Source organism: Lepisma saccharinum, chromosome 19 (assembly GCF_977018435.1).
Source record: "Lepisma saccharinum chromosome 19, izLepSacc3.1, whole genome shotgun sequence".
Lineage (NCBI taxonomy): Eukaryota > Metazoa > Arthropoda > Insecta > Zygentoma > Lepismatidae > Lepisma > Lepisma saccharinum.
The window spans coordinates 63,509,187-63,581,275 of NC_139247.1; the positions used below are offsets into that span (position 1 = coordinate 63,509,187).

The window sequence follows — 72,089 nt, forward strand, 5'->3', positions numbered from 1 at the left end:
TTACTAAAGTAATAGAAATGTGCATCCCCATTTCCATTAATCGTTCACTCTTCGTATATTTTGAGGTCAGCTAATTCAAACATACTACCCTAAGACAGCTACACTCTGAAAAAATGACTGCAATATCAACAAAGTAATTACTGTATTTTATATATTTTATATTTGGTAATGGAATATTTATCACTTCAGCTTCTTATTTATGTTTGATTTGGTTTATTTTACTTCGCTTTTCTGCCACTATAAACGCGACGATGAGGATGCGCGATGAAATGATGAAATTGATGAAGGGACACTCACAATGAACACCGAATGAACACAATGCCAAGGCCGGTGTTTAAGCAAAGTGTGCTAACCACTCTGCCACAGAGGCCGGAATCCTTTTTAATTAGGAAAAATCGTTCCTTGACAGCGAACTCAGAACAGTTACTATACGTCACGTCGGAGTTATATTTTAAATTTCGGACAATCAATTGGGATTTACTCTTAACCATTATTTTGCCTACATCAAAACTTCCACACAGTTACGATCAATTACACTAAGGACAACAGCGTTATAGTCTAGAATCTATGCTTTAAGGAATGATTAAGCACACTATAATAAAATAATATAACGGAAAATAATTCACATGACTATAGTGATGCATTACATTAATTTTCGATCAGGAAGAAATATTGCAAAAAGGCAGGGACACAATGACCAATTGATTTTTTTATTTTACTTCGCTTTTCTTTCACTTTTGAGTAATCATATAGATGAGGATGAAAGGCGTGTTAAGATGAACTTTGTGAAAGAGCAATCACAAACGTGTGGATAGGACACAGCCCAAACCCCACAGACCATTAAACTGGCCTTGTGTCTAGACGCCAGATCCTCGTTAGTCTGCAAAATACAGTCCATGGTCACTATGACGTAAGCATTCGTAGAATATATTTGTAGGCCTTCCCGATGGCGCAGTGGTAGCGTTGTCGCCTTGTAATCAAGAGGTCTCGGGTTCGATTCCCGGTGGAGGAACATAGTGGTTCGGATCCCACTATAAACTGTAGGTCCAGTCCCGATTAGCCTTACTGTTCATAAAGTGGACTTAAAACACCAAATCAATCAATACATAAATTTGTATTTCTTTTTTTTCTTCTTCGAGAAACGCGAGCTAAGCTTTTGCGCATTCTGTGATATGTTCATCACTTGTCAGGAACCACTCGCAGCCTTCAACTTGTTTATCCTTAACAAAAACTGCTGGTTAGGATGTTAACAGATACTTCCAAGACAATATCCAAAGAATACTGTCACATACGCAGAATGTGAAAAATTTCTACTACAACCGTGACGAATAAAGGCGGCTGGAGCATGGTGCTGATCATATCACCTCCAAAATGGCCGAGGTCGAGAATATGCGGGGCTCTACTACTAAATGTGCCTTCATAGCTAATAGCAATTAGTCGATGCAATAATAATACGTCAAACTTAAAAAGAAACAGGTGAGAGAGAGAGAGAGAGAGAGGGGGGGGGTAGAAACACAAAATTCTTCCACAAACTGCCCAGATAATGCCTGACAAGACTTCAACAGAAAGCTTTCCGGAAACAAGTTTACGTGCGCATAAGGTAATGATGGCCTTGTCTGCAACTCACTTCCCCCACTTTCTTATCCAATACAGGATTAATGAAGTGTTTCCAACTACCTTGCAATCTAACTAAGAGGAGGGAGATCTTTTTTAAAAGTTCGCCAGTGTACAGGGTGGCTCAATAAGTCACTTAATACCCTCAGTACAAGGCCACTGCGGCATGGAATTTGAAATTGGCGATGACCAATCGTTATCTGGCCAAGGGGGAACCACATTGACGCCACCCACACGGTCGGCGGCCATCTTGATATCCGCCATCTTGATGTCCGCCATCTTGAATTCAACTTCAGAATTTTAAATGGGAAGGGGTCGTGCGACATATCAAAATGGGCTAGAATTTCGACGTATCTTTAACCAGTAAAAAGTTATGATTGAATTCTTGTACCAATTTGCTCCTTTTCAAGGTGTTAGAAAAATGACAAAATTTGTTTAGCGCAGTAATGCATCGAGATCAAATTGACGTCTATGGAGAGACGTTCGCATGCCATTGCACATTATTTTAATCGGATACATCCATGAAGAGCTGTGCATTATGAATGGTTGTCGCGAACAATTTACAGTGTGACGCTTCCATTGAATTAAAAGTCCTTCACAGTGACAAGGCTAATGTTTATGTTCATAAGGAAGTTCATAAACAGAATATTCGATGATTTTTATCTGATAACCCATTTTCGACAGATCAAAGCTGAATGGTTAGTGTTGGTAAGTTAATGGTGTGACGTGCTGTGTGGAACACGATTGGTTAGTCAATTTTCCATCAACGGAACCTTAAATGCTTAGGGCTACTTGGATTTGTTAAATAAACAGTTTTTTTCATCCTTGCTTATGGAAGAAGGTACTTTTTACAGAGTTTTTTCAATAGGGAAGAACACCAGAACACTTATGGGAACGTTATGAACCAGTTTTTGTCCAACGTTAGTTATCAGATGACAAGGGTCACATATTCTGTTTATAAACTTCCTTATGAACATAAACATTAGCCTTGTCACTGTGAAGGACTTTTAATTCAATGGAAGCGTCACACTGTAAATTGTTCGCGACAACCATTCATAATGCACAGCTCTTCATGGATGTATCCGATTAAAATAATGTGCAATGTCATGCGAACGTCTCTCCATAGGCACTTTGATCTCGATGCATTACCGAAGCGCTAAACAAATTTTAAGGCATTTTTCTAACACCTCGAAAAGGAGCAAATTGGTACAAGAATTCAGTCATAACTTTTTACTGGTTAAAGATACGTCGAAAAAACCTTCACCATTGCATTTCTCGTGAAATTCTAGCCCATTTTGGTATGTCGCACGACCCCCTTCCCATTTAAAATTCTGAAGTTGAATTCAAGATGGCGGACATCAAGATGGCCGCCGACCGTGTGGGTGGCGTCAGTGTGGTTCCCCCTTGGCCTGATAACGATTGGTCATCACATTTTCCATGTTGCGCGCTGCAGTGGCCTTGTACTGGGGGTGTTAAGTGACTTATTGAGCCACCCTGTAGTTTAGTTTAGTAGTTGCACAGGTGTACGGATTTTCAACTATTTGAAACGCTATTAGTAGGACTTCATGAGTTGGGAAGGCATTTCACTGAAACATCCAACCAGCAAAGACCAGTTCCTGAGATAGCACCCATTTAATTGGAATTTCCATAGTTCCTGAGTTGGGAAATCCTGAATCGGGAATAAATCGTGATTTGCCGGCAACATTGGCTGGTTTGCTCCCCTTTGTACCCACGTGACTTGGGACCAGTGATGTGCGTATACGCGTAAACAACGATAGTCTATATTCTACACGTAGGCTATTTTATACACGTAGATTACGTAATCTATGTAAACAACATGGCGAAAGGTAATAACTTAGCAAAGGGAGCCGTGGAATTAAAAGAAAATTATACTGCGTATCAGTTGCTGATGTGTGAGGAGAACTTTTCATACTCTTTCTTTCAAATTCGAATTTTTTCTCATCTAGGAAGAAACCTAATATAAGAAATATTGTAGTGTTTTATGGGAAAAAGACCACTCTTCCTTCACGACTGCCATCTGTTGTTGTTTTTTGCATACTATTTATCTTCTTCCAGAGTTGAAAATAGAAGAGAAGAGAAACTTTGTTGTAAATAGGGTTCTTTTCATTTCGTTAGAAATTAATATAGTTGAAAATGTCACTTTCCTTTCATGAAACCCTTGAAAATTAATTTTAATGCACTTTAGATTGTCTACGTAGTCTATGTAAACTACAACCCAATGTAATCTACGCGTAGATTACGTGTAGACAACGAATGTAGACGTAAACTTATAGTCTACGGCACATCACTGCTTGGGACCCAGCAGAAGAGGACTTGTACTACAGGATACATGGAAGTCGGCAATTTGACTCTGGAGCACACATATGGAATCAGTGCAAATAAGGACCCTCTGTAAAGTGTGAACGTCGGGTCTTTAGGACTACACACACTTCTGCCATGTATATGGAACAGGCAGGGTGTAACGTTTGGGTCAAGTGTTAACAAAAATACTTTTTACACATAGTATGTTATTCCTTGGAGGGGAGGCTAAAGCCCGACAACCCTTTTAAAAGTACGCCCTTGAACGCAAGATCAATCCTAAAATCAAATCCTGCATATGCCCCTGGCTCAAACATGCCTGACTGCGATTCTGTTACAATCCCCAAAGTTTGGACAATACCTAATGCTAATGCTTGTCGAGGAAGACTGAATTAAGAATAAGATGCTCTTTTGAAAAGAAACCGAGAGTTGTAGAACCTTCGGAACAAGATACCGAACCTTTCTTCCTGCCTTTCAGAGCAAATAAAAAATTCAAAGCACTGGAAACTGTTGCCCGTTAAGAGCGCGGTCGTCGAACACGCCAGAAGAATAAAACCTTCCGTAAAGAGAGAGGGAAAAATTCTGCGCCGCAAGAGGCACCTGGCGGGGGGATTGAAACCCAACAATTTATCGACGCTGTTGTTTGTGTAGTGCAGGCATGTCAAACACGCGGCCCTCGATATATTTTTGTGCGGCCCCTGTGCTATTACCTGTTTTTAAATAGTAGAGCCTTCAGATGTAGTAGTTGCTAAAATATCTGTGTTATTATATAAGACGATGTGGAATTTCACACGTTTTCCTCTTGGACAGGATATACCCGTCGTAGGTGAAAAAAGGTGGTCGTGTTGCATTATTGGGGTGGTTGACGAATGTAGTGATTACCAGTTGTTCAGAGTCCAAGGGTAGGTCGTCTGCCTGCGCAGTTTTCCCTCCGGAATCTAGAATGAGGGGAGGGTTGAAGGGAAAGGGGAACAAGCTGCCTTCGCCCGAAAACCTACTAAAGTAGCTCAAGAAAGCAAAGCTGCGGTACGCGCAAGCTACGCATTGTCGGAGTTGATAGCTAAACAGTCAAAACCTTTTGCCCAAGGCGAATTTATTAAACGGTGACTGGTAAAAGCTGCTGAAATAGTTAATCCTGTAAGTGTAAAAGCTTTTCAAGGCATTTCACTATCCCGCAACACGGTTGCTGAAAGAGTAACCGAACTGGCCTGTGATTTGAGTGATCAAATTAAAACAAAAGTGTCAAATTTCATTGCTTATTCCATCGGTGGTGTAGCTCACTTAGCTGTGTTTTTTCTTGCTTGTGATGAGGAGCTATTGGACATTGTACCGTTGCATGATACTACCGGTGAGGATATATTTATTGCTGTTCGTGAACTTTTGCGGAAGTAACTCTGTCAAAGTTATCCTGTGTAGCTACGGATGGTGCCCCTTCAATGACGGGAAAAAAACAATGGTTTTGTGACAAAACTGCAAAACGAATTTCGTGAAACCTGCGATAAACACATGTTCCATCATGTGCATTGCATCATTCACCAAGAGGTCTTGTGTTCAAAAGTAATCCCATGGAAAGTGTGATGAAGCCTGTGGAAAAAGCTATCAACTTCATAAGATCCCGTGGCTTAAACCAGCGACAATTTTCTGCTTTCTTAACAGATTTAGAAAGCGAATATTCTGGAGTGCCCTACTACACAGAGGTGCGCTTGGCTATCGTGTTCTATGTTTCTTGAAAGATTCTGGAACTTCAAAGATGAAAAATGCCAATTTTTGGAAATGAAAGAACAAGACACCAGCCTTTTTTCGCAACTAACGTGGTTACAAGATCTTTCCTTTCTTGTTGATATAACGAAACACTTGTCAGATTTAAATTTGAAACTGCAAGGAAAAGATCAATTAATCACCAACATGAATGATCAAGTCAAAACATTCGAGGGTAAGTTATTGCTTTGGGAAAAACAGTTAAGAAACGAAGACTTGACGCACTTTCCAACTTGTTCTAAATACAGATCAAGCTCAAAGGACCCTGTTTTGTACAAAAAGTACGCCGAAAAAATTCAGGTTTTGAATACTGAATTCGGGATAAGGTTCCACGATGTTCGTTCTTTCGAAGACAAGATCTCCCTGTTTTCAGCCCTGTTTACGACTGACGTAGAAAAAGATGCAGCACATTTGCAGATGGAAGTAATTGAAATTCAGTGCGACTCAACCTTGAAACAAAAGTACAGCGAAGTGGGTATCCCTGACTTTTACAAGTACTTGCCTGCATGTTTTCCAGAAACCCGCAAATTTGCGTGTGAAATAATTTCCATGTTCGGTATAACCATAGAAGTATAACTTACCAGTGTGGAAAACTTTTCTCACTCGTGAAAGGAAACAAATCACCAACGAGATCCAGATTTTCAGACGTTCATCTTAGCTGTGTTCTGAAAGTAGCTGCTTTGAATAAGATGTCTCCTGATATTGATAAGTTGGTGGCAGAAAAAAAATGCCAGCTGTCAGGCAAGAAGCAATGATCAAGTTTCAATGAATGTTCAATATACTTTATTAAGTGTTATGTTAGTCATTCTTTAAAATAAAGTATTAAAGATAATTTAATTTTTTTCCTTGCGGCCCGCCCTATCTAACACTACTGACTATTTGGCCCAGTTCATATTTTGAGTTTGACATGCCTGGTGTAGTGTATTTCTCTTCATACTGCACAAACCTTTGAAACATGTTCTTTTATTTCAGTCTTCCCGATCATCGATTTACTGTGTAGATTACAAGTAACAGACAAACAATAGCATGTTCAAACTTTGGTAAGCCAGCATTCTCTGCTAATAATGATGTTTGGTTGCTTTTGTTTTACGATGGAAATATCGGGAAAATGTCACCATTATTCTCATTATGTACTCGCCCTAGGGACGGTAGAAATGAGAGTTCATTTTTCAGCAATAATATATTCTACAACTGAGGTAGAAGTTGCACTTCTAAGCAACCTCTCTCTAACGAGGCTCTGGCGTCTGGACTCGCAGCTTTGTAACTCTCTGTGGAGCCTGTGTTGTGCCTGTCCATATATATATGTGTGTGTGTGTGTGTGTGTGTGTGTGAGGGAGAGAGAGAGAGAGAGAGAGAGATATTGTCCTTTCATCAATTTCGTTTTATCACTTTTCATCATCTTCGCCATTAGACAAAAGTGACAGAATAGCGAAGTAAAACTAAAATAAATGAATAAAGCCGAAAGAAAACAATTTTCGTTTGAACATTCGTTCAGCCACCAAAAAAAATAAGTGAAAGTATATTATGTGAGGAGATGGAATGCTTATAGTGGCGTGCTCAGATGGAAGAGATATCCCTTCCTTTGCCCAGTTTTACTAAAATTGGAAAAAATAAAACAGGAGTTATGTACTAAAAATAAAGTTGTAATCCTCCATTTACATACCATAATTTCTTCAGGTGGGAAAGCAGGAAGAATTTGCAAGGTGACATCAGGAGAATAGGGAGGACGTAGAATAGCTGGATCGACCTAGGATTGTCATGCAGTGCTGCCACCAAGACAAACAGCGTGTTGCTATTCACCACCTTGCCACCTAGGGGCGTTTCGGGAAACCACTTTCACGTCCACGTAGAGACACAACCCACGTCAGAGTACAATTTACCACAACAACTGTTTCTGAAATATAGACTTCGTCCTGGTACTTTCATGATAAAGATTTATGTAAAAATATATCGAAATATGGAAAAATAATGTCTGGACTTTTCCCATCAACATCTTTCAGTTTTTCTCCGATTCTAGCACTGGTTATATTTGCACCTTCTTGCCGCCAACACCGTACTAGCAGCATTGCACATATGTTACAGTAAAACCTGTCTATCCCGGAACATGATGGTTCCGAGCAAAATTTTCCGTCTTAACAGTTTTCCTTCTTATACAGGGTTGACTTTAAATACAGTATAGAGCGCTGCAGGAAATAATGGAAAGACAGATTTACATTTCGCATTACTTATAATGTAGAGTACTAATGCATGTACGTACATGAATAAAAATGAGATACAGTCGCAATAAGCATTACAATTATGTAACGACACAACATGTTGGAACACTTTTTACAGAATTGTAAGAACGTACAGTAGGTACTTATGTATCTTTTCGAACCCGGGACCCCTGGCGTCGTAGCGCGATGTGCATAGAGGGAAAAAGAAAGATTGAAACATTGAATAAGAGAGGTGAAGAAAGATTGAGATAAAAGTGAAGAAAAAGAAAGAAACAAAGAGAGATAACAAAAAATAGAAAGATGACGAAAGAACAGGGGAGAAATAGACAAAGAAAGGTGGAGAAAGAGGGTAAGAGATGAAAGAAAGAAACGGAATCGTAACAGCTATGAGTATTGTAGCGCATTCTTTCATATCGACAATGTTACCGATAAGAGAGTGGCAACAGAGGCGTGTTCCACTTACAGTATTGCATTGTTTGCTTGCGAGCGAAAAAAATAAAGGAAGAAATTTCCGTCTTACTGAGAATAAAAACAACTCGTTGGTCTTTAAATGGGGTTCCGTTTCCGCGTTAAGGAGGTTTCCGCCTTAAGCAGGTCATTTTCAGGTATAAAATAGGTCAGTTCTGGGGACTTTTTGTTACAACGTGAGACCGATTTCCTCAGCGATGGCGATGCTCTAAACGCAGCTCCAACCATTGTTTAACCTTCTCTTACCAGAAAGGAGGTCCCTTCCCTGTGGAATTCCCGGCCCAGCGTCGTAATGAGAGAAAAGACATACATATTGCAACACACACTGAAACTTTGACGCACTGGAGTGGAGAAAGAATGGAGCCTTGCCAACCAACCGATTGTGGAGTAGGAGTTATCGACTTTCCTGGATGGAGAGACCTTGCTGTGCGCCGTCCAAGGATGTGAACTGGCTTCAATACTTCTTATTCGTTATAATTAACGACTAGAGCCCGGATTTATAAGCACAATCAGTCAAATAAGCAAGTTAATAAGCACAAAAAATGAAAAAATAAGCACCAAAATAAGCATAAACAAATACAGGAAAATCTGAAAAAATATTTGTTTGTTAGATCTCTTAACTTATTCAAAGCTGTTACATTATGTAAGGAAGGTCATCCTGAGATTTTCTTGTGTGAATCTCCTGCGTCTGTCAGTGAAGAATGACTTGTACAGTGAAAATGTTCTTTCACATCGCATGACATCGCAGGCGCATGTGAAAAATACCACAGTTCTTCTTCGGTGAATTCCTCTTCAATGTCTGTTTCTTCACCAGAAATATTTTTATAAATTTGGCACAGTGTTTTGTAACCGGGATTTTTCAGTAATTCCTGACTGAGCTTATCGGACACCATTTTACCAACACCGTGACTTTCTGAAGACAACGTTACTGAAATTTCATCAATAAGAGAAAGCGAATGTTGCAATGTATTATTTCGAGCTTTCAACTGTTATAATATCAGGTAATTTGGAAACATGATTATGGATGCACTGAATCTTTTCTAGGATGCCGTTTCTCTCGTGCGGCTATTTAGAAGCATTAATCTCGTCATCCCGATGCCGTCGTGTGATTGAAATAGGATTGAAATATGGCAGATTTGGGTAAAATATGCTATTTTAAACCAAAATCATAAAATAAGCAAGCATAACAGTTTCATGCAGAAATAAGCATTTATAAGCACTTTCAACTTTAGTTAAATAGCTCATCAAGGTATGTAATACGAAGTATAACCTTTATTCTTACCATTAGAAGTCTGGAAAATAATATGCATTTCGCTCATAAATCCGGGCTGTATTAATGACTAACAAATACTTTTCTACTCCGCGACAAATATTTCCTTTATCTACTTAGAACCGAACAGGTATGTTATTCGAGCAGACTGCTTCAAAATAATAAAATAACCTACGTTTTGAGAAGCACAAGAGTCGCGGCGGTACAGTCGGTAGAGCGTTTGACTAACACCTGGTTCCAGTACTGTCACTGAATACAGCAGCTCTGGAGATCACCAAGCCTCTATTAAATGGGTACTTGGGAGAAGGCTACACTAAAAGTAAAAACACAAAAATAAAGACTGTAATTCAAAATATATATTGACACCGCAGTCGCCTAGCACAAATTATATAAATAATATATATATAAGAGTGATACGCAGTCGGGTCTCCGTGATGTAGTGGTTAACGTATTGCCCTCAGAGACCATGAATCTATTATTTTCGATGATTTGATTTAATTTCTTTTTAAATAACACGCTTAAAATTGCTTGCATGTATTTTGACACTGTACATATATATGTAATAAAAAGGCTATTTCTGAGTGTGTTAATGAAACTATAAAAATTTCAGTAACTTTTGCTCCAGTGAAAATAAAACATTCTGGATATACTATATAATTGGGTAAGATTTTACAATACCGGACAATTCCCCGATTTCGTTCATAATTCGCATACTAAATAATTTAGGGCTCCTAATCACGAATCTGCAGTTAATATTTGGCGCTCACGTGTGGAATTTCCAAAAAAAGGGGGGTCCGTGATCGCAACCGACAATGCGCGATTGCTCATTATGTACCGGAAGATTGTGCTTTTACGAAACTTACATTTTCTAATGGTGCCCCACACACGCATAGCTCCACAAACCCTTCACGGTAAGATTAAGTTAGGTTAGGTTAGGCAAACACAGTTAAAATTTGGGGTCGTAGTAATATCAGGAGCGGTACATAATGAGGAATCGTGCGTTGCTGGTTGCGATCACGGACCCCCCTTTTTTGGAAATTCCACACGTGAGCGCCAAATATTAACTGCAGATTCGTGATTAGGAGCCCTAAATTATTGAGTATGCGAATTACGAACGAAATCGGGGAATTGTCCGGTATTGTAAAATCACTCCTATAATTGTAACAAATAATTTTTTATAGTCTTTGTGTAGTTGAATTTTGGCGATTTTCTAAATGATAAGTTTGCAAAATATCAGCTGCCATGTTTATTTACAGTTTAACGATAATGACACTATTTAATATGATTAGTATTTTGTATGTTATTCTACACAATTTTTTTTTGCTATTTTTGCCTATAAAAATTATTGAAATTTAAATCAAGATAAATTGAAGTGTGTTTAGGAGTTTCAATATTACATTTCCTTTCGTATGATCTTCAGCCTATCAGTACATATATTTTGTTTCCTTTCTTCAAGCCTAATAATCATCATTAAATGATTACGAGATTAATGTACTTTCACCAAAAGTGATTCTCATTTCTATAAATTCCTTATGTACATTAAATTACATAATTACATTCTATAATTACATCACTTTCTCTAAAGTGACTTAAATCAGTTATTTAGAAAAAAATCACCCATTCAAATCAACCCAATATTGAGTATATCAAGATGCAAGAAAAGCATTCGCAAAGCCACGTGTGACGCGGTTCAACATTTCCCGCGTAATATCCCAAATGTTGGCAGGCATGATTTTCCCGAAAGTGACAAGCATCCGAAAGAACGCTTTCAACAGCAGTTTAGAACTAGAAGCAACGGCGGAAGGAGACTTCTTCTTACGTTTTCCCGTAACTTGAATAAAAAAAAAGGGAGTTTCTTCCAGAAAGAAAAAAGTAGTCCCTTCGGGATTTAACTTCTTTAATTTATATCCCGATGCACTTCAAAGAAAGCCCACGTCCCCTTCCGCCGCACAAGGAACTAGAGCGGCGTGCGTAGCATGTGAGATGAGCGAGAAGGGCAGATGGTCACCGAGAGAAACATCCCAGTGGGCATCTGTGCTCCTGAAAGAAAACACGGGCGAAGCTATAGATATAAGGTGAAAGGATGGAATCTATTATTTTTGCTCAGGATTCTCCTCTAGCCAGCTGACGAAAGAGAATATACAGTTGCTGCAAAAATGAAAAAAGGAACACACAGAACCAGGGTTGTTAAAAGTCCAGGAATCCATATATTCTAATACGTTCTGTTGGGTTCCGTTGCAGGAGCGGAACCTTTTTTCTCGCACAATTTAAATTCGGTCCAAGTGGCGTATTGTTACATTGAAAAAAGGTTCCTGGACCGAGTTTAAAATGATCCGAACAAAAAGTTCCTGGACCGTATTTAAATTCATCAGGAAAAAAAGTTCCTGGACCGAATTGAAATACTTTTAGAGATAAAAACGTTCTTTACGGTCCAGAACCCATTTGCGCTTATGCTTTTCTTCCACTGCTGGACCGGAATTGAATTTATTTAAAATTCCTGGACCTATAACAATCCTGCACACAACCCAATTGACACACACGTATATTTTTACTCCAATAACACATTAACGTGCATAAAATGCAAATGATGCATTTTTTGCTGTGTCAAAATGAATTCATAAAATGGTTACTTTTATCAGATTCTGTTCCGTGTGATGGACTAAAATGGATGAATTGAGATGATCAGACAAGATCGTTTCATAGATATGAAAATTACACATTTAACTGTGTCAAGTGGATTAAAGTACCTCAAGGTGCAGCCTATACAAGCAGTGACGTCGAAAATGGCCAAAACGTGGCCTCTCTACACGATGTTGACGGCAAATTACAGCCGATGCATCAAAAACCTTGATAAAACGAAAAGAACGTTGTGTTTAAAACATTGTTAAATCATTGACGATACTTTATTATATCAACAAATTAGAGGTTCAACTATGATCCCGGCTGGGCTCTCTTCTAGAGTCTGTATATAGCTCGTTGTAATGAAGCATTCACTGCGCATGCGCAAACAACAAACTGAAGCGACACGATGCACGGCATTGAGGAAACGTCCCAGTCCGAGAGACACGTGTCTCTTCGATTCGAAAGGTTGCATTGATAACTGAGGGTTCGCTTCCAAGCGACACGTGTCGCGTGTCTCTTCGGTGTGAATTCTCCCTTAGACTGGATATCCTCATGGGTTTTCAATTTAAATCCAAAATATTAATTGATCTAAACTCGACATTGTGCGACCCCGTGGCGGAGTGGTTAGCACATTGAGCCACGACGTCAGGTGTCCCGGGTTAGAATCCTGGCCTGAGCACGGATGTTTGAGAGTGTCTGTCCATTCATCAATTTCATCACATCATCACTCATTCCCATCTTCGCAAATTAGCCAAAAGTGGCAGAAAAAGCGAAGTAAAATAAAGCAAATCAATTAAATCAATCATCGAACTGGACATTGTGGATATCCAGAAAATATCATTTCGAGATTTGAGCTGTATAAGTTATCATTCCATGGTTGAAATACACGCAAAATATAAACATTAGAATGAAACCTCCAAGATGCCAATTCCGCTCTAGGTAAATATGGGACAACAGAAAAGCGGCAGGAGAAATAGCATTAGATCTATAATTTTTCTAATAGTTTTTCTTGTATGTACGCATTGCTTGCATTGTAGAATTATTTTCCTGTAGTTTACGGTTATTACAAGCATAAGAAAACAGTTTTTCTTTGTGACGTTTCAGGAGAACACACGCTCCCTTCATCAGAATTTTTTTTTATTTTTTTTATAAAATATTTATTGGTTGTGGACAAAATCCATGCACCAGTTAACAATTTATCAATTGGTATTATATACATGTTCACATAATATTTACTCACAATTATTCCTTTCATAATAAATAGTTTCCAAATTTCATTACACTTTTACAGAATTATATTAGACTTATTAAGATATTTTGTAAGAATATAGATTACCGAGGATGAAGGTGAAGTCAGTAAACAAGGCAGTGTCAGTGGCGCTTGATGTCCACTCCTGTACAATTCCTGTAAAAATGGTTCTCTGTAAGTTTCATAAAGTTTGCATTGAAATATAATGTGGTTTGGAGTTGCAGTATATTCATTGCACAAACAAACTGGTGAAGTCGCTAAATTCTTCTTGTAAAGGTGAGCTGCGGCGATAGTGTGATTTAACCTGCAGCGCATTATAGTTGTGAGAGAACTCCGGGAGAGTTGAATCTGTTTAAACCAACATTCCTTTGGAATTCTTTCTTGTATAGAATAGTAGGCCTTACCGCATTGAGTGCCAGTATTTGTCCACAAGTTTTGCCAGTCAGTAAATAGTATTTTTCTAGTGTGTGATTCCAAAACTACGGACGGAATCTTTATTGAAAGCGGCCGTTGGATTGTTTGATTCGCTGCATATTTTGCCAAAGTATCTGCTATATTATTCCCTTCTATTAAAGAATGTCCAGGTGTCCAAATAAAGTTGATATCATATCCTAATCTCGTTAATTTCAGTGTGAGTATTCTTATGTTAACAATGTACCATTCCGTATGACATGACCATGATGCAAACTGTAAAGAATTTAGCACAGAGACTGAATCGGTTGCAATTAGAACTGAATTTAACTTCTTCTTTTGTACATAAAGCAATGCCTGTCGTATTGCAAAAGCTTCTGCAGTGTATATTGACAGATACGATGGCAAAGGAAAAATTTTGAATTCTGCAGAATTATCACAGTAAAATGCTGCTCCTGTTTTTCCAGACGTTGATTTTGAAGCATCTGTATATATGTGATATTCACATTGTAATTTTGAATGTATGTAGTCTTGATGTATATTATTTGACATTGTAGGGATTGTCTTCCTGAAAACTCTACTTGGGTAGGCAGGAAAATGAATCCTCATGGGAGATATCATATTAAAGTAGTCTGTCATGAAGCATGGTGCATTAGGTAAACGAATAATATTAGCTTGAAATTTATTAATGTCCTTATAAGCATAATATAGTATAGGTAATCTGGATTTATATTTTGCTGTACGTCTGTTGAGCATCAAAGAGTCTAACAATTGAAGTTTTGGTATGATCGGAGATGTCGTGTTGGCAATTTTCGTAAGTAAAAATTTGCTCGCAAGATCAAACTCTAAGTTTGTATGGTGGATCTCCCACTTCTACATCAGACATTTAGTTTCATTCTGACTAAAGATACAGTTATAACAATGGTTAGCAATTTTTAAACAAAAAGAATCCGTTATATAATGGATGTTGTCAATGTTACATTGTTGTAATATGGCAACCTAACTGTGAAAAGAAGCAGTCTGTTTTATTTTTATTTCAGATTTTATTTTATCACATTTTTTTAAATTTAAAATTATGAATCCCAAAGATCATCAGGTAATTCAAGGTCATCATGGTTTTCACAAAGTCTCTTGATGTTTTCTGTTACATTAAATTTTAAGGATAGTGACTTACTCCATTTGTGAAAAAGAAAACTCCATACTGGATCTATGTTACCATTTTCATTATATAATTTATTCCAGTGTTCTTCTGTAATGAACGAAGCTTCCCAGACATTCAACTCTATGTTTCCCGTCAATCTTTTAAAAACCCTTCTCTTTTTAATCAAATGCTTCTCTTTGATGATGTGAGCTGACAAACCTGTTCTTGGGTTTAGATTTATAATGTCCAAATCGTGTTCGTGCCATCTTATTGCCATTTCCCTTGATGTTTGTCCTACATAATCCTTTGAATATGAACAACTTATATTATATATTCCTGTGGTTTCCATATCTGGTAGAGAGTTTTCAGTGTGTGTTCTCCTGAAACGTGAGAACGAAAAACTATTTCTTATGCTTGTAGTAACCATAAACTATAGGAAAATAAATGTTCTAATTCGGGTTATTACACATGTTTTCTCTTACGTAACGGAATTAGATTTGGCTTCTTGAACTGGTCGCAGATACTCTTCCGACGTCGCAGTAATACTGAGGAACCGTTGGTCTTGAAGAAGTTCAATCTAGAAGGAACTTCTCCCTTGTTTCTCTTTTTTTCCGTCTCTTGTCCCACTGAACATTTCTTTCCCTTCCCCTCCTCTCTCGTGATGCCATCCTAGGGATGATGAAAAGCTGGTCATTTCGAGCGGAAAAATGCCGGGACTACAGCGCGTCATAAACCCAAGATTACATTTGAAGAAACACTGGAGGGAAAAGAAAGGGTTGAAGGAGGAGAGAAGATACCGAATTACGGCTTCTTCTTACGCGCCATTCTTGTTAGAGTTTCCGTCCGTAATCTGCACTGTGGAATCCTTCCGGCTTAAAGCGAAAAAAACTGGTCAAGGTGGGGCGGGCTGTGGTGCTGGGAATTGCATCAAGGGAGTCCGGCTGGTGGACGAGGATGAAAAATGACATAGCGCTAGTCTAGATAGTTTCGGGACATGCCATTCCTCCCTTACTATTTCGTTTTTACGTCGCTTTTCTTCCTGATGGGTTAAACGCGACGATGAGAATCAAGAGACAAACACAAGCTTCGAATATGGAACCTCTAGCTTCGTATCGCGATACGGTGACCACTCTACCAACCCATACAGCACACAAATATTCAAGGGTTATCTAATGGATATTCCATGGACATCCAAGAGACAACCATTGGATATTCCATGGATATCCAATAGACAACCATTGGATATTCCATGGATATCCAATAGACAACCATTGGATATTCCATGGACATCCAATAGACAACCATTGGATATTCCATGGACATCCAAGAGACAACCATTGGATATTCCATGGACATCCAATAGACAACCATTGGATATTCCATGGACATCCAATAGACAACCATTGGATATTCCATGGACATCCAATAGACAACCATTGGATATTCCATGGACATCCAAGAGACAACCATTGGATATTCCATGGACATCCAATAGACAACCATTGGATATTCCATGGACATCCAATAGACAACCATTGGATATTCCATGGACATCCAAGAGACAACCATTGGATATTCCATGGACATCCAATAGACAACCATTGGATATTCCATGGACATCCAATAGACAACCATTAGACATTCATTGGATATTCCACGGATATCCAATAGACAACCATTGGATATTCCACGGATATCCAATAGACAACCATTGGATATTCCACTGATATCCAATAGACAACCATTGGATATTCCACTGATATCCAATAGACAACCATTGGATATTCCACGGATATCCAATAGACATCCATTGGATATTCCACGGATATCCAATAGACAACCATTGGATATTCCACAGATATCCAATAGACATCCATTGGATATTCCACAGATATGTAATAGACATCCATTGGATATTCCACAGATATGTAATAGACATCCATTGGATATTCCACAGATATGCATATGGCCGTCCAAGGGATATCCATAGTGTCTCCAGGCAGGATATGTTTTGGACATCCTGTGAATCAGAATGCAATGTTAATTGCACACTATTCATCGTCTAGCATGTTACTAACACTCGGAGAATTATTCTGTGAATCATTTTTGGATACGTTTTGGACATTCTATGGTTAACTCGTGATGTGTTTCGGACATCAGTGCAACTTGGTTCGTGAGTACGGGACGATATCTGAATGCTTTTACGACCACCCCAGTAAACAAGAAAAAACTAGATAGATAAATGTTATTTTAGCTCAAGCATGCGGTTTACATGGTATTACGTATGGCTCTCAATGAGACACCGAAAGACCCACGAGTATTTCATTAAAAGCACAATTCATGCTATTGCCACCACCAGCACCACTGCAGTAGTAGTAGCAGCAGCAGCAGCAAAAGCAGGAATAATAGTTTACTATTGCTTCAATTAACTCAGGAAGCCTGAAATAGTGTTCAAATATTACAGAACATATAGAGACAAACAACTCCTTTAAGATCTAGCATCCTACATATAGCACGCATTATAGCTCAGCCTAATTCATGCACAGCATAGTTTACAAAAATGTATTCAATAGATTTGCACAAAACTATTCAAAAATCTATTCAGAATTATTTTGGATAAGCACAGTGGGAACTCGGTAGCCTACATGGAAATTGGCCTTAATGTAAAACTAAAAATCTTCCTGGAATTATCTGAAAGGTGTCAGTTTTCATTATTGGCGGACTACCGTACATTCAATTTGTAAACTCGCGCATTCGTTCAGAAGTAAACGTAAACAAGCTGCAGCATGGATATCCTCAGTCTGAGGCATTAATATTTTAACGTTCCTCGTACAAACATCAAGGATTACATGGTGGGGGTAAAAGGGTCGAAAAAGTGAATTCCGAATGCACGAAATTATTACTTTTTTTTAAATTCCCGTTGTTCCCTAACGGCGCGGGAAGCAACCGGAATTCTCGGCACGATAAAGCCCCACCGCATCATCATCGCAAACATTTCTCCTGCCGTCATTGGAAATCAAAGGTTGCGCGGCATCTCCAATACAATTGCCCCGGAGGGAAGGTTTTGTGGAAACAAACAGACACACGCGCGCGTGGGTTACATACCAAAGAGAGACGATTAACCCCGCCGTGTTTCCAGTCGAAACTTGCTGCATAGTTTTCACACCGGATTGCCGGAAACTCCGGGCAAAACTCGTCAGTTAGGCAACACTAGGCTGTCACAGGCCGTGGTCGGGAGGAACTCCTATGCCAGCTGAAATATCTCTTGCGATTTTTTTGGACCATTGACAAAGGCACCTGGGCTTTTGAAACCTGGGAATAGAAACCACAGAACGTCAAGGATAACTCAAATGAAAGCAACTTTCAGCTCATTTCATCTTCTGTTATTACATTATGCGCTAGATTTACACTATTTGAACATTTATTGCTCATGCAAAACCAGATTTCACACTCTATTGCTTGAAGTTATATTCGAAAGGTTAAAATTGTTTTATCTTTTGTAGACCAAGATCGATATCTAAAGGTGCTTCAATCGCTGCTAGTAAGCAGACATTGGTTGACGGAAATTGACGGTACAATTGATTTCATCAACATCCAAAGCAAGATGAGAAATCATTAACGCAAATTTAGAAATGGGTTTGTAAAGTTTGCTTGTTTTAAGGCCAATTCATGCACAGATAACTAATTGCGACTGGGTCTGCAATATTGCAAAGAGTCCCTTCATTACAACGCCATAGCGTTAGCAACTATGCTATCGGAAAAGTTTGTTGTGTTTGATGTACAAATCACGACAAAAGGCAGTGATGACAGTTACCTTTGCATTTGAATATTACAGATAAGTAACCCAAAATACGACAGCTTTTGTTAGAAAGACCCTCAAGCTTGTATATACATCTCATTTTAAGCCCATTCAAACAAGCCCATTCATCTATACTTGTGATTGAATTCATAGATATACGAGGGTCGTTCCAAATATTTAGTACAATGAGCAGTTTATTTTAAAAACAACTATTTTTAAGAATGCACATACACAACAACTTCAAAGTAATCTACATGTTCCATTATCACAGCAATCACAAATTTGAGCAAGTCTTGTATTCCCAATGATGCACCTTCATTGTTCATTGGCTTAAATTCTCATATCATTTCATCAGAAACATCATGAATCGTTTCCCGTAGTGTGATTCAGTTTTGGGAACGAGGCTTAAGTTTGGCGGGTCCAGAACTGTGTCGGCTGTGGAAGCAAACGGACTGTTCACACAACGTTGCAGGAAGAAATATACCTCATGCCAAAATCCCAGCGTTTAGATCATACTACGGGCCTCGCATGCGTAGTGTGCAAATCTTTTTAAACGACCCTCGTAGTTAAGTGAACGTAAAAAATGAAGAAAGGATCAAGCCACTTGAAAAGAGTGGATCATCACTTTGGAAGTTTAGTAACTAAACTCCAATGACACTCAACACTTTCAAAAGGAATGCACGAGAAACTGAAATCATTAAGCCCGCCATTGAAGGCCCACTTAACTATTAAATGAAGTGGTTCATAAGGAAAAAATCGTGCATATTTTTTCTTTCATTCCTCGTCCTGGACGTTTTTTAATAAGCAAAATGCACTAGTTGGTGATTCCCCCAAGAAGTGAACTCTCATACCATTTGTTTTGTGAGGCAGAATAACGTTACAGTGGCCTTCCCTTTAATGAAGAGCGCTGAAAAGAGGAAAAGCGGTGGAAACGCGTAATAGGTCAGTGAAAACTTAATGTTGGAGAAAGAGTATAATTAGGCAGGGCGTTATGAAAGGAAATAAATCCTGTTTCCTGTGGTCTGATGCAGACGTTAACTTCGAGCAAATTGGACACTTGAATGTAATATAATATATCAAAGCAAGTGAAACATCATTAGATGAGTTCATTGTGCAAATTGCTTACGATCTACAAGCCTCTCCTGTTTACTGAGAATTACATGGATATGAATCGTTCAATTGCAACAGTATTATTATGTAGCTTCCTATTTACACATGAAATTGATTAGTGGAATGCAATATCATTAATTGTACTTTACAGTAGATTGGACATGTATTTGTATTGTAAAACATAAGTTTACTTTATGTAGATATAGGTTGATCGGGACTGGATATCATTTAAGTTTCGTTATTTAACGTCGCTTTTCTGTCACTTTTGAATTTCAATTTAAAATTTTGGGTGCGTCAGCACTTAGGCTATTTTGCACCCGTCACGTTATACGGGGTCCAGCCCCTTACCATAACAAATAACGTAACTGTTGTGCCGTAAAACTAAAATATTCTGACTTAGGTTAAAAGATGAGGCTGTGAAGGGGAACACAGCACACATAAGGACAAAAGAACAGGACAACACACACAAAATTATACTGGCCATAGGGCCAGTCGCCAGACCATCGTCAGTCTGCAAAATGCAGTCCAGGGTGTATGTACTACATGGAAGTGAGGTTGACAATTGGGTATACTACGTGGAAGGTCACCCCTTTTCTGCCACTTTAGCTAATCGCGACGATTAATAAGAATGATAATGTGATGAAGTTTATGAAGGAACAGCTTAAAGAACATCTATGACCAGACCAGGATTCGAATCCGGGACCCCTGGTGTCGTAGCACGTTGTGATAACCACTCTGCCACAGAGGTCGGCCAATGGGGACTGAACTTAACAGTTTAAAGACGAATCAGAACCACCGTATCTCTTCACCGGCGATGCAATCCGTGGCCCCCTTGATTACAAAGTGACATTTGTACCACTACACAATGTGGAAGGTCTGTATTTTACATAAAATATATTGTATATTACAGAATTAAATATAACGGAGCGAAATTCTTCATCAAACTTTGAACAGTGTTCCGAATTATAGAAGAAGCTATCACGAAGCTATTACAAATACTCAATAGTTCTGCAAAAATAAAAGAAGCAAATAATATTCTTATTCGTGTGAAGCCACATATTCAAATTTATAAATATTATTATAGAATTCTCTACCTTCTTTGACCATGTTTGTAATTTTAGATAATGATTTTTAATCTTATATTTTACTAGTGCATATTCAATGCAACTTTTAATGTAATTATTATTCTAGTTTACGGTTGTTACAAGGATTTAAACATGTTTTGTGGTGTAGCTTTTCAGGATAATGTCCACTCTCTTTATCAGACATATAATCGTAACGTGGTCAATATTAAACCTTGCACTATACCTAGTTATATATACCCCCACACCCCACACCCCCTATACGCCTTCATGGCGTGGTGCTATGCACAGGGGAACACTTTACTTTTACCTTTTTACCTTTACTATACCTAGTAGATGAAAGGTTTTAGGCACACTCTAGTCTAAAGCATTTTCCTTGTCATCTTTAATATTTCTGCTACAATCGAAGTTGTATAATATTAAGTGAAGAATTATTATAGTATATTGATGCCGTACCTTATTTCGCAGATAGAATCAGTCCTAATTTTCTTAGCGTCTCGCGTAACAAACCAATCAGAAGCGAGCTCTACGTACAAGTGCAGATATAAACAGTGTATATCTTCAAATTTTCGAAACCATCATTAAACTTTGAAAAGGAGTTTGGTGTTAGTAATTACATAGCAAAATAACTCGTCGAAGAGAAGGGAATTTTGTCATCACCTGACCCCAAAAGAAACAACCTCATTAGTTCAAGATTTTTACTTCAGTAATGAAATTAGCAGGCAAATGCCTGGCAAGAAAGACTATGTTTCCGTGAGGGACACAGATGTTAAACGTATCCACATTCAAAAAAGATTGATCTTAGGAAATCTGAGAAATATATTCAGACTTTTTAAATTTAAATACCCGCTACTTAAGATTGGGTTTTCAAAATTTGTAGAATGAAGACCAAAGAATTGCATACTAGCAGGAGCCACACTGTGTGTGTTTGTACCACTCATGAAATGTTAAACTAATGATAGCTCTAGTGATGAAGTTGGTATGTATGCTTCTGTATTATAATGTGGTTAGGTATGTAAAATATGTTAACTTAAATCATCGCATGGTCTTGAAAGGAATTCACTTTTCATATTACACCAAAGACATACCACCTTGAAATTTAGACTGAACCTTCAGTAGATGTGTACCAATGTGTGTAATTTTTTTGAAAATTTAGTTTTTTGCAAAAAAAACCAAGCATGTTGTATATCAAATGAAAGGCCTCTTCATAAGCTTTAAAATGAGACCATGTCCAGCCCTGCAGTTGAAACAGGTATCTTGCAAATTGTATTTAAAGTTTCAGTGGCGAGCGGGTTTTGGGCAATTTTGTCAATTTTCAAAATTCAATAACTCAAAAACCGGCAACATGAAATAAATATTTTCTATATTTCAGATCATAAGAAAAATGTATACTAAAAATTAGTCAAATCCATGACATCAAATTTTAAAAAAATATTTTTTCTTGCTTGATTTGACATGGAATTACCCTTAGATTGACTTCAGAGTCATACTCTCCACCCTGATTTCTCTTTCTAAGCCGATTCGTCTTGTCAGTACTTCCATTGTACGGCAAAAAACCACAAAGAATAGCTTGCGGTTGTTACCATGGTGTTGTTCAAGAAAAAAACACCTCCTGCAAGCTCCGTCCTTGGCAAAACCTCTCGTCCCAAAATTTGCAACCATATTTGCAAGAGGAGGAAGTCTCACTACTCTTTTAAGTAGCTAAAGCTGCTTTGTTCTTCCCTTTCTCTTGGGAAGTGGGTAATAGGCAGTGCTATTATCCTATATATATTAGGTAAAAATTCTCTTCTTTCCGTTATTGCCACCGCAATGATTGTTCTGCGTTTTTTAATGAAGTAGTGGTGGATTGAAACTGAATCCTCTTTTACTTTATGAAGAACACTCCACAATAACAATTCTTCTTAAAATTATAAATATAACATACCTTTGCTTAGAATGAAAACCATTTCTAGAACCCTTTTAGCCTAGTAGCGTTGAGGAGAGTGAATGTTCATTAGATCGTATATAAAAAAAAAACTACCCTCATCCCCTGGGCGTGATTCAAATCCGCAATATTCTGTGAAGCAGGCAGTAATGGAAATTACTTTTAAACCAACGATAATTATTTCTAATTCAGGTTCGAAACCAACGTTAACTGTAACGTAGTTTCCCAAGCAGGAAAGTACAACTGATCCAGATGTTAAACTGAGTTGAGAAACTGCAACGTGATTAGGTTTTTGAAGTGAGTGACCAAACGCAACTGATTGGCTTTTCAAAACGAGCAAATGTAACTGATTCCCGTGTCAAAACGAGTAAAGGAAACCTATGCACGTTTCAAAACGAGTAAAGGAAACCTATGCACGTTTCAAAACGAGTACAGGCAACCGATGCACGTTTCAAAACGAGTACAGGCAACCGATGCACGTTTCAAAACGAGTACAGGCAACCGATGCACGTTTCAAAACGAGTACAGGCAACCGATGCACGTTTCAAATCGAGTACAGGCAACCGATGCACGTTTCAAATCGAGTACAGGCAACCGATGCACGTTTCAAATCGAGTTGAGGCAACCGATTCACTTTTCAAAACTAGTAGAGGCAACCGATTCACTTTTCAAAACTAGTAAATGCAATCGATTCACTTTTCAAAACTATTAAATGCAATAGATTCACTTTTAAAATCGAGTAAAGGCAACCGATTCACTTTTCAAAACTAGTAGAGGTAATCGATTCACTTTTCAAAACTAGTAAAGGCAACGGATTCACGTTTCAAAACGAGTAGAGGCAACCGAAACGAGTAGAGGCAACCGATTCACTTTTCAAAACGAGAAAATTCAACCAATTCACTTTTGAAAATCAGTTTTCAAAGTAATTAACTGTGAACTCGGTACCTGCTGTTTCACCAACATACAGGTAAACGATGATAGACAGTATCTGACAGTAAAAACGCTGTTCAACAATCCTCGTGAACGTGCCATAAGCGTCTCCCAAGCCAAGTTACTTGGCTAATATCGAAGCGTGGCAGATGCTCAGAGAAGGAAAGTTCGCAACATCTTCCTCCTGCAAAAGGACGCTGTTATCACAGTTTCCACTCGGCGGGAGGAAAAGGGCTGACGATTAGTAGGCAAAGGGCTGGGGAGTGACTCCGAGGGTCTTGATCTTTCGACCGCAACAAACGCGCTCTTCAAGTCTAGTGACGTCACAATCTCTCCCACTCCATCAATTTGGAGCAATTCACCCTTGCTACTCGCCTGCTCCTACAGACGATATAAAACAGGTATTTCCCTTCAACATGAGCAACTCAATTTCTAGCCAATTTCAAGCAGCATCCTCGTTACACATTTATGCTGCTATAACAAGTCTGTCTCAAATGTGCATGTGACATATATTTACTGTGGCGGAAATTTCGGATGGCATATTACTGCATGATGCACGTGAATATTGTTTTTTCTACATCTAAAAGTATGAATGCAATAATCTAACGTACACATAAGCGTTTATATTGTTTTATCACGACAATTTTATTTCATTTAGGAAAATGGCAAGTTGTAAGGACTATTCATGAGGCCGAAAAGTCGTTTCTTAATTTGACATTATCCATCAGTATCTGTAATTACCTTATCTATTCCAACACCACTTTTTGAGAGAGAGTTCCTCTTCTCAATTTTTTTCTATTTTTCTATGGTAAGGATGGAACCCATAATGGACCTTATGAGAGTATTGGTTTAGTAGTTTCGCATATTTGTTATCTTACATCCCTTATCTGCCATATTAGTAAATCGCGACGATGATGAATAGATGAAGTGACAATATCTTCACAAGGAAACATCCAAGGTCAGAGCAGGATTCTAAACCTTTAACATTCGGTAGAGATATCCTGAAGTGGCCGCGGTGGCTCAGTCGGTAACGCGTCTGACTACCATGCTCAAGGTCCCGGGTTCGATCCCCGGCCGGTTCAAATCCGGGAACTTTTCTAACGGTGGAAGCGGCCCCGGCGCCTACCCAGCGTCGAATAGCATGGGTACCTGGGGGAAACCCTGGGGGGTAAAGGCGGTCAGGGGCGTGATGCTGATCACATCACCCCTACTCACGACCGGATCAAGAAAGTGTGGGGCGTTACCCCCACACCCCCTGTATGCCTTCATGGCATGGTGCTATGCACAGGGGAACACTTTACTTTTTTTACTTTTAGAGATATCCTGAATAGACCAGTGCTGCCATCTCTGATCCAGCACGAAACTACTTCCAAGCAGTGAGCGGGAGGCTTCTGATTGGCTCTAAACTTGCGCCGTATATTAACAAGCACGTCAGACTGATGTGCTAAATATCTGTTTAGAAATAATTCGAAATAAATGTTTTAAATTAACTGAACTTCAACTATTAGCAACGTATTAGAGCGATGTTAAGAACAACGCCCGAGATGGAGACATCTGTTGGGCTGCTGCTAAACTACTAGACAGTTGCATACGATGCTTCCCGAGTCCAGTTCTTGTTCACCACAGTCTGTGCAATTCGTTGAATGCGACGTCCGATGGACCCGCATGCACACAGAGTGTAGATTCATGTGACAGCGACAACCAATCTACGTTACTTGTATAGAAACAAGGAATTTTAGCATGTGACGACAATTATAGTTTGATCAAATAAAATGTCAAGAGAACAACGTTATTCTATTATACCTGAATGCAAGGTTAACTTCCCTTTCCACAAGCCCATGACGTCATCCGAGCTCATGTACAAAACATTGCCAAAATTCCAGACGACTTTCTCCGGAAGGGAAAGAAAGATTTCCCCAACAACTAAAGAAAATTTACTAATTAAATGTATTAAATTATCCTTCTCCCGTGTCTTCCCTCGAAGTTTTCGCCCTTTATCTTCTTCCGGTTTCTGCTTGTTCTTATTTCCTTTTAAATTGTTCTTCTAGGCGGTCAATGTTGAAGATCTCTTGCCTTATTTTTTTTCTCTTTCTATTCTTCGTAGGGGAACTGTTTGGTGATCGTTGTTTCTTCTGAATAAATTGGATTTGCAGAGGACAAGAAACCTTTTTAGCTCCGGACAACACGAGAGGACGATGTCTTGCAGCAGAGTTTCTGGCAACTTTACAGCGAAACTTCTACAAAATAGATTCGAATTCTACAGCTCTCTCACCGTACCAGATACGGAGACTAACAAATAGTTTCAAGTCAATACTAGTTTGTCTATCACTTTATTGCAGCTCACCTATGAGGCAAGACCTCTTGCTCTTTTGCTGCTTTGCTATAACTTAAATTAGGACAAGACAATGATTAAGTCTTACAGTGGAACATGATCCATGAGAATTTTAACGAATTCGTTACTCATACGATACAATATGTGGATGGATTTCCGAAAACATCAAAAGTATATTTTTAAAAAAATCTAGTGCGAAGGGGGGTTGACTACTGTAACTTCTTTCCAACAATAGGGATATTATCCTCCAGCATATATAAAGCTCAAATCTCACCACTCATTCACTTACTGACACAAATGTTCTCCATGAAGGAAGGACCAGAAGCTCCACAAAATTGTCCTGAAGCAGAGACAATTTTAAAACCAATCAGTTACCCCTATTTTAAGGGTGAAGATACCATTTTTGATGTCCTTAGCAACGTCCATTTCCAGGGCCAAAAACAGACATTTTTTACTCACACTTTATCTTCGAGATCAACAACACAGATAATTCAATTCCATGTTAGAAAACGTGCGTAAAACAAGAGTGACATCTACATAAGATTCAGTCCAGAGATTACATAAACAATTAGGATACAACTTAGTACTCAAAATACGAAAACAGGAAGATGAAAGGTTTCCTACGGACTGGACGGGCTCGTATCGCTTATAGTATATCAGCGTGTCTCTTCGGTCTGAAAGTTCTTTGAGGGAGAATTCACACTGCAGCATGGTTTATCACCGTAGCGGCATGACAGGCCGCACAAGCCTGCGTTCGATTGGTGAAATCCTCAAGCAAAATGTGTTGCCTGTCGCTCCGGTGTGAATTCTCCCTAGCGGCGAAGTGACAAGTGTCGAACCTTGTCTTGCAATAATGTATTGTGCGACGCTTGCGTAGGTAGGTACCAACTAACCTGGTACGATGTTAAAGATCTTAATGGAAGCGCGTGGTAAATTTACCCTCGTTAGCACCTATTCCCAGGCAAGGGTCACAAACAATATCTGACGCAACGTTTCTGCTGGATAAATGTGTTCTCAGTAATCGAACAAGTCCACAGAAAGGCAACCGCCAGGTTCCACTGAATACTGGAATCCGCGGAACGGTCGAAAATCATGAAAAGATTCCGTTCCTGTTTCTTCTTTACTTAATTACGCTGCAAATAGAATACTCATTGTTACAAGGCACTACTGTAATGCAAGGAAAACACTCACTCGTAATTAATACGCACCACAACCTAATAAACCAATATCGTGTTAATTGACAATCAACAAGTCAAAAAAAAAGGGGGAGTCAAATGTGGCCTTTTACAAGATTTACCATTCAATTTTTGACACATGCAAGAAAAGGGGGCGGGAGACATTAGTTATCATAAAAAGGACAATGTTCCCATTCTTACTCAAAAAACATAGCATATCCGTTAAGTGTACGGATTTAAACCTACGGGTCAGAAACAATCAATCAAACAAGAACATTCAATTTTAACGTCCTTCTTTTTTTTTATTCCAACAATTTTAGTTTAACTTGATTTCTCAACAACAACAAAGGAACGTTTAAGATTTTTAACCTAACACTTAAACCCTTTTAAAAAGGAACTGTTTTCTGAAACAAGTGCAACATGTAAGCTCCATTATAAACATGCATACCCGTAAACGTACATAACAACAACGGTACTAAACAGTGCTAATAACAATCTACTGGGTATTCTTTTACAACAGTGAATTCCTAACAACAACATGTAGATATAAATATATAGTCATTCGTGCATGGCTTTTGACGCTACTGTGTAAGGTTATGGGGAGATATTACTTAAAGAGGGCAAAACGTGAGATGCGGCATGCGAATAGTGCATTAACGGACGTAATTAAACCAGCGGTTTTCTAGCTTTCAACGATTCTTGTGTAACGATTTCCCAAGTAAAGGAATCTCCTTTACCACGCAATAGTTTGTTCAATCACAAGGGGAAAAAGGGTTGTATTTTTTTTAATTATTCCTCTTTCTTGGCATTCGTTGTTTTATTGAAGTGGAGCAGGAGTGCCTACGCTTCGTACTGGGTGCACTTTAACTTGATTTTATTGGTTCCAGTATATGTGTATAATTATAAGAGTTCGCTATCCAATCACTGCACCAAAAACACTTAGTTTATTGAGTTACGTTCAAAGAACAAAAAGGGGGGGATGTGTGAGAGAAAAGCGACTTCGAAAACAGCTTGCATAAATCAAAAAGGAAAATGTATAGTTCTAAAAGCAAGCCGGCGACAGGATCTAAGATGGTAACGTTCACTATACCTTGATTATATCCCTTCGGATGGTCCTTATCAAAATGCCCGCACTTTGTCCAGTTTGGATACGTCTAGCTGCAGTCCAATGCCTCCCTACGAGTCTGGTAATCGTGGCTCCTAAGGAAGGTTTCCCATCTCTCGATCTCAGTAGGTACACGAAGGACTTAGCGATCAAGGCAAGACGACCCTGTGCCGCTGCTAATTGGCTGGTATGCAACTGCTCGAAGACAGGAAGCGAACCGAGGAGTTCCCGATCGGGAAGAAAAAAAAGGGAGGGGGAGGAGACAGTGTAGTTTTCATTATATACGATAGACGGCGACACAATCCAAACGCCGTAGCTCTGTCGTCTAATGAGTTGGAGAGTTTGTTTACTCCAAATAAACTCTATAATCGTACCAAAAGGTACGTGTAATATTCACTAATAACAGATGGTATATTAGGAATATTACAAATGGGAAAGGTTGATATTTGAATACGCTTACTTCACTCCCGTGACATCATCCTCATACCAGAAAATACCAAGTGAAGTAACTTACTAATACAGGGTGTTTATAAAAATAAGAAATCCAAAATTCTTAACTCTTTCATGACTTTTCTTTCCCTTGACCCCCCCTTTTCTTAACATTTATTTAATCGCCTTCTACTTGGGTATGGTTGGAAATTTAGAAAATATATATTTTTATTCAATGAAAAACCCTACCACAAGGCAGGTTAAGATGAACTATAACAAGAAATCTAGATTTGCTTTAATTATTAATGCACGTAAAAATTAATGCTTCGTACTTCATCCTGGATGGGGAATGACCACATTAATTAATATTTTTACAAAATTTCGTAGATACGATTCTTACGAACAAAGTGAACAACTCAATACAATTTTAATTTCCAAATATTCAATTTTATCAAATCCTAGAACAGGTATACAGGGTGTTTCTAAAGGTCGTTTACAACGCTTGGGAGGTGATTCCTCACACGAAAACAAGCAAAAAGGGGGGGGGGGGATATTACGTAGTTGTCGCGTGTAAAAATACACGTTGTCGCAATCATCTGATATTGTGTTTCTCTTTCCCTCCTCCTGCTGGAGTAATGTGTCTCTCGTATGCCACATGACATGATTCGTTCATTCCTCGCGTGTAACTGGGGTATGCAACCGTGCTCAACTTTTCGAATTTTGTGTTCCGTGCTCATGTTTTGATGTTTGAGGTCGGGATGTGTTGTCTTTAACGCATTCCTCATTGTCACGGTCCTTTTGCTGCGTTACATACCCTTTCCATGCATTGTTCTTGCTGGAAATCCCCAATTCCTTTGAGGACTCCATTGCGCATGCGTGCAGTGAACTTTTCATAGTGACTTTCGGACTGAGCACATACGATTCCTTGATGATAGTATTCGTCCCAGTTAGGTGTGACGTTCACTTTGTCACCTTTTGCGAGGCTCCTATCTCGGAAACGAAGCCTCAGTCGTAAAAATGGAACTCACACTTTTTGCTTGTTTTCGTGTGAGGAATCACCTCCCAAGCGTTGTAAACGACCTTTAGAAACACCCTGTATAACAATGAACTAAACAATATTAAGAATTCTTAACCGCAAGCATAATTTCTTGACTGGTCGACACCCTGTAATAACACCATAATTCAAAATGCTTTAGCTACTGCGTATATCCATCCAGTGACATTATCTCCACCTGTGTGTCTACAGGCTTCCAACAAGTATAAACCTCGTGTAACCAGCATCTACTTATTTCAAGCAAGTAATATACGATCCACTCTCTCTGTCAGGACAAAACAATCGTTGCTTGTCGTTCACAGTGCAACGTTGTAACTCTCTGCATACCATATTCACGTATGACATTCATTTCAAATCTACATTGTAAATTTAAGATTTCTGCGACCAAACTTGATGCAAATTTGAGTTACGTCGCCGGCAGTCCACAATGGAATTCGGCGTCGCGGTTGTAGAAAGCCCAAAAAATATATAGTCGACAGAAGACTTTCTGGGAAACGTTGAATTCAGAACGCTTGAAAATGTGCGGGGAGCGCTTCCTCAAATATTTACTTCCAGCGAAAGGGAATTTCAAACCATTTCTTCTCCTTGGTGCTCTTTTCTGTCCCTCCTCCCCCATCTATCCTCCCTCTTCCCCTCCAACCTTCTCCACCGACTCGCACAGAATGAATGCCTGATATTTTGGCCGCGGTTCTGAGCTTCTTATCTCCACTGTTGCGTAGGAAGAGGCTGACGTAACAGAGATGTCGATTTATTGTTTTGTTCTCCGCGGAAACTTTTGCGGAGAGGAAAATATTTCTTTTGTTCCACCGTTCGAAGTTTCGTAGGGATCGACCCCTCGCATCCCCAGTCAGGCAGATACAATCGGAAGCTCAAAGGTGTTTGTTGGCTGTGGGGCGTGGCGTTGTCTTGCTGAAGGAACGTGGGAAAACAGGTTTCCTTTCCTTGCACGGTGTGTAAGGTCGGATTTCAATCCCTCTGGGAGAGGAATTTGCTTAACTCTGTCTCTCTCGTTACACACTAGATTCTCAACAGTATTGTACTTTCTCGAGCTGCACTTTCTCTCCTTTGTACTCTATCATGTCCTGTGTTTATACGAGGGCGAGTCAAATTATAACCTTCAATTTTGTTTTTTTCTGCTCCGGGTTTGAATTTTACCTTGTGCATCGGTGTTCGTTTACGAGCAATAGGCATTTTCTAAAATGCCGCAAACTTGTGTAACCTTACATGTATCAAGTTTACGAATGTAGACAGGCACGTATCTAGGTGGGGGGGGGGGGGCTGGGGCTGAAGGCCCCACTCCGAAATCCTACAAATGTTTCGTTGCAAATACTGTATAGTAGTAATTAATTTTACTTCGTTAGTAGGATTAAACATATTGTATAATAAGTTGTAATATATTGACAAATTCATCTTCAGGACATTTACAGTATCTCCTAACTCTTTTGCCTTTATATGGCAGCTGCTGATAAGGGATGAGCCCCTCCCCCAAAATTAAATTGTGGCTAGGACCTGAATGGAGGCGGCAATAAATCACACGGAGATGCTTTCCCGTTAACGTAGTGGTAACGTTGTCGCCTTGTAATCAAGGGGTCCCGGTTTCGATACCCGGTGAAGGCACATAGTGCTTCGGATCAGACTTAAAACAGTAGCTACAATCCCGATTGGCTTCTCTGTGCATAAAGTGTACTTAAAACAACTCAAACAACAATTCAGATCACATGGACTGACCAAAAAGTATCACAGAATGGTACGTTTTTTCTTTCACTGATAACATTATGTTAACTGCTTTGTGCAATTGACGTATTGTGCAGAAACGGACAATAAAATATGAACGCTAGGGCCATGGTGGCCCAGACGGTAAGACGTCTGATTGCCACGTGGGGTCAGGAGACCAGGGTTCGATTCCCGGGCTGAATGATCCAAGATGATATTTTTTCTGACAATGTCACTGCATAAAGCGGCTCTTGGGATCAACCAGCCTCTCATTAATGGATACTGGGGTGATAAAGCTGATCACAGCGTGGTGCTGATCAAACCTCTACTATGACCGAGAACGTGTGTGGCTTTAACTCAAGCCTGGGCAACTCACTCTACTTGGGGAGGAGTTCTCTCGTATGCACACAGAGCAAGCGAGGCTATTTTACCACATTTATGCACAGATAGCTAATTGTGACTGGACCAGTAGTTTAAAGCGGTATCCAAACCACTATGTGCCTCCATCAGGTATCGAAACCGGGATACCTTGATTTCAAGGCGACGACATTACCACTACGCCATCCGGAAGACCTGAAGTGCGTGCCTTGCATATGCGAGAATCTCGCGGTGTACAGAGCGCTCACCAGCCTCCACTAGTGCACACTAGTTGCCCTGCCACCAACACTACGTATATACATGCATGGTGCAGTGAAGTGCACAGGGGGTAGCTTCACTTATCTTTACTTATAAGAAACATTATTCAATTTTCACTATCAGATTTTGAAACTTCTAAGCGATATCTTCCATTAATTTTCAGTGCGTACATTTTCGGCTTGGTTGATTTCTACTCTTATCGGAAGGGAGACACAAAAATCCTTCTATAGACGAAATCACACACGCTACTACATGCTACTCTTGATAAACCAGTCCAGCTCATCTCGTTACACGAAGCACCATTTTCCTCTCGTCTCTTATCCCAACAGCATCGCACACTCCCGGAAAAATGGGGGCCTTTGTTATTGAAAATAGCAGAAGTAAGAGGTTTTCAAGCATTTTCGCGCGCCACGCACATAAACGAAAAATGAGTTCGCTGTGCGTACGCTTCGAAGCAGATTGCGGTTTCTATTAAATTTGCGAGTGGCTCTCCGAAGTTGAATCGGCACCAGCACAAAGCGGTGCTCGTACTGCTTTTTCGTTTAATGCTGGATATATGCACGGATGAGTTACCAACAAGGGAAAGAGGATTATATTCAAAGTGTACAGATGGACAAGATGTTCTCGGGACACGAATATAGATTTCCGCAGACTCCTGAAAACAGGATATACACAAGACGTTTCATAAAGGTTTGGAAGTTCTGTACGGTGGGAATATGCGTATGCAAAGGTGCAAGTGATAAAATGTACCCTGGGTCTTCATCACATTCATACCAAGAAATTACAATGTGGAGTCCCATATTTAAGTTTTTCTACTCACTGCATTCTTTACAAACAAGAGCCTGTTCCAATCGGGTTCTTTAAAAACAGAGCCTATCCCCACCGTGTTCTTTACAAACAAAAGTCTATCCCAACGAGTTCTTTACAAACAAGAGCCTGTCTCCACCAGGTTCTTTACAAACAAGAGCCTGTCTCCACCAGGTTCTTTACAAACAAGAGCCTGTCTCCACCAGGTTCTTCACAAACAAGAGCCTGTCTCCACCAAGTTCTTCACAAACAAGAGCCTGTCTCCACCAGTTTCTTTACAAACAAGAGCCTGTCTCCACCAGGTTCTATACAAACAAGAGCCTGTCTCCACCAGGTTCTATACAAACAAGAGCCTGATCTCACCAGATTCTTTACAAACAAGAGCCTGTCCCTACCAGATTATTTACAAACAAGAGCCTGTCCCCACCACATTCTTAACAAAAAATAGCCTGTCTCCACCAGATTCTTTACGAACAAGAGCCTGTCTCCGCCAGGTTCTTTACGAACAAGAGCCTGTCCCCGCCAGATTCTTTACGAACAAGAGCCTGTCCCCGCCAGGTTCTTTACGAACAAGAGCCTTTCCCTGCCAGGTTCTTTACGAACAAGAGCCTTTCACCGCCAGTTTCTTTGCGAACAAGAACCTTTCCCCGCCAGGTTCTTTACGAACAAGAACCTTTCCCCGCCAGGTTCTTTACGAACAAGAGCCTGTCCCCGCCAGGTTCTTTACGAACAAGAGCCTTTCCCCGCCAGGTTCTTTACGAACAAGAGCCTTTCCCCGCCAGTTTCTTTACGAACAAGAGCCTGTCCCCACCAGATTCTTTACAAAAAATAGCCTGTCTCCACCAGATTCTTTACAAAAAAGAGCCTGTCTTCACCAGGTTCTTTACGAACAAGAGCCTGTCTCCGCCAGGTTCTTTACGAACAAGAACCTTTCCCCGCCAGGTTCTTTACGAACAAGAACCTTTCCCCGCCAGGTTCTTTACGAACAAGAGCCTTTCCCCGCCAGGTTCTTTACGAACAAGAGCCTTTCCCCGCCAGTTTCTTTACGAACAAGAACCTTTCCCCGCCAGGTTCTTTACGAACAAGAACCTTTCCCCGCCAGGTTCTTTACGAACAAGAGCCTGTCCCCGCCAGGTTCTTTGCGAACAAGAGCCTGTCCCCGTCAGGTTCTTTACAAACAAGAGCCTGTTCTCACCAGATTCTTTACAAACAAGAGCCTGTCCCTACCAGATTATTTACAAACAAGAACCTGTCCCTACCACGTTCTTTATAAACAAGAGCCTGTCTCCAACAGATTCTTTACAAACAAGAGCCTGTCCCCACCAGGTTCTTTATAAACAAGCCTGTCTCCACCAGGTTCTTTACAAACAAGAGCCTGTCTCCACCAGGTTCTTTACAAACAAGAGCCTGTTCTCACCAGATTCTTTACAAACAAGAGCCTGTCCCTCCACGTTCTTCAAAAACAAAAACCTGCCCCCAATGGGGTCTTCACAAACGAGAGCCTGCCACCACCGGGTTCTTTACGAAGAAGAGTGTGTCCACCGGGATGTTCAAGAGCCTATTCACAGCGAGTTCTTTACAAACAAAATCCTCTTCACACAGAGTTCTTTACAAACAAGAGAGTGTACCTCCGGCCTCTACAGGAACAAGTGCAGGTTTTTCATCAGCTTCTTTCAAACGTCTTCTCTCTCTACTTCTTTAATACATCATCACTGTACATTATACTTTTAATTGGTAATTGTAACAACAGAGACAGTTGTATTTACTTGAAGTACTTGACATGGAACTAAGAATTTTTGAATACCTCAAAAGTGATAGGTTTAGGAAATTCAAATGTATTAACTAGATCATCTTCCTAAGTCTGCATGCTAATCATGAGATGAAGATGAATCATCAAATAGATTCCAGAGCCTTACTCTGGATTCTGATCCGGAACACCTGAGTTCGAAGCCCTTCTCGACAACCATTACACCATGGAGGCTACCTATGGTTGCGTATATAGGGATCATGTGTCGGTGGGAGATGAAGATATATATCTTCGTAAAACGAAAACACGCTCCAGGGAATTCTGGGTCTTCCCGAGCGCACTACCTCCCAAGAGCACGGGAATGTAACTTTGCTAGTTCTAATTTAAGGGCTGACACCACTTCGGCAAGGGCTATGTTTTTGAATCGCGCAAGTTTACTTTCCCTTCGATAGAAGAAGCAAGACACCAAGAGAAGGCAGGGTTGGGTTCGCTTCCACAAAATCCAAAACATATCCGAGATCCCCTAGGGCGCATAAGTAACGAGAGCCAACTTTGCAGAAACTGAAAGAGGAGCGGCGGAATATTTATTTGCTCTTGTCGCATTGCAAGTGTTGCCAACTCTTTCACCACACAAGCATCTACAAGATGGTCTCCTTTCCAAGGATAGATGTACTTTGTAATTTACATCGGACCGAGAGTAGTACACTATTTATTTTAAACTAGTACAAGGGCTTGTTGGTTGATTTAATTAATGTTAATTGTTTCCACCAAGCGGTAAATCGTGACGGTGAAGGCAGAAGTTTCAGGAGTGGAAGGGAGGAAGCCCGTGTCCTTTGTTAACTGTATCAGAATATAAATTTCGTTCCTTACTCTATTATCTTATTGCGAATATATGATTTAACTTCTTTCATGATGCATGTATATGAACGTAAATTGTTCTTGAAAATAAAATTTTTGCAAATATAAATGACCCTAAATAGATGAATAAACATGTTAATGGGGACATATACGTCCGGAAGGGGGCCGCCACGGCCCGCTCCTAGAAAATGAATGTCAACCTAAAGTTTCATATTTCACATATATAATTTCATTTCAGTCTCGGTAATGTATCGGAACTCAGTTGCAGAAACATGATAACTTCAAACAGGAGGAGTCTTTTTCAGGAGCAAACGCTATTATGGAAGAAATATGCCTTGCTTGCCCGTCCCTGGAGAAGGGAGCTGCAGAATTAATAGTCATCTTCTAATGTTAAAAGGTAAAAAATAAGGGTAAAGTACTCCCCTGTGCTTAGCACCACGCCATGAAGGCGTATAGGGGTAACGCCCAACACTTTCTTGGGCGTGAGTGGGGATGATGTGATCAGCATCAGCCCCTCAGGGTCTCCCCCAGGTACCCATGTTATTCGACGCTGGGTGGGCGCCGCTTCCAACGTTAGAAAAGTTCGCGGATTTGAACCGGCCGGGGATCGAACCCGGGACCTTTAGCATGGTAGTCAGACGCGTTACCGACTGAGCCACCGCGGCCACGATCTTCTAATGTTAGAATAATTAAATTAAAAATACTTCTGTGGGTCGGCCATTGGGTACATACAGAAGAGAAAGGAAGAATTTAGTTTTCGAGTTGGGAAACCTGATGGTAACAGACCTGATGAAAGGCAAAGACTAAGGTGAGAAAGCAATGTTAAAGGCAACTGGCAAAAAGTGGTTAAGGTCGATCTTGTCCATGATGTGGGACAGAAGGAACGCGTGTGTTGTTGCAGACGGTAGTACTTCCCGACCTTTTGAATTAATCCTGACAATATGTGACACGACCCCGTACTGGTCAAAACGTGATGACTTGTATTTTATTTTATTTTATAGTTTTAGTGCGGTTACATCATGTTCAGTGCTTTTATCATGAGCTCATACCTAGCAAGGGTGCTTGTATATAATGACGTGGACTATTTCATCCTCCGCCATATCATGTTGAGGATGCTTCCACGGTAAACCATGATCTATTCATGGGCGTTTGAGTTTGTTCGTAGTTCAATTTAATCACCATCTATCACCCGACAACTTCGACGAGGCGGTTAACATGCTCGAGGTATGTTCCATTAAACAGGACGACACAAACGACCGATCCAAGCGTTTCTCGGAATTAACCAATCCAGCAACTGCATCAAAAGCTTCATGAAGATCTATATGATTTAATTTAAATTTGTATGTTTCAGTTGGCGCTTAAATGTCACTAATTTTGTTTTCCTTGCATTTCTTCTCTAGGCAGGGTTGTTGAAAGTCCAGGAACCTAAATATTCTAATGGGTTCTATTGGCTTCCGCTGAAGGGCCGGAACCTTGTTTCTCGCACAATTTAAATTCGGTCCAAATTGCGTATTGTTTCATTGAAAAAATTTTCCCGGACCGAATTTAAATTGATCCAGAAAAAAGGTTCCTGGACAGTATTTGAATTGATCCGGAAAAAAAGTTCCTAGACCGAATTGAAATACCTTACTGATAAAAAGTTTCTATACTGTCCAGAACCATTTACGCTTGCTGATTCTCTCTCCTGGACCGGAATTGAATTTAAAATTCCTGGACTTTTAACAACTCAGTAGTTGTATCATGGTCTATAAAAGTTGTTTACCTTGAAATTATGCAAATGAGGGTAGATATTTAACTTTGGACGATGGGGGAGGGTGTAGGCGAGTATGACGCAATCGTACGTGAGGTTACGTGAGTATCCGAAAGCGTAGGAGTTTGTAGATGAGCATAAGAAGCGAAGATGACGTTGTTTGAAAAAAAAAAGCTTTCGCCCGAACAGGGATTCGAACCCTGGACCATTAAGTTAAAAGCCTAATGCTCTACCGCCTGAGCTATCCGGGCGACAGAGGTCCATGAGTAAAACATGTGTGTGTGTGTGTGTGTGTGTGTGTGTGTGTGTGTGTGTGTGTGTGTGTGTGTGTGTGTGTGTGTGTGTGTGTGTGTGTGTGTGTGTGTGTGTGTGTGTGTGTGTCGTTGACGTAGGTGTTGTGAAAAAATACAAAGCTGTAGATGTTATAGTTTATTGGTGATGAATAGGTGCTACATCGGTTTCCCTGGCGCTGGTGATTCGTGTAGACGATGGTAAGGTCCGTGCTGATGGCAGGCGGTATCTGAAACGAGTGATAGAGAAGAATAAATAAGACGGAGTTATAAATCTGGAATGTGTTTTCGTTATTGAGAAGGAAAGGCGAGTAAAATGTGAACTGAATAGGTAATGAGTGTTAGAGTATATACAGCCGGGAATGTGGTTGTTTAAGAGTGGGGGAACATGTACAAGGTGAGTGAGCTGTTTGTTTCGCAAGGCCGGCGAGTCTGGAGCCGGAGGCGTTTGTCGGTACAGCTTTGTAGTGCGTTGCGCGACGCTCGGGAATGTGGGTTAGTAAAAGTGGTTTGAATTGTCGTCGTCGGAGGGATAATGTCAAGGTGAGTGCGATGTCTGTAGGTGCGGCAAGGTTGTCCGGTCCGTGGTATGTTGTCAAGGTTGCGAGCATAACATGTAGATGGGAGTGCGTTCCGTGGATACGTAAGTGGTGTTGTCGGTACTTGTTTGGGTAATGTGTCGAGTTGTCCTTGGCGTAAGTGTATATATTGAGAGTACAGAGCCAATGTGTGGTGTGATTTTGTTTGCATCCGCAGCAGGTTCTAGCAGTAACGAGTAGGTAAATATGTGGTATTTGGGGGGAGAATGTGTTTGGTTCGAGTGGTACGTTAGAGTATGGTAATAATATAAACGTTTTGTATCGTTACAGGTTGGATTGAAGGTTTGTTTGTTTCGATTGATTGTGTTAGGTCAAACAAAATGTCGAACAACATGTTATATTGGCGTTTTTGTGTGGACGTGGAGATTGGTGGTAAAGGGAAGATGTTAATAACAATGGGTAAACACGATGACGCCGATCCGTTTTCGATGGCGAAATGGTTTTACGGACCAAGCGATAAATGTAGGTTCGAAACGAATGTGGAAAATGAAAAAGTTCGTATGTGCGAGTCGTTCATGCTCCACAATAGATTACCTGCGTATAATCATTTTAGTTTCGTGACCGATGATGAGTCTGTGATTCGCGAGATGTTACGGACCGGGGAATTAAGTGGTCCGTACTACATTCATGCTGCGGAAGACAATTTCAGGCAAAAGTGTGTTTGTATGGAGAGGGAGAGGGTGAATTTTGGGAAGGAAGTGTGGTCGTTAAAAAAATGTACGACGCAATATGAAATTAGAAAGGGTAATCCGATGAAATTAGATCTAGAGCATATAAGTATGCCGAAAGGTACTCTATATGCTACTTTGGAGGAGTTTGTTAGATGTAAAGTGGGTGAGCATACGATAGGAAGAGTGGGTGGTTTCCAAAATTGTTTTATTTTGGATACGGGTAAAATGTCGCGTTTAAAGGAAGCTATGGATGCTGCGCACGATGAATTTCTGTATGGGTGGAATGCGGTGTGGGGGTATTTAAGTCTGTTTCATGGTCGTCTGACACCGAGACACACAATAGGGGATATGTTCATGGGGGACATGCCGGATGATATGAATTTAGTTGAGTGTCATTATGTGGAAAAAGATAAATATTTACCGATATATAGTGTGTTCGGCAGTTTTTTTGACCAACATGTTCAATCGAAAGAGGGTTTGTACTCCTCATTTTTTCCTGGAAGTGAGAATAAACGTGTGAAATTAACATCTATGTTATCCTCATTGACAGAAAGAAAAGAGGAGACAGAAGAAGAAGAAGAAGAAGTGGTGTCGACGAAAAGTTCAGAGAATACGAAAGAAGGCGGAGAAGACGAAAAAAAGGAAGATTCAATTGTGACCGTGGAAGATTCGTCGAGCACCTCGTCCCCGTCACTGTTAGCATCAGATTTATTCGCCAAAGAATAAACAAAGTACGGAATATAGTATGGTGAGTGTGTGTTGTATGTCTAAACAGTTTGTTACTTACCTTATGGAGAGGTTGGTGATCGTTTGCACACCAATGGTAAAGGGTCCTCTTGTTTCATCGCTGCTGTATGCGCTGCTATTCCCGTTGGATATAATGCCATTACAGGTGATCGAGATATAGTAGAGGTTGCGGCGGGGATGTTGGCCCGCGGGATGAATGTGGAGGTCCGTGATAGATGAGGAGGATGTTGTGATTGAGGTTGTGGAGGGGAAACTGGGGGCGCTGAAGGTTGTAAATGGGGAGGTAGTGGTGGTGGTGGTGGTAGATTCAGAGGAACCCCGTCACTAGGAGTCGCTGCAAATGGTAAATAAATCATGTCAGCGCGACGTTCCAATACGCATGACGACTGCCAGAGGACACGTCCGTCCACCTCAATAGTATCTCTCTGTAAGGTGTCCACGGTTCGAACCTGGACAGAAAACAAAATCACCATAAGTATGTGTGTGAGATGGATGAAGTAGTGTGATTTGTTTTGTATTCACAGGGCCCATCACCAAGAGGAGGAGGATCACAAAATTTCCCAGGGGAGTATTGCCTACCCTGCAAGAAAACACACCGAGGCGAGCCTTGCGAGCAAGACAGCAAGGATAGTAACGAGACGTCGTACTATTTGCAGTACATTGTGCGGAGGGAGCATACGAACGAATTTCTTCAGATACTAGAAGCGAACGCCATGCGCATAGAAAAGGAGATACAAGGATTGATCGCCCTGTATACAACAATGCAGCAGATGCGGAAGGAAAGTCCGGAGATTGATGTTTTTTTTCAAAATGTGCTACAAGACCCTGTAAAATCCCATTGGACCCTACGAAGCAGCTATGATTTGTACAAATTTTTTCGTAAAGAAAATTTTGTAGGTGTCGATAAAAACCTTGCGGCAAAGTACGATATGAAATAAGAATAATGGTGATGGTGTCGAGTACTATAATGATGACGTGTTTGTACACAACAATAGGTGAATAAAAAATCACTGACCGAGATTTTGTTGTTGTTGTTGTTGTTGTTCGAGAACTGGGGTTCGAATCCTCCTGCTCTCCTATGAAATTAAGTTGTGATAGAAAAAGAATACTTACACCAGCGATAGTGTTTGGTAGATGCGACGACGACGACGACGACGACGATGACGACGACGAAGAGTAGCGTGTATCCATGATGGTTCTGTATGATTGTGAAAATATTTTGCAGAATAAATACCAGTGATTGTGGGTCAGCAGCAGCAGAGTGGAATCGGGTAGAGAAAGTACCTAAGAGGAGAATTACTGAAAGTTGTCTTGATGTAGGTTTCGAGTATGTGTAGGTAATATATTATGCGGTCGCTTACATATGGTGACGTAATATGTTATGGGGTCAGCATAAAAGGTGAGAGTAGAGAGTGGCGGCGGCGGCGAAAAAGAAAGAGAGAGGAAAAGTGGAACAAACATGTAGTAATGGTTGTGAAAATACAGAACAAGTTTGGTGTGTGGTTGTCGGGACGAGGATTCGAACCTACGACCTTTGAATTCGAAGTCTGTCACGTAAACCACTCACCTAACTTGTTCGGTATGTATCCTTACATGTAATGTTTTGTATTTATCGTCGACCGTGGGAGACAGAATAGCAGCGGATAAGATATTGCGTTGTTGCCTAAAAGAGGTCCCACCGGCGGTGGCGGGTTCGATACTCTGTGGAGACATAAAAGAAAATGGTTCGATTCCCGATTAGCCTATAGGGTTCGTCGAATCCCGCCGCTTGGACTTGGTTGACCGAGAATATCCCTATAGCGTAAGATGGATCCAGATGACGCATTGTTGTCTAAAAGAGGTCCCGCTGGTGGCGGGTTCGATACTCTGTGGAGACATAAAAAGAAAATGTGTGTCGCCCCTGTCAACACATGCTTTTTCAGGCACTAAACTATTCAATCTGTATTATATTAATCTATGTTGAAATCTTTTCTTTAAAAATGTGTTATTGTTAATGGGTAATGAATTGTTTAACTTAAATGTTGAAACTATAGAAATGTTAAACAACTATGTAATAACCATGGTAAATTGTAAACAACAATATGATATAAAAGAGCTAGACTTTTGCGAGTCTGCGGGACATTCTCCTGGTTGCCGAAAGGTTGATGGTTCAGGGGACGTTGGGGAATATCTTGCTTCAATCTTCGGATTGGCTGGAGTACTTGTACACCATTTGGCGGATATTCACAAACCCAACTCTGAATAAGGTGTTCTCCTGCATCATCAAAAGACCAGGGTTTTAAACTTCGGTATAACTAATAGGTTTAGGCCTACAAGTTATACCGGGTGAATTGTCTGTTTGGAAAAGTGTTTGTATAACATCATCAGTTTAAATAAATCTTCGAGTAAAAGATCTTAAGGATCTTTCATTTCAACCTACATAGGTGATAAATAAAAATAAATCCTACACCACAGACCTCGCAAGGGCTTGGTCCTACTAACCCTTAGAAGCCATTGAGAAGTCCGATAAAAGGGTTGTAACCGGACTAACATAAAGCCCTAAAGGCAGAAGGTGCGTGTCAGTGATTTTTGGCGACCGTGACCAGGACCATCGAAGCAACCACCTGTGGATCTTCGTGGCCCAGCAGAAGAAGAAGAAGCCTGTTCCAGAAACAGAAGAAGAAGCCTGTTCCAGAAACTGAAGCAGAAGCTTGTTCCAGAAACTGAAGCAGAAGCCTGTTCCAGAAACTGAAGAAGAAGGCTATTCCAGAAACAGAAGAAGCAAAGATGATAGGTTCCCAGAGACCTTTGACCAGGCAGCAAAAGGAGAGGCTCGTTTGCTGTACGAATGAAGAAAAGAAGGAGGAAACCTTATTACCATGCTCCAGCTGCAACAGATACGTTCATGAAAGTTGCGCACAAAAAACCCCAGGATCTGACGTAGCAGCAGAGGTAGACGTTAAATGTAGACAGTGCGTGGAAAAACAAGTTACGCCAACCCCAACAGATGATAGTTGGAGGGAAATGATGATCTCCTTTATGACTGATTTTAAGAAAGAAAAAGAAACAGAAAAAGAGCAGAGATTAAAAGACAAGAAAGAAGATGATCAGAAATTTGCACGTTAGATCGAGAAGCTAGAGGAACGTGAAGCTGAACAGGGGATGCGAAGACAGATAGAGAAAGAAGAAGAAAAAGAGCAAAGATTAAAAGAAAAAGAGGCAGAAAAAGAGCAAAGATTAAAAGAAAAAGAAGCAGAAAAAGAGCAAAGATTAAGAGAAAAAGAAGCAGAAAGAGAGCAGAGATTAAAAGACAAGGAAGAAGAAAAAGAGCAAAGATTAAAGGACAAGGAAGAAAATGACCAAAAGTTTGCACGTTTGATGGAAACCTTGGGTGAAAGGGATGCTGAACAGAAAGCAGAAAGAGAAAGAGAACGAGAAATGAGTAAGAAAATGTTTGAAGATTTTAAAATAAATTTAGGAAAAGAAATATCCGAAGCGATAGCTGAAATCAGAAAAGAGAGAGACGAAAAATATGAAGAACTAGTGGAAAGAAGGAGAGAAGATCGGCAAATAGATGATGACCGTTTTAAACAGCTACAAGAAAGTCTGAACCAAGAAATAAAGAATCGAGAGGACAAGGATAATGAAAACTGCGGCTTACTAACCGAGCTGAAGGAAAGTCAGAGGGAAATATCCGTAAATTTGGAAAGTGAAATAAGAAAAACGAATGAGGTCCAAACACAACAAGTGGAAATTATAAAAACGTTAACCTCAAATTTGCAGACCTTACAGCTAGGCAAGGAGAATAGGAATGAAGAGATGGAAACTCTGCCAAAGAGGATATGTGTAAGAACCTCTTGCTCCTCACATTCTTCCAGTTCCGAATCTCCCGAACATTCTGAACCATGCCAAAGAAAGAAACGAAAAAGGAGTGGCGGAATGAGACGAACTAGAGACTACGCTACGGAAAAAATGGTAGAAGATAATTCCTACTTAAACCATTCATCCAATCGGATTCTCCGAATGTCTGACGTCAATTCCCTCACCAAGTTTAATGGAGAAATCAATTCAGTATCTGCTGAAAGGTACCTGGAGGAGATAAATACTTATATGGATTTAATGAAAATGCCCATGATGTATCGACTAAAGGTCCTTCCTTCGCTAATGGTGGGTAAAGCCAAGGCTTGGTTTATGGCAAACGAAAAGAGATGGAAAACTTTTGAACATTTCCGCTCTGCATTTAGGAAGCAATACGCATCACCTGAAGCAAAACAAAGGGAAATGAATACCCTGAGGAATAAACATTATAGCAAAGGTGCAGGGTTATCATTGGAAGAATATTGCTGGGAGGTATATGCAGCATACTGCAATCTGACGGAAACCATCAACCAATCAGAAGTGCTGAACTTAATCATTGGCCAGTTACCTTCACGAGTGCGACAACTGGTACTAACTCGAGATCCCGCCAACATAGACCAACTCACGAATTTCCTGGGAAAGTTCGAAGCGTCTGAACAAATGGAAGGATGGAAAGCCGATCACCAACGAACTGATGAACGGAGAAATCCTCAACCTCGAGTCAGGAATCTAGAGCTATCCCGGAGGAATAGAGGAGAAGAAGATAAGAGGCCCACACCGATCAACCAGAGGTTTAATGGAAATCTAAGATTCCAAAGGAAGGATTCCTATAGAAGGACATTCTGGAATAAGAACCAGAATCAAGGGAACTGGAACCAGTCTCGAAAGAAAGAATGTGGAATACAGACTGACGAAATTCCAGAAGACTGTGCTTTGAACCCTAGAGCACCTGTATGGGAAATTCCCTCCGCTATTAAAGCTCCTTCTTGGGATATTCCCTCTACCAGTCGAGCAAATTTAAACCAGAGGTCGTTGTAGATGAAGCTCTCCCTTCTACAACGCGACACAATCTTGATGTTTGTGAGAGCGAAGAAGACAAACTAATTACTAATGAAAATTTAGATGTTTTATATTTAGATATAAATTCTTATCCAAATTCAGAAGAAGAGAAATTGTTTAATGTTTTCGAAGTAACTGGGAATTGCAGCAAGAAGCCAGAAATTCTAATAGAAGTTTTAGGATTAAACATAAGATGTACTTTGGATACAGGAAGCGAGTGCACTGTCATGAATTATAATGTTTGGGAAAAGCTCCGAGAGAGATTACCAGGCTTGAAATTGCAAAGATGTCCAGGAATAAGGTTAAAAGATTTTGTTGGACATGAGAGGTCCCGAATTGTGGGATACCGAACCATTCTTTTTGAGATTGCAGGGCACACTTTTGAGGACCAAGTCTATGTGGTAAAGAATTTAGAAGCCGATTTGTTATTCGGATATCCTTTCTTCAAAAGATACAAAGTCAATTTAGATGCAGGTGCGAACAAATTATATCTAACGGTAAAGGGACAAGTCGTGGAAGAAACTTTGATTCCAGATAGTCAAGGAAATAGTGTTGAAGCAATAAATGATAAGACTTCGTATGTAAAACTATTAGTGACGGAAAAGGAATCTCAGTTAGACAAGTGGTCCGCATCCGAGGAAGATATACAGAAGAAAGCATTTGCTCCAGAATTGTTAGATCAAAGGGAGAAAGAGAAGCTATTTCGAATATTAACTGAGTATCGCCCTATATTCTCCGACAAACCAGGACTTGCAAAAAACCATACCTGTGAAATTTTGTTAAGCACCAACCAACTAGTGTTTTCATTACCTTATCCCGTTCCGATGTCGAAACGTGAAAAATTAGAAGAAGAGTTAAATAAATGGAATGAATGGGGAGTAATTCGAAATTGTAACTCTCCTTACATGAATCCAATGCTAGTGGTGGACAAACCCGACGGATCAGTAAGACCCTGCATTGACTTCAGGAAATTAAATAAAACAATTATAGTTCCTAAAAGTACGGTGCCGCGACTTCAAGAAGCTCTACAAAAGTTTCAGGGTAAAAAATATTTTTCGTGCTTTGACCTGGCTTCAGGTTACCTTCAAGTTCCTATTAAACCAGAGCACCAGAAGTTCACCGCCTTCTCCTACAAAGGTCGAGCGTGGTGTTTTACCAGGATGCCATTCGGATTATCGAACGCTGTAGCCATTTTTATGCACACGATGCATAGCCTTTTTGAGCCTTGGACCGAAGACTTTCTCACTGTCTATATAGACGATCTTCTCATTTTTGACGCAACTCTAGAAGAACATTTTCAGCACATACAATTCGTATTAGAAAAGTTGCAGAGTGAAGGATTCACTATAAAGTTAAAAAAATGTGAATTTATCAAACCAGAGATAAAATACTTAGGCCATCTTGTGTCAGGAAAGTGCATCAGGATAGATCCCAAAAGGGATGAAGCCATCTTAAAATTTCCACGTCCAAAAACGAGGAAACATCTGCAACAATTTCTAGGTTTAGTTAACTGGCGACGTAGGTTTGTAAGATACCTAGCATCAAAAACTGCCGTTCTAGAAGAACTACTAGAAAAGGGTAGCCAGTGGGAATGGGACAACCTAAAAGAAAGAGCTTTTCAGTCACTAAAGCATGAGTTAGTAAAACTTCCTGCATTAGCTCAACCAGACTTCCAACAGCCATTCCAGCTGATGTGCGATGCCTCTGGCATTGGGCTAGGTTCAATATTGTTCCAAGAACAAACGGAACAAAAGGGAAACTTAGAAGATATTAGTATAATTCAATATGCCAGCAGAAAGTTAAAACCAGCAGAGAAAAATTACACAACCCAAGAGATAGAATGCCTAGCCATCATATTTGGGATTGAACATTTTAAAGTATACCTTTACGGCACAAAGTTTAGGATCTATTCTGACCACAAAAATCTGGTATGGCTGGAGAACAGTAGAAATTGGAATGCTCGATTAACACGGTGGGCTTTAAAATTGCAACAATATGAATATGAGATAATCTACATCCAGGGGCAAAACAATGGAATAGCAGATGTTCTTAGCCGATATCCTGTTCCTGAAGATCAGCCTACCGAACTAACTCGAGAGGGCCAGACTTATAATGTATGGAGTCTTATAAAACCTTTGGAGGAACTAGAACTAGACAAATGGAAAAGGGAACAACAGGAAGATCCATTTTGTAAACTTAAGCTAGAGGAGGTCCGAAGTAACAATGGAAGCTCAACCAAGTATAACTTACATTACGACTTACTGTTCTTCCAAGGAAAGAGTGGACGGAAGTTTAAAAGATTAGTAGTGCCTGCCCAGCTAAAAGGAGAAGTACTAAGGTCCGAACATGATGATACTGGACATTTTGGTTTCAACAAAACTTACAAGAAGATTAAAGATAGGTTCTTTTGGGAAAACATGAAAATGGAAATAACCCGGTATATACGAGAATGCTTAACTTGTTCTAAAAACAAACCGGATAAAAAAGGCCTATCCAAACAAAAATTAACCACCACAAATCGAAAGCCTCATGAAGTATTATCCATTGATTTGATCGGAAAACTACCAAAATCCTCTTACTATTACTATCTGCTCACTATGATAGATGTCGGAAGTAGGTTCATGATGGCATATCCACTACGTACAGCTAGCACCAGGGAAATAATAAGTAAATTAGAAAACGGATACTTACTTCATTGTCCTAAGCCAGAGTATATACTGTCAGATCGAGGAAGTCAATTCACCTCGAAGAAATGGTATGAGTTTGCAAAAAAACACTCGCTTGTAGCAGTTCACACCACTCCTTATCACCCTGCGGGCAACATTGTGGAAAGAACGAATCAGGAGATAGTTAGGTTAATTAGAACCTTTTGTCATAATTCCCATCAGGATTGGCACAAATTTATATCAAAAATCTGTTGGATATTGAATTGCTCTGTGTCAGGAGAAACTGGGTATGCTCCCTTAGAGCTTTTCTACAATAAACCGGTGCAGATTAGTATTTTGAAACAAATAAATTGGCCACAAAACGATGGTTTTCAAGATCTACCGTGGAAGGATAAACTTTTCCATGCTCAGTCTAATAATCTTCGAAGAAAGGAACAAAGACTACAAAAGAGCAATCCTAGGGCCTACCAGCTACTTAAAGGAGACTTGGTGCTAAAAAAGTCACACAAGCTAAGTTCCGCTAAAAATAATGTCATTTCCAAATTTTTCGAATGTTTTACTGGACCATTTATAGTGAAAGAGATCAGAAACAATGCCGCGGAATTGCTAAACCCATGGACTCAAGAAGATTCGGGGAAGGAAAATTTCCAAAATTTAAAAAAGATAAATTGCACTCCTGAGAGGAAATCGGAACTACTGAGATTATGGAAACCATAGCCATGGTAAAGAAGATGTTTAAAAAACAAAAATAAATAACGTAAACTTGTATTTCTTTTGTTTTTCTTGTTGGGGAACGCTATGTGTCGCCCCTGTCAACACATGCTTTTTCAGGCACTAAACTATTCAATCTGTATTATATTAATCTATGTTGAAATCTTTTCTTTAAAAATGTGTTATTGTTAATGGGTAATGAATTGTTTAACTTAAATGTTGAAACTATAGAAATGTTAAACAACTATGTAATAACCATGGTAAATTGTAAACAACAATATGATATAAAAGAGCTAGACTTTTGCGAGTCTGCGGGACATTCTCCTGGTTGCCGAAAGGTTGATGGTTCAGGGGACGTTGGGGAATATCTTGCTTCAATCTTCGGATTGGCTGGAGTACTTGTACACCATTTGGCGGATATTCACAAACCCAACTCTGAATAAGGTGTTCTCCTGCATCATCAAAAGACCAGGGTTTTAAACTTCGGTATAACTAATAGGTTTAGGCCTACAAGTTATACCGGGTGAATTGTCTGTTTGGAAAAGTGTTTGTATAACATCATCAGTTTAAATAAATCTTCGAGTAAAAGATCTTAAGGATCTTTCATTTCAACCTACATAGGTGATAAATAAAAATAAATCCTACACCACAGACCTCGCAAGGGCTTGGTCCTACTAACCCTTAGAAGCCATTGAGAAGTCCGATAAAAGGGTTGTAACCGGACTAACATAAAGCCCTAAAGGCAGAAGGTGCGTGTCAAATGGTTCGATTCCCGATTAACCTAGAGGCGGGTTCGTGGAATCCCACCGCTCGGACTTGGTTGACCGAGAATATCCCTCTAGCTTAAGGTGGATCCAGATGACGCATTGTTGCCTAAAAGAGGTCCAGCTGGCGGCGGGTTCGATACTCTGTGGAGACATAAAAAGAAAATGGTTCGATTCCCGATTAGCCTAGAGGAGGGTTCGAATCCCACCGCCGCCGCCGCTCGGACTTGGTTGATCAGAGTAGACTGTAGTAGTAATCTACTATCGGGTAGATAGATAGATATGGTTCGTCAACAATAGGACACAAACCCGATGTGTGTGTGTGTGTGTGTGTGTGTGTGTGTGTGTGTGTGACAAGGCCAAGCATGGCCTGCGGCCATGCCTGGCATTGTGCGGGGGGGCCCCCTTCGTTTCCAAACGACCGTTTTCGAGGAGGAGGACGTGCTGGGTTAGTAGCATCAGCAGTAGTAATAGTAGTAGTAGTGGTAGTGAGTTTCACGAGAGTGTATGGTATGGACGCCGCCGCTGTCTCCACGTCTCCGCTGGGTACCGAACTGCAACGTAGGCTCGGAAGTGCCGATCCAAATTCCGTGTGCATCAACAGGAGATACCCGATGTTTCCGACCTACGCCGATTACCAGGGTCGCCTGTCGACATACAGTCCACTTTGGCCCGAGTCGATAACCATTCGACCGGAGGAAATGGCGGACGCCGGATTTTTCTACAGTGGATTCGGGGACGTGGTTCGATGCTACTACTGTGGACTACGTCTGTACCAATGGCAGCTGGGCGAAAATCCATGGATAGAACACAGAAAATGGTATCCTCAGTGCATCTACCTTCGTCTGATGATCGCAGACGGTCTGTCTGCGGCGACGTCCACGGTCGTGGACGGCGTCGTCGCCGACGCGGAGCAACCTCCAGCTACAAAACTCTACAAAGGTATCTCTGGAGCAGCAGCAGCAGCAGCAGCAGCAGCAGCAGCAGGAGGAGGAGGTTCTTCGGACGTGGATGGGAAGAAGAAGAAGAAGAGAAAGAGTTGGACGCAACGGCCGTTATCGCCCCTGCGGTGAATGTGAACATGGAGGACAATCAACACTGTGTCATCTGTTATGTGCATCAGAGACAGATAGCTTACCTACCGTGTGGTCATTTTCTGGTGTGTGCATCGTGTGCCGTGAAGACCACGGATTGTTGCGTTCTGTGCCGTGCACGTATTGCGGTTCTACAAAAAATATACATGTGAAATGAAAAAACGTAATAAATGTGTATTAAACTATTTATTTTTTCTTTGTTTGTAGTGTTAGTACGTACAAGCCTCGTAGTAACACATGTAGGCTGCCAGCGTGCGTCGTGCTCGTAGAAATCGTTTCAGTTCATCTTGTGTCAAGCAAAGTCGTTGGTCGCCCACTAGAAACACAAGAATGCGTTCTGAAAATAAATAGTCTGTATGGACGACCATCACGTGGTCGTCGCCGTCGCGGAGTACTCTTGTGTAACCGTCACCTGTTTGGAAAAATGTTATTATTTGGTTCCAGTTGATATTGAGCAGCAGGTCCCGGAAGATAGTCCAACAGAGGGGCACATCTCGTTCTGAGAAACGAAGCAGCACCGCCGGGAAACACTTCTCTAGTCCATTGGTATCGCCGTCGCCGCCGCCAAGTTCGTACCCTAGAATTATAATTTTAGTTGGAGACAGGTATTCTAGAGATTGCCGTAGGCAAATCAAATGCCCGCTGGTGGAGTTGCTGATCGTGGTGTCCGCCGGGAACGTCGTCGTCGTCGTCGTCGTTTCCATTATCGACGTCCGCGATGCGTTTTCTTTTTGTTCTTTGTCTTCTTCTTCTTCTTATGTCGAATGGTCGCTGTTGTGAGGTGTTTGTCGTCGTCGTCGCCGCCGCCGCCGCCTTCGGTGTCGTCGTCGTCGTCGTCGTCGTCCAGGAAGATGATCTCCAGGTGAGCAGTGACAGGCACCGCCTTCAGTTTCTTAATGTCTGCAACAACAGGAACAAGAGAAACGATCGATGAGTCTACAGCATGATTGCACACATTGTATATTAGGATTAATGGTACAGCTAGTCGGGGTGGGAGTAGTGGTAGAAGGAGGATGCGAAAAATACGCACCAAACATTTGAATCGCGATGTGATCGTTTCGGACATGGTCGTTTGTGAAGTGTACGTGAAAGGGTCGTTTGGGAACTCGCATGCATTCGTGGCGTAGGTATATGCAGCAATAGTGACCGCAGACGGTACTGAACGAATCTTGATACTGACGTGGATTGTACTCCCACGATATGCAGTTTCGATTCATGAACCGGGCAAAGGCTGGCTGAATAGGAATGTTTCCGTAGGAGTCGAAATATTTGCCGTACCCTTCCTTGTCGATGTACACGGCGACCCAATGTTCTCCGTTTTTGGTGGACGGATGAGTGTTAGCAACGAGGGCTGCTGGTTTTTTTGTAACTACCACGTCGGCAAGAATATCACTCGGGTAAACATCGTGGAAAACGTCTCCGGTCACAGCATCTCCAGAGAGTACGTTGTGGACGTCGTACGTGTTCATCCGGAGTAGTTGTAAATGACGCCCCTCTCTTTTGAGACCTCCACCGAAGTATTATAGAGGAGGTATATCAAACACGTCATGGACCGTGTCAAGGGTGAATTGAATCTCGCTTCGATGCGTACCTCCCCTTTATCTGGTAAACTTCTGCATGACGGGTCATCGCATTGATCGGGTGTCAACTGGTAACATAACATGAAGTAACCGTTGGTAAACATTTCTCTGGTGATCATGTGCCCTTTGTCTGCATGATAGATATTTGTTCCTGTGAAGAGTGTATCGTATGCTCGTGTGATGCCTCCATAGTTTCCGGATGTAAAGTTCGGTTCCAGGGGCGCCGTCTGTACCAGCTGGTCCTTGAGGTACAATGCAAAGTAGTTCAAGGATTCGGGTGTCAAGTAAAACGGGTTCGTGTCTCCGCTCCCCACGAAGGCGTTGTTTGGAACCATTGTGAATATCAGAAAGGTTGGAATTGTTCCGTTGGTGATGTTGTTTAGTGTCAGGGATTTTCCTCCGGCCGGAACGGTGACGGTTTTCAACTCGGATCGTTTGAAAAAATATTTTGCGTTACTCTTCTCTAGCGCTCTACTGTGTGCCAACAGGTAGGTTGGGTGTAGTTTGAAATGTGGGATGTGTAGCGTTGCTCGCTTGATCTTTATTGTTACCGGTGCATTTGGGGTGTCTCCCCACATGATGAATTCGTTTTTCGCCTTGGTGAGCACAACCTTCAACTCGACGTTGTTCAGAAGGTACTTTTCTTGCTTGAAAAAATCCGCATGCAGGTTGGTGCTAAGTTCCACATGGTTCTGGAGTTCCGTGCTCTCCGTGGCTGAGGAATCTGCCCACTGAAACAACTCTCGTCTTTTTGCAAAACCCTCGTTTGTAGCAGCATTCGCTTCATTTTTTGTGTCCTTGTAGAAACATCTGGATGTGAGGTGAGTTTTCGCCGCATCCTCGCCGTAGCCGATTACCGTCTCCAGAAAAGCCTTGTAGTGGTAGTTGGTGCTCGAAAAGGTAACCAGTTTGTCGTTCAGATAAACGGAGCACTGACAGAAGAGCGAATGTGCCAGATTGTTCACAACTCCCCACTGTTTTGTCGTAAGGTCGTTGTATTTCAATAGGGTACCGTCCAGTTTTGTCATTATCAGGTCTAAGTATAGTTTGGTCGTAGCCAGATCTCTGTAGGACTCGTCCGTTCCTTGACTCACAAATTCTATAACATTTTGATTTTCTATCGAGGCTATAGGGTGACAAATCTCTATGTAATTATCCACAATGCCTGTTTGAATACACGGCTCCTCGAAAATATCCAGTGAAGATGCAACACCTTCCATTCTGTCTCTAGTAGGTGATTACGGCGAAAATATATCCTTATGTCCGTGTTGGCGACGACGACGACGCTGGGTTACTGTGGTGACCTTCTTCGTCTTCTTCTTTTTGGTGCTACGGGTGGTTGTCTTCTTTTTCTTCTTGGGTGTCTTACGCCGACGACGACTCTCGTTACCTGCTGTACTGACACGCACACGTTTGCACCCGACTTTCGACTGACCAACACGTTTTCGTTTCCTAGCATTTATACCGGAACCGGTCATGTTTTTTAATTTAGCTTCGGCTTTTGTCAGCAGGTTTGTCTTGCTTTCGTGTAGACGTTTCCGCACAATGTCTCGTACAGGTCCGTCCGACGTAGCCACATCCGCTAATATATTCGCTCCGGTACGTAACGCCTCACGTCCTATTGTCTTGGCTCCGGACATCACAAGTGGTTTCACGGTGCGAAACAACCAAGGAAAAAACGATCCTAGGATCCCATGTCCGCGTTGATATCTCCGCCCCTGGTAATACGGTCCGATTCCACGACCTGTTTGCGCCTGCCGAATGTAGTAATCGACGATGGTATTGGTCATGATCGGGGTTCGTATCCAACTGTCTGGGGATCGATTGATGCACGTCTATTTATTTATCAATCGTATAGTCGACGACGTGGACGTTTACGGAATTCCAGTAACACCATCGACGGCGAGCTGTTCCCGTGAAACGGTATAATCTCGTTCTTAACTAACTAACTAACTCTCTAGCCTTCTTAAACCCGAAGGTTCATGGCTGCAGCAACACAGGCCTTCCATGTTTCCCTATTTTGAGCAAGTTCTATATACTCTTTTCCATCCCTACCGATTTCCCTTAGGTCCATCTCAACGTTGTCCCTCCATCTTCGTCTTGGCCTTCCTACTGGTCTCTTACCATCAGGTTTCCCAACAAGAATCCTGTAAACTCCTCGTTCCTCTCCCATTCGTGCCACATGGCCTGCCCACCTAAGTCTTCTTGATTTAATTATTCTAATAATATCTGGACATGAATACAAATTATGTAGTTCTAAATTATGTAACCTTCTCCACTCACCTGTCTCCTCATCCCTTTTAGGTCCAAATATTTTCCTAAGGATCTTATTTTCAAATACTCTCAATTTATGTTCCTCTTTCAATGTAAGGGACCAAGTTTCACATGCATATAATACTACAGGCAAAATTACTGTTTTGTATATTTTAACTTTCAGTTTCTTAGATATTAAACGAGAAGACAAAAGTTTATGAAGAGAGAAGTAACATGCATTTCCTGAATTAAGCCTACTTTTTATTTCCTCTTTAATATAATTTTCATTTGTTAATATTACTCCTAAGTATTTGAATTTGGAAACTGGTTCAAACGAGTTGTTATCAATAATTAGATTTTGATTATTACCTAACACTTGGTTTCGGCCTGTAAGCATATATTTAGTTTTCTCTTTGTTAACTTCCAAACCTATCTCTTTAGCAGTTTTGAAAAATATTTTAGCATTATTCTTAATTGTATTCACATCATCCCCCAGTAAGTCTACATCATCTGCATATGCTAACAACTGAGTCACACCATTTAATTTTAGTCCTTCTTTAGTTTCTTTTACCTTCCTAACAGAATATTCTAAGGCAAAATTAAAGAGCAATGGAGATAATGCATCTCCTTGTTTTAACCCATCATGAATTGTAAATTTGTCAGACATATTAATACCCACACGAATTTTACTTTCTGTTTCACTGGTGCATACTTTTATCATACTAACAAGCTTCTTAGGTATTCCAAACTCAACTAATATATTATATAGTTTATCTCTTTTGACTGAATCATATGCTTTTTTGAAATCAATGAATAGCTGATGGACATTTTGATTATATTCCCACTTTTTTTCAAGTGTCTGTCTGATGTGAAAAATTTGATCTGTAGTTGATCTGTTACGTTTAAATCCACATTGATAATCACCTATAATTTCATTAGCATATGGGGTTAGTCTTGTTAAAAGAATGTTAGATAATATTTTATATGTTGTTGAGAGTAGAGAAATTCCACGGTAATTATTGCAGTTCATTTTATCACCTTTTTTAAACACAGGAACAATTATGGATTCTTTCCACTGTTGAGGGATTTCTTCTTTATTCCATATTAAACAGACTAATTTATGAATTTGATACATTAATGAATTTCCACCATATTTAATTAACTCAGCTGGTATTAAATCAATGCCAGGTGCTTTGTTATTCTTTAGCCTTTTAATAGCATCTTTAACTTCAGTCAAGTTGGGTTCTGGAACTAAAGGTTCTGCTGTGTGTACTTCATTCACTTCTGATTTATCTCCTACATGGACATTTAAAAGGTCATTAAAGTAGTTCTTCCATCTATTTAGAATATCGCTTGGGTCAGCTAGAAAATCACCGTCTTTATCTTTTATCAAGTTTACTTTAGGTTGCCACCCCTTTCTAAATTCATTTACACCTTTATATAAATCTCTGATATTTTTATTTTTGCTGTTTGTTTCAATTTCGTTAATTTTGGTTTTCAAGTAATCTCTTTTTTTACTTCTAAACGTGCGGTTAACTTCTCGCTTTATTCTATTATAATTGTTTAGATTTGTATCATCAGAGTTATTTAACCACCTAAGTCTAGCCTGATTTCTTATATCTATTAGATTATGACATTCATTATCAAACCATGGCTTACTTTTTCTCGGTTTATGGTATCCTATACTTTCTTTAGCTGCTGATTCTATTGCATTACGTATGTGCTCCCAATTCTTATTTACGTCTGTTTCATTTATATTTTCATCATATTTTCTCGTTCTTATCGTTTCGAAATTCTATTTCGATAGTTTCGAACGAATATCTGGTGAGTGGGTAATAGTGAACATTTCGAAAGTCATGCTGACCGGTGTTACCTGTGCCAGCGGCAAAATCGTGACATATGGTTCGAAGGAGTCGTGCTGTAGCATCCCCCACGATTTTATATGGGATCAAATCACAGTATACACATATCAGTTGCGTGTTGAATGGTGTGACCGTTGACGGCGTCGATGTGTCCTTCTTTTCCTCCTCTACGTTTTTCTTTTCTTCCATCGTGTACAGGACTTGTCGTAATGTGTTTGCCGTGTCGATCATCACGTCTTTCACTTCGTCCGTACTCAGGCTGTCGGGAATCAGGTTGTGGATGTTGGCTAGTAGTTCCTTCGTCGATGTGTACAGCTGCGGTGGTAGGTTCATGATCACGTCTCGACCCACTTTAATTCTGTTCGCTGTGGATAAAATTTTCACACTGTTGACGTTATGAGGAAAATCGTACGATTTTGGTCTCGAATACAAAATGCTGTTTTCGTTCGCCGCTGCAGCGACTGTGGCCACCAAGGTTTCTTTGGCAATAGGTAACACCGTAAATGTTCTACCGTCGTCGTCGTCGTCGTCGTCGCCGTCGCCGTCGCCCTCTGCTCTTTTATGTCTTTTTACCGGAGATTCCTCTTCTCCGTATACTCCTCCTCCAAAGATAGACTCGATATCGTTTATAAAACCATCCACGTATTTTCGTTTGTTTGGTTCCTTTTTCAAATCTCCGAACATAACCTGGGCAAATTCACCGACATTCGCGTACTGCATAACCGGAAACGTCAACGACCTCGTCTCATCCAACCGTACTACGTTGTCAAAATAGAGAGGATATGTCACCTCCACCAATCCCACTTCCCAGTTTTCGTCCAATTCTATTGTTTCCGGTAACTTTGTTGTAAAATGTGATATTGTGTTTCTAGGGAAAATATCCATCGAACTGTTCGAGAAGAGGCGCACGTAAAATCTCTCTATCTTTTCCATTTTCTCCCTTCCTACTGCGGCGACACACGATGAACGTTTTCTGCAGGTACCCACGACGAAAATGTCGTAGGATACCCATGCCACTTCACTTTATATTCCAATCGTCCGTTTCGTTTCCGACGTTGCAATATTTTTTCGATCCTATACTCTTTCTCCTCGGGAACAATGATTTTCTGTAGTTCTTCCGTGTAAAACGATCCGTCCAACACGTTACCTTGGAGATCTTCGACGAGATAAACTGGAACAGGTTTGCGCTGAATTCTTCTGTGTATTTTGAAATGTTCACGACTGCAATTCGGTACGTACCCCTTTTCGAAAGGTAATTTCACCTTACTCACTCGTACCGTATCTCCTGTACGAAATACTTTTTTGTCTTTCGCGTCGGCAACAAACGGCACTGGTTTCGTCGACGACGACGACGAACCTTTTTGTAAATTTTTCCATACCACATACACATTATGTTCGTTGACGTCGACAGGTTTCATACCTATACTTCTATGATACGATTCGTTGTAACCTCGAATTAATTTTCCCAGAACATCGATATATCTGTACGTTCCACGTGTGGTAAAATATTTCCACATACGTGTTTTTAATGTCCTGTTGAAACGTTCCACCACGCTTGCTTTCACGTCTGCGTTTCTAGGAATACGATGCTCGATACCCTCTCGTTTCAATAGTTTCTGGAATAGAACGTTGGTGAATTCTGTTCCCGCATGTGTCTGTAACACCGTTGGTTTCCGTTTACACTCTCGGAGAAGTTTACCTAATGATCGCGTTACCTCTACACCAGTTTTGTTTCTGAGGGGTACTGCAAACGCTTGCTTGGAAAACACATCAATTACAGTAAGTAAATATTTGTAACCTCGATTGTACCTTTTCAGATTTTGAAGATCGTTCAGGTCTGCTTCCCACAACTCATCAATGTTGGTCACGTTGTAGTTTACTCTCGGGTACTTTACACGTTTGGGTCTATGAAACGTGTACGTGTCCTGCTCCATCAACCATTCCTGGACCTGCTTCTTCGGTATCCTCTTGTCTACGGCCTTCCACAACTTGTCTGCAGTGGTGAACGATTCTCCCTTCTCCGGTGAATAATACGCTGCACCCAGGATCTTGTTTACATCCGTAACGGTTCCCATGCTACGTGTCTCGACCGTTTTCTGCTCGCTGTGTCACGTGCACTTCGTAGTCGGGATTTGATAGGAGTACGTCTCGGTGATTTCTTCTTCTTCTTTTTACCCTCCTCGCCTCCGTCGATGTCGTCGTTGTCCTCGTCGTCGTCGTCCTCTTCCTCTTCTCCCGCTGTTGTCACACCTTCCTCTTTCACCAGACGACGTTCTACCCACGGCAATCCGCTAAATATTGTAGCACCTTGTTTATTTACGTTTCCAACCTTCTCGGACGGCGTCGTCGTCGTCGTCGGGAGTACCGGTATGGTCAAAGGCTCCTGTTTCCTACGCACCACACGTAGGTACTTGTCCAGTGTCTGACGATACAATGACCATTTTTCGTGATCGTCCAAGTTTTTGGAATATAATATACGATGCATTTCCTGATCTAAACCCGTTAATTCAACGTTCGCTGCGTTCCCTTTGATTTTTTCAAACTGCTCCGGGGACATCAGAATCAATTTTTTGTAATGCATTTTTCTACACCGCTCACCGATTCAACAATGTACCCAGTAAACCACTAATGACACTACCTAAAAGAACGGGAAGAAACCCACCCTTCTGTACGAGAAGGCGTTTTCTCTGTTGTAACGGTACGCTCTTTGTTGCTAATTTTCGTAACACGTTCTTGTATTTTGCAAGTTTACGTTTTGTCGCCTTTGTGATTGGAACGTTGTTGTTTAATACGTTCAGACAACACTCGGACAACGTATTCACCAGTTTTGGATCGGCTTCCTTTAAAATAGCTCTTCGAAGTCTAGGTGGCGCCGAACGAAGTGTTTGGAACAGGCTTCTATTTGAGCGAATAAATTTGCTCATTGTGGTCGAAGGTCAGGCATCGATCAGGATCTGGAACGTGCACCACACAGTAACTAATGCCGTTTTTCTTGTCGTCCTCGGACTGTGTGAACAATTCCGATCGTACACGGAGCGGTTCGGGTGTGTCCTGAGTGAAGTCCAGCAAACAATAACTGTACGGCACTCGCGTACATTCCTTAAATAGGTTTTCAAAGTTTCTCCACATCCCCGGGTAGATTTGACGTGCCAACGTTGATATTTGCAGGTGGTCTCTGGGATTCTTAAATATAACCATGTAGTTAGCGTTCAAGGCAATATCACGTGCTTTTGAACCTTTGGGGAATATATTTTGAGTTAGAAGTAACACACTCACGCAATTGTGATGCGACATTTTCGTAAACAAATCTGACACCCCGTTATCGTTGTACGCTTCCGTCATCATATCATCCAGGATCACCAGACACGGACTATGACTTGTGATCACATTGTAGTCCGGTATTCCGTTATAGTGTTCCACACCCTTTATATCCGGCGGATGAAAATTTGAACCTGTACACCAAAGAATTTTTGTAAAATCTCCTTCGATGGTATCCTTGCGGTTACGTAGCAAATGGTTTACAAATGTTGATTTTCCGCAACCACTCGGTCTGGCAACGATACAACGAAACGGTTGTTTCCATCTCAGTGCCATCGCATCTACTAATCTGGTCGTCCCACACGCGCCTTCATTTATGGTCTCAATCTTGGTACCCATGTGGTAGGGTGTCGAAAGTGTCATTTTTCAATCGCCTTTTTGTGTTCACAACCCGGTAGGTTTTCTCCTGCGGTTCGCTTACCAGAATAAACGGACGTTTTCTGGCGATTTTTTTCGGATATTGTACTGTAATCTGTCTTTTTTCCTCAAGTTTCATAACAAATTCCTTGATGACATCGAAATCAATTGTCATACTCGTACCATAGTCCAATGTTATTCCTTTCACTTTCACCACTCGACATTCCTTTTGTTTCTCCGGCGACCATATACTTAACGCGTAATTCTTCGGTCCACCAGCTACAAATTCACGAATGTAGGACCCCTCACCAAATTCCGCCAACTCGTCTGTTAAATCACCGAGATAATCTCCCAAACGTAATTTACCGCGGTTCGTGTCTGTCTCCCTGAATATCACACTATCCGTGTCGCAATACAAGATATCCTCCTGTAACGCGTCTAACAGCTTATATAGACGCAGCCTGGCAAATGTGGTCGTGTACGCTCCTATGGCAACGTTACCCTTTTTGTTGGTGGGTGTACATTCATCCAGGTAAGTCCAGTTTACAAACACTGTATCGTCGTTCACAAACAACAACTGTTTTACTTCGATACCCGGTTCACTTAATTTTTCAAACAAATCTCGTGGTTGTTTGATTATGGTCGTTTGGGGTTTGTTTGGATTTTCACAAAATTTACCCCACAATGAATTCAAACATAGTTTCGCCACTGCACGTAAACCAGGATTTTTTCCCACTTTTTCCTTTCGAAGTTCGATCCCTTCGTGTTCACGATAACGTCGAAGATACTCTTCTTTCTTTTTCTCATCCGTACACCACGTAGGCCAACCGCTACTCTCCTGTTTGATTTGAAGGAACGTGTCCACGTATTGAGCGAACAAACCACCAGTCTGGGTTCGAGGATCGTAAACACTCACTTTGTACTTCCACACCTCGTACACGTTCAGAATTTTGTACCCTTTTTCCACAGCAACACGAACTTCATCCAATACCCACGTTCCCACAATAGCTCGCTCCTCATCCGTATGCCGACACCCATCTTCTTTTCCTTCTAACTGATCGCACAATATTGCACATGTACGACACAAAGGAAACAACAGTTTTCCACCGGTCCTCAACGGTAACACAGGAATGTACAATCGTTTTGGTGGTAGTACCCGTACTTTTACAATCCCATCCACCTCCAACATATCCTCCGTAGTGGGTATATTCTCACCAAATAACACCTCCGGATGACCTACCGGGGCCTTGGCGAATTTATTTACTGTAGGATACAAGGATGTAATGTCGAAATATTTTATCTTCTCCTCGGAATCTGACGTCGATGAGTACATTTTGAACACTTCCACCCGACCTCCATATAGAGCATCCCGTACTCTCAACGGTAGACATTGGAACGTAGGGTGTTCTTAAAACTCGCTACTCAGTTCAGGACGATCTTTTAATATCTGGAGAAACTCACACTCCCACATTTCGACTACTGTATAACCCAACTTACGAAATAGATCCGATATTCTCTGGGTTCGTTCATATCGTGCTCCCATCGTGTCCGCTGGATCGGACTGTATCTTCTTCGATACCGGACTGTTTCTTTCCTTGAAACAATTAGGACAACCGTGAAAGTAACACCCATGATACTGATAGATGGTCTTGGAGTCTGCGTCGTATCCATCCACAGGAATACCGTTCACAACTTTGTGCTCCCTTTCTTTCCCTGCATATTGTAATTCCACATGTTCTGTTTTCTCCACAAACATAAGCCATTTTATAGCATTTTTCGATTGGTTACCGAGCTGTCTGTAACCATCGTTGGGAATTATTCCCACTGTACTCGGAGGAAGAAAATGACGTCTGTACGTCAAGGAACAGGCAGATGCAATCGTGAAACATTCTACCAGAATATCCACTCCAGCTATGTCCAGAAAATGTTGTCTGAATTTCAACACACCGAGACGTAACACGGTCACATCCTGAATACAATATCTTCGACATTCGTATGCGTTGTCGTACAGTACACACCTATCGGCTTCTTGCTCATACCACTGGTAAAATTTCTCCCGTTGTTTCGAGGACATATGGTCTGGATCGAAATAACGATGGTGTGGAAATGGACCTCTGTAATTCCGATTTGCTTTTGTGTTGAAAAAATGTGGGTAGAATCCTTTTGTCTCTTGTAGTCCAAAGGTTTTCGAAAAGTTTGCCAACGGCATTTGCAAATAGTTTAACGAATCCAGAAAACACACCTTTTTGCCTATACTCATGTACATTATCTTTGTCCCATCCATTATAACCTCCGGTGGTTCCACGTCGCGTTTCAACAACTCACCCAACACAAACATCCCATCATATGCTTTAAAATTGTGAGCGACTAAAACAATCTTCTTGAAATATGGTCGTTCGATACATACGTAATCCATAAACTCCTTTACTGGATTCTCCTCGAAACAATGCTGTCTTATTCCACACACGTTACAATTTTTTTTCATGTCACCGTCGTCCATACAAAACCTACACACCTGTTGGACCACACACAAACACGGTTCATGGATATACGTTGATGGACGACCAACAAACGGCGTACATTGTGTAGCTTCGAAATCGTAAAATACAAACAGGTACCGTTTCAACGCGTTTCCTTCTCCCCGTCCTTGATGTCTTTCCATGTAACACAGGTGGTTAAATTCTTTTTGTTCCTTACACGTTTTACAATATCTGTAGCCACATCTGTGTTTTCCCGTGTACGGATGAGTTTCGTCTAATAGTTGGAAACAACCGACACAACTTCTGATCTGACTACAAACGGTTCCCTTACCGTAACGTGTCGTCAAATGTTTTGCATAACAAATGTCACTGTTAAAGTTTCTGTTACATCTAGCACAACTCACGGTACGTTCCTTTTCGCACACAGGTTCTGACCGACACTGCGGACACATACTCTTACAAACATGCCTTTCGTTCCGTGCGAATAGATAGCATTTTTCGCAAAAATACGGAATCGTAAATGCACCCACAGGATTTACAATCACATCGTAATGGTTTGTGTCCTGATTCAAAAGAAGGTAAATTGACTTTTTGGCATCGGGAACATTTTGTGCAAACACAACTTCCGGCTGTTCCAAACTGTTAAACACAAATATTTTGTATTCGTTACGAAAATAACGCTGGAACGCAGCCAACTGAATAAGACCCCCTCCTGTTTCAACCAGATCCACGTCTGCTTGTTGACATAAATCCAATGCACATTCCGTTAAGCGACCATCGCCATTGATGAACAGCTGCTTATGTTGACGAAAATATTCAGGATCGCTTTCTTTATTTGCATACATTATGCCGATCACCAACGCCTTTGCAAGACATATCTTCGCATCCTTGGAACCACTCGCCTTTGTACTCTTCACCGTCACCACACTCCTTTTCAACTGCACATAACGTTCCTTCGATAACACACCCCTACTTGTATATTTTCTTCCATATCCTACAGGCATATCGATTACCGACACCTCCATCTCCAACAGATCCGTAGATAGAAACGTAGTATTTGATTGGAGCACTCGAGCAACCACATCCCATAATATATCAGGATGCATTTGACTCATTCGACGTAACGATAAACCAACAGGTTTGATACTTTCGTCTGTTACATTTCGCAACACAATACCAATCTTATCTGTTGCTTTATACTGTACGACGATATGTGACACCACATGGTCCAAACCTTGTTGCACCCACTGTAGCGCATCTGTTCCATCCGGTCCATTAAAACTAAACGTCATTGTTGTACATTCCGCATTGTATTTTTTTATACGACGAACGCCCACCTCTTTCAAATTCACATATTTATTGTACGGCACCTCAACACGACGATTTGTTTCCTCTTCTCCCACACCTTCTTCGTCTTCTCCATCTTCCACCCGCCTCAACCTCGATCGCGATGATGTACCTGCACCATCTTGATTTCCACCGGCAACTTCCACTCTCAGACGTTCCAATACACCCAATTTGCTACAAGGTTCCCCTTCACCCATTAATCGAATCACCTCCTGCAGTATCAAACGTTTCCTATCCACACTTCCAGTCGTTCCTATTCTCTCGTACTGGTCAAGTAAATAATCACACGCACTCAAATAACTACCTTGTGGTGCAACCATTGTCGTCACCAATCAAACCACCTTACCAACACAACAGTCGAACAAATATAAACGTTCCCCCCGACACAACTGTACTTATATTCTCTACCGAACCATGACGTCAACTCACCTTCACACAACCCCAACCGACGCAACAACAAAGGACTCAACTGCTTCTCCAAACTCAAAACACGATCACGGAAACGACAACGATCCGACGCTAACATTACTCTTGGCACCTCGTAGTACCTGGCGACCTCGGAAAAACACACACGTTTCTGCATTCCATACACACTAATCTTCTCCCATCACATCCTTCCTTTTTGTACCTGTTCACCTTGAGACAACGACGACTACCTCCACCCTAACATTCCGTACCACACCCAGTTCACCTCGATCGAGCACGTACTCGCATTTTGAAACTACCTCACTTTGTTTGAACAAGGACACCCACATTTCACCACAACGACATTTTATACATACTCACCTTGAAACATCTCTAATATTCCGTACCACACCCAGTGCACCTTGATCGATCACGTACTTACATTTTGAAACTACCTCACTTTGAACAAGGACACCCACAACGACATTTTATACTTACTCACCTTGAAACACACACATACTTCCCTTTTCCTTATTATACTTACTCACCTTGAGAAACCACGGACCCATTCGTTGAGTCTGATACAATCTCCCAACTCCCGCATCAATTCACTTTTCACGCAGATATTCTGCAGAACGACGTAAAATTTACGTTTGCCCTCTTGCCCTACAATCTCCGGATGGGTGCGCTGATAATAATCAAATAGATGAGGCGTATTATCACCATCGCGAAAATAACTTCCAAGACGTTCCATCGTATGCTCCAAACACGTCGGACAATTTTCTTTCTCATACTCTCCCGAACAAAAATCGGAATGGTACGTCAAGCATTCATGGCCCAATTGATTTGCATACCCTTGGAAACAACCGCCACACATTACCCTATACATCGGTGTATAACCCTTCAGCGTATTCACCACGCACGTCTCATCCAAAACATCCGGAAAGCAACCGCAACTAGCCAGCATACAACCCGCCACCTCCGCACCACACGATGTCCCTGCCACGTTGCTCATTTTGCGTAATAACACACTCCCGCTCTTTTACTTTAACTTTTATACCAATCTTACCACATCCCTCCTCTCCACAACCTGCTCACCTTCGATTCGTAGCCCTACCATTACGCATACTAACGTTTCACGACAGCATGACTCAGTCGATACAACATTAGACTCCTCGTCCGGGGTTCGAACCCCTACTACACCTCTATGTTCACCCCCACCTCTTCCATCTACCTACAATCTCCTACGCTATCATTTACTCCCACCCCCTTCACCCACGTTGCGTCATACTCGACTACAACACTCGGTAACCTTCAATTATTAAATACCTACCCTCATTTGCATAATTTCAAGGTAAACAACTTTTATAGCATATGATACAACTACTAACTCTGCTTCTAGGTATTGGCAGGGGTTGACGATATCACGGCTGTGTAAATGGAAGACGCTATTTAAAAATTATCGATTTCATGGATAAAACGATGTATCGATAAATCTCGATCGATGACCATTGCGATAGAATTAATTACTCTTATTCTTATTTGTTAGTGCGTGTAACTTTCTTGTGCATGAATAAATGTATGTTATAATGCTAAAATAACAAAAGGTGTCTAAGGGATGACGCTTTCTGGGGATACCCAAATGTGAACCTCTTTTCCACGTAAGGCATCCTGGACTGCATTCTGAAGACTAACGAGGCTCTGGCGTTTGGACTCCCAGCCAGTCTAATCCTCTGTGGTACTTGTGTTGTGTTCTGTCCATGTGTGTTTGTGATTATCATTTCACTAATTTTATCTTATCAACTTTCATTCTCATCTTCGCGATTAGCCAAAAGTTGCGGAAAAGTTAAGAAAAACAGTGAATCAATCATGTAATAAAAATAATAAGTGATTTTGGTTTGATTTAATTTTTGTTATTTTGTGTCGTTTTCTGAAAACTTTTGTCAAATCGCGACGATGTAGATGAAACTGACAATGGAACACTCACGAAGAACACACATGCCCAGACCGGGATTCGAACTCGGAACCCCCTGGCGTCGTAGCGCGCTGTGATAACCATTCCGTCACTAAGGTCGGCAATAACAGTAAGTTGCTTGTAGATAAATGTACTTTTTGCTTCCACCCATAGAAGTGTTGAAATCACGTCTATGCCCGTGGCTACAAATGCCTTTTCAATCCTTTTCGCCTTGGTTGGTCGTAGGTGCGATGCCTGATTAGGACGCAGAACAAAGGAAACTTGCGGATTTGGGGCAATAGGTTCGATGTGCTGACTTCAAACCATTCATCAACTTGCAAGCACTGAATTGAAGTATTGAGATATACTTGTGACCACACTTGTAACATATAAAGCACTCAAGGACTTGCATTGGCAAACAGAAAATTGCATGACTAGAGCCTTACATGCATATAGAACCAAATCTCTATGGTCATATTTTCAAGCTTTTAATATGTGGAATTTAGCTGACGTATCGTACCCAAGGTATTGGGTAAGAAGTTACAAGTCTTATGTTATTCTTAACATAGCAGGAAGCAGAGAAAGGAATGCGGAATAAGCAATTAGGCAAACGTTAGGTTATTGACTTGAGAGACGGCTATGGAATGAGCGTTGGGATCGTGAGGGAGCGAGATCAGATGGCGAGAATACGAGAGAAAGTAAGGATTGCGGATTGTGTGTGTGAGAGAGAAGGGAAGTGGGAAGCAATTGTTGGACAATGGTGCGTGAACAGACTGAATTCTGACAGGGATGTCAGACATGTGACAATTGAGAGGACAAGTGTGTGACGCAAGTATTACCCTCTTCTTACCAATATCTATATCGGTTCAGTCATGGAGAGTACAGAAACCCAATTACTGTACGTGTGAATTATTTTGCCATAACTTTGGATGTAACCTTTCGCATACATTATACTTTAGGCTAAGCGAGTGATAACCATCTGAAAGATGAATTTGAATAACTACACCACCCAATCATGGGCGGAGTTTGAGCTTTTGCTTTCGGGGGGCAGACTCTGGGAGAAGCATATGATGTACCTGAGGGTTATTGAATATCCCCTAGTTTATAAGGGGTCCGGAGGCCTTCCTCCGGAAATTAAAAAAAAAAATTGAAAATGTTAAATTTCCTCGCTTAAGTAAACAAATATTAATTAGTATATTGGTTGTCAGTTTTAAAAGAAGCAAAACAGTACGATTATTGCATTTTGCATTTCATTAAATTTTTATTGATACAATACTCCTATTACTTTAAAAAAGTTACGGCACAATAGTAATCTTCAAAAATTTTAGAAAAATTAAATTGAAAAGTTCTTTTGATGCCTCAGCAGTAACTGTTGACTCAACGCAAAGTCATTTTACGTTTTTCTTTCTTCAAACTGTACACATCAATCAAATCGTCCAAGACCCGCTATTGCGGCGCAATTACTACACATGCAATCATGCCAAACGTCAAGATTTGCGGTATCGCTTCATAACAGAAATGTAATAACTGAACTTAATCATGTGTTATTTTTTAAATCTTTTTTAAGTTGGGGGCCAGGCCCCCCTAGCCCCCCAGAACTCCGCCTATGCACCCAATATAATCTAAAGGTTCTTGGTTCGATCCCATCGCAGATTTAACATTGCGGTACGCTGGTGTCAAACTATATTCTCTCTGGTTAATTGTGCGAGGCACGTTAGTGAGCCTAATATAGGTGCAGAGCGTTGGTAAGAAGGAAAGTGATAGGTGCCCGATGGAATGACGTCAGCAGATTGTCTGTAAACGCGCGGCGAGATTGGAGGCTGGCAAGAGTTTGACTCGCTCCTAGGCTGCTATTGCAACACGTGCAGCGCCTTTGCGAACGAGCACTCCTACTCTAACCCCCTTAAACTTAACGTCAGTTCCTCTTTAAAGAAATCCCAAGGGGTTGCTTTCCTCTCAAAACAAGGAACCATCCTTTGTAGACAAATCGCAAGGAAGGGAGGAAAAGTGCTCCGCACTTCCAAATGTCAACCGGAGATTATATCCCTTCCATTTTTATATCTTATTTTATATTTAAGCCAGTTACAAGCTTTCTCCATTTCGAGTTACCCCCTTCCCTTCCCCCTTCGGAGCACTTTCGCCCCTGGTAAGTTGGTAATCTTGCCGTTTGGCTAAAACGTATTTAGTGGAGTTTCCCATCCCCTCCGCCAGGGGGAAATAGGTTGTTTCCTTCCGGAAGACGACTAACCTTGACACGAGAAATGAGAGGGAAAGCAGAAGGAGAAAGGAAGCCTAAAAGGTTTTCTGCTAAAAGAGAGAGGAAGGGATTCTGTTCTCAATGCTTAGAGCCAAATCTTGTTACAGGATGGGGGACATGCAGAGTTTGGACCTGTGCGTTTTGCTCCCACGTGGCGAGGCGTCCTGATCCTTCATCCGAGTGATTTATGGTTTTAAGGAAGTAAGAACTTATAACTGTAAAGATTCAATGCTATGGTAAGAATTGTTAAGATTAGCTTTTTCTCATACTTCTGGTTAGCTGTTATTAAATGTCACATACATCATCCAATAGTTCATTTCACCGGTGATACTGAATTCGAAGGGAAGCAGGAAAACATTCCTTTCAGTGGGACGTAATAAACAACTAATCACATTAATCAGTGTGGAAATGGTTATGAGAGGCTGTAAGGTTTTTCAAGAGGAAGGTGACGCTGACGTGGACATTACAAAGGCCGCAGTTAACAGTGCGAAGGAACGTTCCACCACACTCATTGGGAATGATACTGACCTGTTAATTCTTCTCCTATATTACCCTGAAGCTAATGGCAAAGCACTGTATTTTCGATCGGATAATCAGTCAAGAGACACTCCAAAAGTGTATCACATCAATAACTTGAAGTCTATTCTTGGCAGTGAGTTATGTGCACACTTGTTATTTATTTATGCATTCACAGGATGTGATTCCCCCTCCTGTATTTATGGTAAGAAAATCGGTATTAGATTTTTTTAAAAGGTGATCGTGTCCTTCATTCCTGTGCGACTGCATTCACTTCACCAGGTCAGAACCCTGCTGATATTGTAAGTCTTGCCAGTCAAGCGATGCTTGTTATTTTTGTTAGCAACAGTGCAAGTTCTTTGGCAGCCTTGCGTTACCAGACACTTACGAAGAAAGCCGTCATAGCCAAATCGTTTGCTCATCCACAACGTCTTCCTCCAACTGAGTCTTCCAAGAAATTCCATTGTCTAAGAGTGTACTATGAGACTATGACATGAATGAGTACGGCTAGCAAAATGAATCCTGTGAATTGGGGTTGGAAACTTGATGGCGATGAACTTGTACCAGTAATGTGTGATATGAATGTTGCACCAGACACTACTACTGAAAATTATACTTTATACATTGCAGTTGCAGTGGTAACCGTTGCAGTTGCAAAACAAGCGGTCTTCTATGCAGTTCCGTATGTGGATCATGCGAAGTTACGCATTGAGACTACCAGGTGTCAGATGAAGTAGAGGACAGAGATGAGGACTAATGGACAATGAAGACCTTTTTACCCCCATATTGCTGCACATTTTCATAACCTAAGTTAAAGTGTATTTGTAACATAGATATTTTACAGAAAAAATATGTATGCAGTATAGTTAAAATGTGTGATGATAGTACAAACTTACAACTACATATTGTGTACTTACTTAGACCTACAAACAGGTATCGTACCTTTACTTTTCACTGTTGGTTCCATTTTTCGATCTCAAACAAAATTTGTTGGTTGAAATGAATTCCTTGATCATAAAAATCGTAAAATTGATGAAAAAATAATTGCTCTACGCATAAAAATAAAGTTATAGGACTTTCTCTGATTTTCAAGGTTACCTGCAGCCATCTTGAAAATAACTCAATTCCGGTTGCCAGATTTTGGTAACTTTTTTTCTGCTGATCAGTACACCAAGTAGGAACAAAAAACGTTTACAGACCATTTGTTGGAATTTGTTTTAGGTCTGAAAGTTATATTAACCCGTCTAGGAAGAGTTGACTCTGCCTTAATCACCGATATGTTTCAAATCCAGAACCTCGTTATAACACGAAACAAAGCGGAAGAGTATGGTATGATTGAATGATTTGGTTCATTTTACTCAGCTTTTTGTCACCTTTGGCTAATCGGGACGATGAGCGATGATATGATTTTAATGTGCTGTGTTTGTCTTGAACAGGTTCCTTTACAGCCTCGCACTTTCTAACGTTTCTCAAGGGGCTTCTTACACCCCTTGTTTTGACGCACACAACAATTTTAATCCAACCAATCAAGAACATCCATGTTCAAGCCGGGAATCGAACCTGCCACCTCTGACGTCGTACTAAGCACTCCACCTCGAAGGTCTGCACTGAAGAGCAATGAAAATGAACAATTACACTAATCGTTGTATTCCCCAGGAATTTCACCTGATTTCTCTGCATGGCAACATGTACGATCTGCACCAAATATTACACAACATTAAAACCTTCTCAATGTTCTTCATTTGGACAAAGATCATAATGGGTTTCATAACTGAAATCACCTCTCTCTCTGCAATATCCTTCGGAAATAAGCACGACACGGATAGATATGTCCGCACGTTCGTCGTAAATGACTCCAAAATCCGCAAGTGCAGAAGTACGGTGTCTCTATTTATCTAGGAGCTCCACAGCTGCTGACTAGACAATATCGCCGCCTACTATTGGCAACCCGATCCTCCCAAATTGCCCCGCCGCTGGACCCATTAGCTGACACAGGGCGACGCCGAACGGTATCGGCGGATACGGCATGAGGGTGGTCCAGATGCGCAGAAAGAGATTTGGTCCCTCGCTGCAGTGGTGCCAACTCCAGACGGGTTGTTACTAAAAATATGAAAATTTTTATATCTTGCTGAGCGTTTAGAAAAGACTGAATCCTCGACATAATTCTCGAGGTTAATCAAAAATGGCAGAAATGAGAAGTAAAGTAACGAAATCAATCAATTGATACCACTCATCAGAACACAACTAGTCCAAAGTCAACTGGGTTCTTTAGCGATGTGTCTAGCGAGACACGTAAAGGACTCAAAAGTTACCAACAAATAATTTATATGGCGGTCTTTTGAAGCTTGACAGTACTCTTCTTCACATCTCTACGTACCCACTACTTCTTTGAAAGTCTGAGTACATGGGCGGGATATAACTTCCATATGTATTTGTTTCATGCGGGAGACCAGGGTTCGATTCCCATTGTGAGTGATTTAAGGTCGGAATTTTTCCGGCCTTGTCCCTTCATAAAGCGACCTGGGGGCAACCCTGTGTGTTGGGGGGGGGGGCGTAAAGGCTACCGGAGCATGGTATTGATCTCATCACCTCCAAAAATGGCCGAGATCGAGTTGCGTTCTAGGCTAAAAAAAAATTAAATGTTCGTTATTTTTGTGTGTATAATGCGCAATTTTCACAAAATATAACCAAAACAAAAACTATGAGGCGTTTTATGTATGGAATAATTTACAACAGCTGCATTAAGCCAGTGTAAATAGAGGTTTCTGGCGATTTTTTCACCTTCTATTTGAACGTCTTGCATCACCGAACGAAGTGACTTGGTTCTGGCGGAGATCGAGTACGTATCTACCGTTACATGGAAGTCGTAACACCGGTATTTGTCATGCGAGAAGTAATGTAAAAGTGACTTCTCAAATAGTTTCCAGCGTATGAAATAATCACGACAGGTGTAGGCCATGTGACCTACAAATGGAAATACTAGTTTAAAAGCACAATGAATATTAGCCATATTTCGCAGAAAAGTGCACTAAAAAAAACCTCCAATTTTTTGGAAAAATAAAACCGAAAAGTAAGAAAAGTAACACCGATTTTTGTAAAAAAATAACACCGAAAAATGCAGGTCCCTGGTCGTTAGTGATGTCCCAAAGTGTACAATAGTAAGTATTGGGAAGCATGAGTTGCCAACACTGCAGGGTTAAGTTGATGCTCTCTCCAAAACGCCATCTTTTCCTGGACCCGCTAAATATGGACATTACAGGAAGTACAACTTCGCAACGGGACGGAGAACGAAGGGCCGCTGAGGGGAGAAATCATAAAGCGGAGAGGGGTGAGGGGGCGTCCGGTGGTCCTTACCCTCCCCCTCCCGTGACGAGAGTCCTGAATTACCCGAGCATGTCTTGCTTACCGCAGCATATGCGTCCGGTAGACTTCTAATTACGGGTCCACTACCCCCTTCTTGATGCGACGGCGACATAACTCCAAGATGAACTTCCTGGGGAAATGCAACCCCCTACCCCTTCTCGTTAGTCAACCAGCTTCGCATTTCTCTTCCATCCCCTCTGGCACTTCGCATTCTCTGATTCGTCAGATTTTCCGCGTCCGTTCGCGATGAGGGTAGGAGGAGGGGGTGGGGGAGGATTTTAAGTGATAAGGTTCCGGCTAAATGTCTCCACGTTTACAACAAGCTCGTAACATTTTACTTTTCGTCACTTGGAAGGAGACTAACTAAACGTTTCGCAACTTTCCACATCAGGAATTTTACGGTACGCTTTGGGTGAGGCATATTACTACAATTGCTCTGA

At 40.9% G+C, this 72,089-nt stretch overlaps 2 protein-coding genes and 1 non-coding gene across 3 annotated transcripts; all 3 read right to left on the reverse strand.

Moving 5' to 3' along the window:
- Positions 1-37,697: 37,697 nt before the first annotated feature.
- On the reverse strand, positions 37,698-37,770 carry TRNAK-UUU (transfer RNA lysine (anticodon UUU)). Its single transcript has one exon. It is a non-coding gene; the product is annotated as a tRNA-Lys (tRNA).
- Positions 37,771-51,422: 13,652 nt separating this feature from the next.
- LOC146003040 (uncharacterized protein F54H12.2-like) lies at positions 51,423-52,757 on the reverse strand. Its single transcript, XM_083141202.1, has one exon. The coding sequence runs from the start codon at positions 52,755-52,757 to the stop codon at positions 51,423-51,425; it is 1,335 nt and encodes a 444-aa protein (XP_082997328.1).
- A 6,535-nt stretch (positions 52,758-59,292) lies between these two features.
- Positions 59,293-60,660, reverse strand: LOC146003041 (uncharacterized). The gene has a single exon (XM_083141204.1). It carries the CDS (start codon positions 60,658-60,660, stop codon positions 59,293-59,295), a length of 1,368 nt encoding a protein of 455 aa, XP_082997330.1.
- Between the last annotated feature and the right edge of the window lie 11,429 nt (positions 60,661-72,089).

Excerpts from the sequence above, each read along its gene's own strand:
- LOC146003041 (XM_083141204.1), bottom strand. The coding sequence starts at position 60,660 with ATGTACTCATCGACGTCAGATTCCGAGGAGAAGATAAAATATTTCGAC.
- LOC146003040 (XM_083141202.1), bottom strand. The coding sequence starts at position 52,757 with ATGGAAGGTGTTGCATCTTCACTGGATATTTTCGAGGAGCCGTGTATT.